The sequence below is a fragment of the Cucurbita pepo genome, chromosome LG05, assembly GCF_002806865.2.
Source record: "Cucurbita pepo subsp. pepo cultivar mu-cu-16 chromosome LG05, ASM280686v2, whole genome shotgun sequence".
In the NCBI taxonomy this organism is placed as follows: Eukaryota; Viridiplantae; Streptophyta; class Magnoliopsida; order Cucurbitales; family Cucurbitaceae; genus Cucurbita; species Cucurbita pepo.
In genome coordinates this window covers 7,403,692-7,475,275 of record NC_036642.1, presented here as the reverse complement: position 1 = coordinate 7,475,275, position 71,584 = coordinate 7,403,692, and the positions used below count along the sequence as shown (strand labels likewise).

The 71,584-nt window shown below is 35.8% G+C and overlaps 6 protein-coding genes, 1 non-coding gene and 1 pseudogene across 9 annotated transcripts in view; 5 read left to right on the top strand and 3 right to left on the bottom strand.

Moving 5' to 3' along the window:
• LOC111794542 (patatin-like protein 2) overlaps positions 1 to 1,139 on the top strand; it is a 1,841-nt gene extending 702 nt beyond the window's left edge. Inside the window, exons 4-6 of the mRNA XM_023676574.1 lie at positions 52 to 216; positions 301 to 609; positions 729 to 1,139. Of these exons, the coding sequence (XP_023532342.1) occupies positions 52 to 216; positions 301 to 609; positions 729 to 971 (717 nt within the window). The 3' untranslated portion in view covers positions 972 to 1,139. The remainder of the gene's footprint in view (positions 1 to 51; positions 217 to 300; positions 610 to 728) is intronic.
• A 5,493-nt stretch (positions 1,140 to 6,632) lies between these two features.
• On the top strand, positions 6,633 to 8,614 carry LOC111794842 (patatin-like protein 3). The gene is made up of 6 exons (XM_023677006.1): positions 6,633 to 6,824; positions 6,903 to 7,090; positions 7,155 to 7,341; positions 7,581 to 7,745; positions 7,811 to 8,119; positions 8,192 to 8,614. Exons 1-6 carry the CDS (start codon positions 6,711 to 6,713, stop codon positions 8,414 to 8,416), a joined length of 1,188 nt encoding a protein of 395 aa, XP_023532774.1. The 5' UTR covers positions 6,633 to 6,710; the 3' UTR covers positions 8,417 to 8,614.
• A 1,280-nt stretch (positions 8,615 to 9,894) lies between these two features.
• Positions 9,895 to 17,920, bottom strand: LOC111795806 (RNA-binding protein Musashi homolog 2-like). 3 transcript variants are annotated; one of them, XR_002815255.1, is made up of 14 exons: positions 17,833 to 17,920; positions 17,494 to 17,643; positions 17,315 to 17,404; positions 16,144 to 16,209; positions 16,008 to 16,073; positions 15,677 to 15,762; positions 13,011 to 13,056; positions 12,795 to 12,849; positions 11,712 to 11,788; positions 11,396 to 11,567; positions 11,185 to 11,309; positions 10,923 to 11,098; positions 10,683 to 10,835; positions 9,895 to 10,332 (listed from the first exon to the last, which is right to left on the bottom strand). XR_002815255.1 is itself a non-coding variant. In XM_023678394.1 (14 exons), the coding sequence occupies exons 2-14, from the start codon at positions 17,509 to 17,511 to the stop codon at positions 10,270 to 10,272; spliced, it is 1,122 nt and encodes a 373-aa protein (XP_023534162.1). In that variant the 5' UTR covers positions 17,512 to 17,643; positions 17,833 to 17,920; the 3' UTR covers positions 9,895 to 10,269. The 3 variants fall into 3 exon arrangements, 2 of the variants coding, with proteins under 2 accessions (XP_023534162.1, XP_023534164.1); XM_023678394.1 differs by having other exon boundaries at positions 10,994 to 11,098; XM_023678396.1 differs by lacking the exon at positions 17,494 to 17,643 and having other exon boundaries at positions 10,994 to 11,098.
• Positions 17,921 to 27,103: 9,183 nt separating this feature from the next.
• On the bottom strand, positions 27,104 to 27,787 carry LOC111796240 (transcription factor HEC1-like). Its single transcript, XM_023679003.1, has one exon. It carries the CDS (start codon positions 27,732 to 27,734, stop codon positions 27,165 to 27,167), a length of 570 nt encoding a protein of 189 aa, XP_023534771.1. The 5' UTR covers positions 27,735 to 27,787; the 3' UTR covers positions 27,104 to 27,164.
• Positions 27,788 to 31,147: 3,360 nt separating this feature from the next.
• On the bottom strand, positions 31,148 to 31,267 carry LOC111796264 (annotated as a pseudogene).
• Positions 31,268 to 35,551: 4,284 nt separating this feature from the next.
• LOC111795877 lies at positions 35,552 to 51,666 on the top strand. The gene is made up of 24 exons (XM_023678504.1): positions 35,552 to 35,963; positions 36,634 to 36,743; positions 37,490 to 37,655; positions 37,768 to 37,868; positions 37,958 to 38,030; positions 38,116 to 38,251; positions 39,123 to 39,283; positions 39,983 to 40,107; positions 40,181 to 40,280; positions 41,308 to 41,404; positions 43,129 to 43,180; positions 43,436 to 43,537; positions 43,625 to 43,771; positions 43,884 to 44,046; positions 44,152 to 44,379; positions 44,475 to 44,629; positions 47,039 to 47,167; positions 47,621 to 47,738; positions 47,896 to 48,091; positions 48,271 to 48,382; positions 48,485 to 48,639; positions 48,969 to 50,427; positions 50,565 to 50,759; positions 50,917 to 51,666. Exons 1-24 carry the CDS (start codon positions 35,831 to 35,833, stop codon positions 51,385 to 51,387), a joined length of 4,884 nt encoding a protein of 1,627 aa, XP_023534272.1. The 5' UTR covers positions 35,552 to 35,830; the 3' UTR covers positions 51,388 to 51,666.
• Positions 42,416 to 42,517, top strand: LOC111796275. The gene has a single exon (XR_002815320.1). It is a non-coding gene; the product is annotated as a U6 spliceosomal RNA (small nuclear RNA).
• Positions 51,667 to 52,315: 649 nt separating the features above from the next.
• LOC111796096 (V-type proton ATPase subunit D-like) lies at positions 52,316 to 55,099 on the top strand. The gene is made up of 2 exons (XM_023678787.1): positions 52,316 to 52,488; positions 54,018 to 55,099. The coding sequence occupies exon 2, from the start codon at positions 54,030 to 54,032 to the stop codon at positions 54,813 to 54,815; it is 786 nt and encodes a 261-aa protein (XP_023534555.1). The 5' UTR covers positions 52,316 to 52,488; positions 54,018 to 54,029; the 3' UTR covers positions 54,816 to 55,099.
• Positions 55,100 to 71,584: the final 16,485 nt, after the last annotated feature.

Sequence of the window (71,584 nt, the reverse complement as noted above, 5' to 3'; positions counted from 1 at the left end):
TTGATGTTCATAACAACTTTTTGGTTGATTGAAGTGATTTTGATGTGTTAGGCGAAACGAGATGAGTTGAACAATCCAAGATTGGCCGATGTTTGCATTAGTACCTCGGCAGCACCAACTTTCTTACCTGGGCACGAATTTCAAACCAAGAACTCTAATGGAAATAATGTTCGTAAGTTTGATATGGTGGATGGAGGAGTTGCAGCGAACAACCCAGTAAGCTTGTTGTTAAGAATATTTAATACTAAATTATAGTTTACTATATATATCATATTTGATACGGTTTAAATTGGTATGTAGACACTGGCGGCCATAACCCATGTGACAAAAGAGGTGGCCACCTTGGGACGAAAAAGTGAATATTTGAGTATTAAACCCATGGAAACAAAGAAGATGTTGGTGCTTTCTTTGGGCACCGGGGTGCCTAAAAATGATGGAAAGTATAGTGCAGCTAAATGTTCGAAATGGGGCGTGCTTGGTTGGATCTACCAGGGTGGGTCGGCACCGTTGGTTGATATTTTTAGCGATGCTAGTGGTGATATGGTGGACTATCATATTTCCAGCATCTTTCAGTGTTCTCACTGTAATCAACATTATCTTCGTATTCAGGTACATTATTAGTTATAAAATATATCTTAAAGATATCTGTAAATCTTATTTAAACATTGTAAACATGAATGATCGCACTTTTAATCCCACTTTTATTTTTCATTCTTAACAATAAATAGGACGATACATTGAGCGGTGATGTTTCGTCTATGGATATGGCAACAGAAGGCAATCTGCAAAAGTTGCTACAAGTGGGGGAGAATTTGCTAAAGAAACCACTGTCGAGGGTAAATTTGGAATCTGGAATGTTTGAACCAATTAAAGGGAAAGGAACCAACGAAGATGCACTTGTGGAATTTGCCAAAATGTTGTCGGAGGAGAGGAAATTACGATTGTGCCCTGAAGATGGTCTAGTCCACTAGCTTAAGTGTGGTTCTATTCAAACAAGTGAATGAAAAATGTAAGATAAATGTGTGTAAAAATATGAATTCAATTATGATATGTGGTACGAAATTAATAGGGAAATGAATGATAGGTTCTCATTGGAGTTGGTGGGTTATCACATCAACTTTATTTTATTTCCGAAAAAAGGGCTTCGATCTAGATAGATCAACAGTTTCCACTCCTTCGATTCTCAATGATAAGAACGGACTATTCACCGATGGTAACTTTTAAATAATTTAGAAATGAATTATCGATCGACTTTGAATTATTTAAGAATAAGCAAAACTAAGATAGAACTTCGAAGACTTGTGTAGTATCTTTTCGGGCTATGCTTCAAATATAAGATCAAATTTGTAGAACCTATTAAAGGAACCTCGATAGTCCAAATATCTTATCTACGAAGAAATAAAATATTTGTAAATATAGAATAATATACTTCAATGTAGGATGTTAAACTCATTTGAATCTTATTCATGTCACGATATCCGTGGAAGGAAACCACCCACACCCCTCTTCAAAAGCCTTGCGCCATGCCCTTTGAACTAACCAATACCTCTCATATGTTTAGACTCGCAGAACCATACATTCGAGAGAGAGAAAAATAGTAACTATGAAAAAATCTCATTCTGTGACTTCATAGGTGCACATCGATTCCAAATCATGATCGACATCGTCGCAGTTCCTACTCATCAAGCACATAGATTGGTAAGCACTCGTCTATCCCAGGTATCTGTTGGTAGATTATAAAAGGATGTCGTGTGGGTTTCTTCCTTCTAAATGTTGTCGTGTTTAGGTTTCACCGTGTTGTTTGTGCTATGTGTATGGGTTTCTTCCTTCCATTACGCCATGTTGTAAATGAAATGAATTACTATGTACGTCATGTTATTACTGCCACGTAAAGTTATAGGTTTGATCATATGATGATTTCCATGTATAAACGATGCATATATGAAATATGTCATGATGAAAGGAGAAAGGAAATGAGATTAATGTTGCGAGATCTCACATTGGTTGGAGAGAGGAACGAACTATTATTTATAAGGGTGTGGAAACCTCTCCCTACCAGAGGTGTTTTAAAACATTGAGGGGAATCCTTCGGAAGGAAAGCTCAAAGAGAACAATATGTCTACTAAAAGTGAGCTTTAGGTTGTTACAAATGGTATCAAAGCCAGACACCGGGCGGTGTGCCAGCGAGGACGTTGGACCCCAAGGAAGGTGGATTGTGAGATTCGACGTCATAGAGAGGAAAACAAAGCATTCTTTAGAAGAGTGTGAAAACCTCTCTCTACCCTATGGGTTTTAAAACCTTGAGGAGAATCGTTGGAAGGAAAGTCAAAGAGGACAATATCTGCTAGCAGTGGGTTTAAACTGTTACAAATGGTATTAGAGTCAAACACCGACGAGCAGTGTGCCAACGAGGACGCTGGCACCCAATGGGGGTGGATTGTGAGATCCCACATCAGTTGGAGAGGAGAACAAGTGCCAATGGGGGTGGATTGTGAGATCCCACATCAGTTGGAGAGGAGAACAAAACATTTTTTTTACAAGAGAGTGTGAAAACCTCTCCCTACCAAACCTGTTTTAAAACCTCCAGGGGAAGTCTAGAACAGAAAATCCAGAAAGGACAAGACAATATGTGCTGGTGGTAGGCTTTGGCAGTTATAAATGTTATGAATGAAAATTATGGGACCTTATGTATGGATATATGTCACGTACCTTCGATATTTATGTTCGCCATGATATCATCCAGGCACTTCATAGAATTTTCGTTTATTTGAACCGAACCCAAATCAAATAAGTTCCCAACTCACCTTCACAAAATATAGGATTTTGTAAACTAATATTATTCAATTATATTAAGATTTCAAGGTTACAAAATCTAATATTATTCATCATGAACTTTATTGTAATTTTAATAAAAATTAATGTAATAATTACATATAGACTTCAATTATTAGGAGTAGGTTTGAAGTTTGAAATTTATATACAAGTGTCCAAAAATAATCTACAAGAACGAGTTGATTTGATATTTGAACGAGTTGATTTAAAGTTAATAGTTAAATACATGTGTTTGAAGATATCATTTGAATATGGATTGAATTAAATTGAAAAAATCTCAAAATTTCAAAAAATAATTAGTTGAGTTGTTAGATTTTTATATATATAATTATTTAAAAAAACATCTTTGTATACATGTTAAATTAATAACTAAAATGTCATAAAATTCAAATATCAAATATTTAAAAATTACAATGCATCATATCTGTTACACGTTAAATAATTTTTTTAAGGGTAAGGTAGAGTTGGATTAAATTCCAACTTTATTTTTTGAGTTAGTCGGAGCCTTCAAAAATAATGTTGGAATTTAACCTAATCGAATTTAAATTCCAACGTTAAATGAACTTTCATACTATTTAGGTATGGTGGTTTTAGCAAATATTCTCACCGCCCACGCACGTCCAACGTCTAACCCACATGTGACTTTAGCCCCGTTCAGGTTGCCCGCCTTATCCACGACCCAAAACCCAATAGCCCATCCTCCCTCGTTCAGTGCCTAGCCCACGATCCATGCATTGGCCTAGATCCAACTACATAACCCAATCCAGTACCAAGGGCGCCACAATCTGTAATACTCCAACGAGGCACACAAGGAAGGGTTCCAAAACAAAGCATAAAGAACCTAAAGAATTGGTTCAAAGAAACTAGGCTCCTTAAAATGCTATCAAAATTCTTTTTTGGAGTAAGTTGAGTACTAGAAGTTCGAAAACCAAGGCCATGAATATCGACTTGTATGAATCGCTTAGAATTAATTGTGTATTATTTGAATGAATATAAAAGAAATAAGGAAAGAGTTGTGAGTTAAGGATTTAAACCGAGTATTTTACTCAAAAATTAAGTAACGTTACAATAACCTACTAAACGAACACCGCTGCTCATAAAATTTTAATGTCAGGCATGATATGACATGTTAAAATTATATATAAAATTTGGTGGTTATTGGTTAAGGTTAGGTAGGTAAACCAAGTAACTATGCAAAATTACTATAATGCCCCTATGGTAAACTACCTTCGATTTATGACCCAAATGACCTCCAAATATCTTGGTACTTTCCTACACACAGTCCAGACGTGCAAGCGTGATCCCATCAGGCGAGCTCGCACATCCCTTGGGCCTGCATGGTCAAGCTAGTTGGTTGAGCCAAATGTCCGAAGATACATCAAACCCTCGTATATCATGCAAAGCATGATGATTATTATCATCATCATAGTGTACAAGTCAGTACTCATCGTAAAAGGGGAAGTATCACAATTTAGTGAACATACAATATGCATGTGGTCCCTATACTTTTCATGTTAAATCATTCATGTGACACAACCTCACACATACTTCACATATTACTCTAGGTAATATACATGTATAAAACTTTCATACATTCATCATTCATAACGTCGTTTAGGGGTTGTGTATCAGAAAACTCTTCATTATTATAATGCAACATGACATCTCATACATACACATCATCGTAACATGAGATATCGATCATATATCACATGTCATCATATCATGATGCATCATCATCATAACATATCATCGCATCATAATACATCACATCATCATAACGTATCATAATATAATAGCAAATCACGTCATTATAACCTATTACATCATCATAGTACATTCTATCAACATACATGACACGTGCAAGGGTTGCTGGACATGTGTCATCCCACATAAGACAAGTCTTCCGACTGAGCTGATAGTAGGATCACTTAAATGGTTGACCTTAGCCGAAGTTCTCCTTCCAATTTAGCTTGCTTTCACCCTTCAAATTCGTTCTTGCTTATACTAATCTTAAATCATTTCAATAAGGTCAAATTTAGCTTCGAGGTCCAAAACTTAGGTAAAAGTGTCAAATTTCAAAATCCGAGCCGAATAGCCGGTTTTCAACGACTGGAGCTGAATGGAGGACACGTGTAGGGGCTGGATCGCGTGTGGCTTGCGAGTCGGGTTGGGTCACTCTCATAGGCACGCAAGTCGTGTTTCTAGGCGTGCATCAGGTGGATGGTGGATTGTGTCGAGGCCACGGGTGCTGGACAGATTGGAACTTTGGCTGTGGGTTGCTACAGTGTGCTTGGGTCGAGCCTCGCCAGAAATCTCGCATTTTTCGGCGACTATGTATATATGTATATATATATTTTTATTATTTTTTGCACATTACAAAAGAAATACTATTCATCTAACATTACTTGAAAAAGAACGCAAAGCATAAGAAACGACATGAAAATTAGGTCCATTGCTAGTTCTTCAAGGGTTGTTTAATCGTAATTCAACCATAGTTTTCCAATAATTGCAAGTTTATGAGTACTTAAGTTCATAATAAATTTAAGATAAGATGCTTTAAATTAGCTTAGCGCATAAATCAACCATGACCGTCTTATTTAAAAAAAGAATGTAGACTCATTCCTCTATTTGTTCGTGGGTCGTGTCAAATTAATGTTATCCTGACCCGTGAACATTTAGGTAAAATGCATTAACTAAAAGAACAAGTTGAAACACAATTAAATGAAGGCAATAAAGTTGATAATTTAACCAAAACTTTTAATTTTATTTGGATAAGTGAGAGATTTATTGAATTTTAGCCACTGGTCAGGTATGAGTTGGTTAGATGTCAATAATTCATTGACTTGAACCAGAAGAGTCCACCATTTATTGCGAGCCATATCAGGAGGCAAAAGGCCAATATAATGACTTTTTCCATCTTCTTTGGAAAGGGAGGAGGGTACAGCTCATTAAAATTGACTCCTTCGCTCGTATTCATTCAATTTCAGACAGAGATATCGATTTTATCAGTAGAACTTGCTCCAAATGGGAGAGGATTTTCCGTTTAGACGGAGAACCAGAGAGACAGTAAAAAACATTCTTTTTTCCGTTAGATAAACGAGACGGGAGACGAGATTATATTCTCCATTCTCACCCCATTTAATATCATATTAATATATATATGCATTTTAGTTATATATAAAAAAAAAAATCAATTAATTTTGAGATTACTTCTCATAGGTTAAAAATTCGTTAAAATTTATGTTGTAATATTAAAATTTAAATTTTTAGAAATGATGTTGTACAATATTAACGTTTTATATATATTTGTTTATAAAATATATTGAATTATTTTTACATTTTTCAATATAATCTAAGATTATATTGAAAAATCAAAACTTTAAAATAACTGATTTTTTTAAAGAATAATAAATGAGAAAAAATTAGCTGCAGAGAACTCGATTACTTCAAAATAAATGGAGAATTTTTCGAAATGACTCCCCGACCCACTCCATGAACATCTCTAATTCCATATTACCTTTTAAGCCCTCGCCACTCCATGAACATCTCTAATTCCATATTACCTTTTAAGCCCTCGAGTTAAAAGATCTTGACTTTTCTTCGATTTTTAGTTTTAAATATAAATTCTATTATTCGACTTTTTAATGCCCTACATCGACCTTATACTTAAGTCAAATTTTTATGTTTAATTTTATTTTTTTGAATTATTATTATTTTGAAAGTTGGGGCCAGAGGATGATTGTTGGCATTCAAAACAGGACTGTCCTATCCATTATTGATTATGGTCTCAACTGCCCACTATTTACCCATCTTAGACCAAACCAATCATACCCTCCTTCAAAATATACTCATTTTTGATACCCAAACCTTCCAAAATGAATCCAAACTTTGAAAAGGGGCAGCTTGTAACAATTCTGAGTATCGATGGCGGTGGTATCAAAGGCATCATCCCCGGAATTCTCCTCGCATTTCTCGAGTCCAAACTTCAGGTATAATATTCGTTTTCTCTATCTTGGACGTATGAATTATACTTTCTCTATACGTATAATTTGGGGTTGACCCTGTAGGAATTGGACGGCGAGGAAGCAAGATTGGCGGATTACTTCGACGTAATTGCTGGGACGAGCACCGGGGGATTAGTGACGACTATGCTTACAGCTCCGGACAAGAACAACAACAATCGACCATTGTTTGCGGCTAATAAGATTACGGAGTTTTACATCAAGGAGACTCCAAAGATTTTTCCTCAACCAAGGTTAGCTATGGTTGTGAAGTTGATTTTGTTTGCTGAGTTTGATACAAATTTGATGATATTATAGGCATTTTCTTGGTGGGGTGATGAATTTGTTTGGGCGTGTGAGAGGGCCGAAGTACGACGGTAACTATCTGAGGACCGTGGTGAATGAGTTGATCGGAGATTTGACTCTGAATCAGACACTGACCAACGTCGTGATTCCCGCTTTCGACATCAAGATTCTCCAACCCGTCATCTTCACCACCAACGATGTAATCAAAATCTTTATGTTTCAATTTTGTGTTTATTCATACATTTTCTTAAAGTCGAGAAAAGAAATTAAGTGAATATATGTTAAGAATGAGAAACTGGAAGTGGAATAGAAAGTAGAATATTCATTAATGTTGGCTTACGGCTATATAAAATATATTTCTTAATTACAGTTATACTGACATATCTATTCTACCGATATTTTTATATCTTAAATCAAATTTCATAACATGAAACGCAGGCGAAAGTAAATGCATTGAAGAATCCGAAGCTGGCGGACGTGTGCTTGGCGACGTCGGCAGCGCCCACGTTCTTACCCGCTCACTTCTTCGAGACGAAGGACGAGAAAGCCAACACAACTCGCACTTACAACGTCATTGACGGTGCTGTTGCCGTTAATAATCCCGTGAGTTTTAACACGTGCCTTAAGTTAAAAAAACAATCAAATGAAACTAATCTTAAATTTGGCAGACATTAGCAGCCATATCCCACATAAACAGGCAAATTGCAGTGCATCAAATAGAAACGGCAAGGATCAAAGCAAATGATGCAAGAAGAATGCTTGTTCTATCTCTGGGGACTGGCTTGCCTAAACATGAAGAGAAGTATAATGCAACACAAGCTTCAGAATGGGGAGCTCTTAGTTGGATATTTCAGCTAAACAGTGGTTCCACTCCAATCATTGACTTTTTTACCGATGCGAGTTCCGACATGGTTGACTTTCACGTGTCGACCCTTTTTCAGTCTCTGAAGGTTGACCAAAACTATCTTCGAATTCAGGTAATGCTAGTTTATATGTCATTTTTGTATGAAGAGGAAAACAGTGATAGGATGAAGTTTGTGTATGAACAGGATGACTCGTTGACAGGCGACGCTGCGTCGGTGGATATAGCGACGACAGAGAACTTAGAAAAGCTTGTAAAGATTGGAGAGGAGTTACTAAAGAAATCCGTGTCGAGGGTTAATTTGGAAACAGGAAGATATGAGGTTGTTGAAGGAGAGGGTACTAATGAGGAAGCTCTCACCGAGTTTGCTAAATTGCTCCATGAAGAACGAAAGTTAAGGCTACACAATTGAGATGAGAGACTTTATTGCATGTCTCACTACTTTGTCCACCATATGAGAGTCACTATCTATGTGTCTCCTAATATCGTTGTAAAATTTTCATTTGTTTGCTTAGTGTGATTTAAGTGCTTAATAATGGTGGAGAGAGAGATCTGTAAACAAGGAAGATATGAATACAAAATAGATACAAATCAAATGCGTTCCAAAATACATAATTAAATGTAGAAAACACATGACACAAGCCTAAAGTCCCTTCTATAGCCGCACGACCTTGCATGCTCGCTCCTGCTCAAGACTATATTTGCGATGCTCTGAAAGATAAATAATAGCAAGAACAAGTATAAAAATACTTGATAAGTAACGTATTTGTAGGCACTCATTGAAACTTCTCCTATTCAATGTTAAAGCTTGTATTCATTCAAGTTTCTAAAGTTATCCAACTCTATGGCATTGGGTTCATATTAGTCCTATTAGGCTTTCATAGTCATATATCTTGCACACCTATTTCAAGGGTGTAAATCACCTCTCTCAGTTATTCTAGAGTTATGGGTGTAATTAACCTTACTTTCCTATTCTCCAAGATTGATCTAGGTCATCGTACTTCTTGCACATAAGTCAAGGTGTACTTATCTATCTCAAACTCTAGGGCTAGGGTAGGTCTAGTAGGTGTGGAGCATTAACAGAAATCTCCTTGACGATGCCTAACAAGCTTCCTATTTCCATGCAATATCATGTCCTTAAATAGTCTAAACAAGAGCTCCCTCGATAACATCCTCTTGGTCTTAGGTGGGTAATATCACAATCCTATATATTAAGTAGACTCTCACTAGTCAAGGTAAGTGGGTGATTAGGGGTTGCGCCCAACCATTCTATGTAGTAGAAGTCAACCCATATAATCATAATAGACCCTAATTAAGGTTCTATTACCAAAGAAAAGTAAAATAGAAGTCAAGGCATACTAATTCATCATTCATGCATGTAGTCTCAGTCACATAGCATCAATCCAATTATATGTCAAGGCACATAGCATCAATCCAATTATATGTCAAGGCATAATTAAGATTTCGAGCCTTTTATCATGCTTCTAAGAATACTAAAAGGCAATAAATCATCATCATCATGCATAATCATCATAAAGTATCTATAAATATCATGCTAGAGTCCCAACATTGTTAATGAATCATGCAAAGTTAAATTTGGCATAACGAAAGCCTTCATGCAACTGAGCTAAACTGTTCAAATATTCCAATTCCATCATTTAGCTATCCATAGCTATCCATTTTCACGCTCGATCATAGAACATGTCAAAAATAAATGAATTGATCAAAATAGTGTAAATAGGTTGAAATTAAATAACGTGGTAGGTTTAAGTGAATCAGCCACACCATTAACTTCTATTGCAATGAGGGAGTGCTCTTATTTGGCCATGGATTTAGTCAAATTGGAAGGATCTGAAAGCATTGTAGGACTGATTCAAAGAAAAAGAACACAACTAGAAAAAGGCCATCCAGCGTTCAGTAGTCGATCAATTGTTCGATGATAACCAAACCATCCTAGAGATGTTATAAAATGAATATTCTTAAAGTAGAGTTAGAGAAGAATATAACTCACTAAGAACTACTAACCAAACATTCATACAGCCGACATACCCTCCTGATCCCGATCCCGATCCCACACCACGACGACCCCAATTGATCCATGTTTCAGCTAAGGAATGGTGTTGAGACAGTTAAAAACAATAAACCAAAAGAAACCAAATAATCAGACATTGAAAGATATCGACTCTCCATAAATATGGCAATTCATGCCGTTGATTTATCAAGCCATCAGCCATCACTACTAATTCAATGCTGGTTTGTCACTCATCAGTACGGCCGATACCTCCAGTCTGCTCTAGATGGTCTTCCACCACCAACTCCATAACCCCACTGCACAATATAAACTCATTAATCTTTAAAAAAGCTTTAAAGAAAAAACAAATCATGTTGGAAGTAACCTTTTTAAATGCTTTTGACTTTTGACTCGTCAAAAGCACTCAAAAGTACTTTGCGAAAAAATGCTTATCATAAAACACTTTCAAAGTTCAGAAACCAAACCTTCAAATAATTTCTAAAGAATCTTTAATCAAAATGTTTATAATCCTAATTGTAGGGCCCTTGGGAGGGTCTGAGAGGCACCAGTAAATGTAAAGCTCGCTAAATGTGGTGGACAACCTATCAATCACTACCTAAATTTTAACCAACTTGAATATAAGTCAAATAGAAACAGAGCCACTTACATCATCAAAGTCTAGGCTTCCATACATCCTTCCATAAGTCCTCATAGGTCCACCATAGCTCCCAAAAGATTCTGCCGCGCTACTCATCACAAAAGGTCCACTTGGTCCAGCTGCTCCAGCATCATCAAGAGGAGTGGCTGAATCGATAGCAACCTGCAGATTCCAATTGTGAGATAAGATTCATAACCCAAGATTGAAGCTTGCGTAATAATCATATAACTAATAACTAGTAACCATTACTCGCAAAAGGCAGAAAAGAACAGTCGCTGGCAATGCCCTTCTAGTGAGGAAAGTGACATGCAGTAGAATACCTGTTGTCCACAAATCTCGTGAGATCTTCGAGATACACGATCTGCTACACCATCTTCAGCAAAAGTTACAAAACCAAAACCTCGATGACCAGATCTTTTAGGATCCTACATTCGTCAGTAACAACTGAACCGTTATGCTATCTCAATTCAGTCACTCATAAAAAGTGGAGCATTAACTAAATCTAATTTACCTTGGGTACATAGACATCCAATATACGGCCAAATCGACCAAAGTATTGGCGGAGATCATCAGCAGATGCTTCTTGTGGGAGCCTACCAATAAAAATCTTTTTTCCCATCCCTCGAAATTCCCTTCCTGATCCAATGAAATGGGGAATCATCATAACAATATTCACCAAGACCAAGCATCACATAAAAAAGGATACTATCAGAGATACATACTCCCACCATAAACTGAGACTGGATGGTCGTATAAGGTAGGAGCACCAAGTGCTGCATATCTTGTTGCTGCAGAAATATAAGCATTGTATGCACCATATCCTCCACCACCACCACCACCACCACCACCACCACCCCCTCGCGGCATTTTCCCTATGGGTCTGAAATCATCATCCTGGAAAAATAGTATATTGATCTCAATTAGACGAACAAAATCATGACAAACTAAAAAGAATCCTTCGGTCTTCAAAAAAAAAAGAAAAAAAAAGATCCATCAAAAGGTAAATATGGTGTTATAAAGATAACAGCAAAATCTTGCCTTGGGGGTCGCTCTGTCAACAACCACTGCAGAACCTCCTAGTTCATGAGTTTCAGCCATCAAATTCTCTACAGAGTCTACAAGATAGTAGTTGCTACATTTAGTGCCTGGAAATCGGCAACCACGAAATAGCATGGTTGAACTTTTATATTAATGTGAAAACATTACAATGAAGATTGTCAATAAAACAAAATTAGAAGGAAAACCAAGGTACACTGCAGGAGGATAAAAAAGCCTCTCTGGAACTTTCTTAAGGACAGCACACTTAGTCGGCGAGAGGAAAGAAAAAGAACCATGAACAGTTTTAAATGTCCCTCTCCTCTTCCCCCACTGCTTGTCCCTTCCCACCCCCTCCTCTACTGAGCAAATGATAGTGACCATGGTGTTCCACAAGTTTTGATCCAAAACAAGAAACATTCATTCTTTACCTTCAAAATCGTTAGTCTAGATTCAAACTCAATTTCATGTGCAAGGTCAATGTGTAAAAGATTTAAGTTACCATGGAGCTTAGGTTAAGTTCACTTAAACAGGCTTGCTCTTTGAAGAGTTCAATTATGGGATGACTCAATTTAGAAGTGGCTTGCTCTGTGTAGAATTATATTCACTTAAACTGGCTTGCTCTTTGAAGAGTTCGGCCTTATTCAAGCTAGATTGTGGAAAGATGGTAAAAAAATCATTTTGTACCTTTGAATTCTGAAGATGTATTTTCTAATCAATTGAAATTGGAGAAAAAAAAAAGAAAGAGTTTCAAGAAAAAAATGAAAGGAAAACAAGAAGTAAGTGAATAGTTATAGAAAAAAGCAGTGGAAAGAAGAGTGAAGAAGGAGATGAAATTGAAAAATGAAAGAGAGTGAGTTGTTTGAGAGTGGTAGCAGAGAGAAAATGTTTTCCCATAAACCAATCTTTGTACTTATGTATCCGGAAATCTTTGAACAGTGTAGAAAAACTCAACTACTGCACTAGTAAACAATTAAAAGGATCCGTATTTGGGCGGATATTTTCAGAAATTGAAGAAACAAACCAAAAGTTGCCAACTTGAACTCTGCAATCATATCTTATATCAATATAAAAAGATGATCCAACCTGAATTTGCAAAAGTGATGAAACCTATTCCACGATGGATTTTTGAGCCCTGGTCCTGAATAATTAACAAAAGTTAAAAGATGTTAATATACACTGCACAAAAACATGGGTGACCCATATTTTCCAATTCACGTAGTACATGTACACCTGATAAGTGAAAATAGGAATAGAGAATCCACAGAACTAATTTCCTAGTTTAGTGAAAGGAAAACGTACCTTCGGCATGTAAAGATCTGTTATTTCTCCATATTTCTCAAAATGACTGCAACAAACATGAAGTTCATTTCCATCAAGAATTTGTAAACCAAATAACAAAAAAAAGGTCATCAAGTCATAAATAAAAACCATGAATCAAATTCTTAAGACAAATGTTGCAACTCTTCTACGAGATGCTTGAATAGTGTCTTAGTGGATTCTTAAAAGGCCTTAGTGCCATCCGAAGGATACTAACAATCTTCTCTCCGATAACCATCAGATTATGAAATTCTTACAAAGTTGCATTTGGGTATATAGCTTGAAGGCTTTACCAAAGTCATTGTGGATTGAGTCAACAGACTCTGACTCTTAAGAGATGTCTAAAAACCCTGAAGGAACAGGTTCCCTTGCAGGTACCTACTTTTTCTAGGCAATAAAATTAATTTTATTATTTATTAGTTTAAATAATTCATTTAATGAAAATATGAAACTTCCTATTCGTCTGTCAATGGAAAAGGTTAATTAAAGATCAATAGAATAATTGTAATAACTTGAGACACATTTGAGGGGCAGATGCAAGCACGGTTCATCCCCAAATTAAATTTTAAAATGTTTGTCCCTGCAACATCCCCATTTGAAACAGAAAGGCCACACAAAATTTTGTGATATGAGATGGATTTATTTATTTTTTGTAGAAGAAACCGCACTTTCTTTGAGAAAATAAAAATAAAATATATGGGTATAGATAAAATAAGACCCACAAAAGAACGTCTCATAAACTATGCAAAGGGACTTCAATCCAACAAAATCAAACCAAGATCATAATTACAAAAAGGCCAAGTGACCGACACCCACACCTCTCTAAAAAGTCTACAATTCCTCTCCAGCCAAACCCCCATGGCATGGCAAGAGAAACTGGCATGCCAAAAAACAGTGTCCTTCTCACGAACAAGTAAGCCCAGGAGAACCTCCTCTGTCAAACCCAACATAAATTATAAGAATCTAAATAACGAGCCCAAAAAATTCGGACAAACGAGCAACCCACAACAGATGATACAAATACTCAGTCTGACACCTACATAGAATGCACCACCATAGAAACAGGTCCAAAGTGTTGATTCTCTCATGTAAAATCTGCCACACAAATATTTTACCCTCTTAGGGATTTGCACTTTCCAGACCGGGAGAAAGCAAACACAGAAAGAGGGAGAACAGGCCAGACTGAACCAATAGAAAGAGCTACAAGAGAAGACCCTACATGGATCCAGGGACTAGAACCTAGTGTCCCTCCCCCCGCGAAGAACATATCGCCCCTAAGGAATCGAAAGAAGGCACACAACATCCAAAGCCTCTCTTTTAGAGAAATTGCGGAAAAAACTCAAGGACAGCAAGGAGGAAGAGTCAGAGGACGGGAAGACATAAGCCATAAAGTGTAGCTTCTTGCTCGATACTTGATAAGCTATACAAGCATGGGAGCTAGATTTATTTATCAATATGTTACACAATCAAGCAAACTCCCTCCAAAGTACACCCAACTTGCCGACCAAGCAAGCGTACCTCTCCCAGCTCCCTTCTTTCCCTTGAGTACTCCCTCTTTCCTATTATGTCAGCCCCACAAATTCGTAACACATCGATGCATCCCCCTTTAACTAACTAATTAAAAAATCAATCCTCACTCTTTCCTCACGCATACATTCCTTAGACTTTATCGGAGGATTATCATTCTGTCATTCCCACATGTAATGATGTGAATAGAAAATTAACAAATAGTCATTCAACTGCCACCTCAAAGTTCTTTCTCTCTCAAGTTGCTAGAAGTTTCATTGAGAAGTTCTCAATTTCTCTCATGCCTCCACAACTTCCTTCGACGTTCTATAACCTGCATACTCTTGGTGGGGATTCAATATTTTTCTTCTTTCATCTTTTTTCCCGTCCTCTTCTAAATTAGTCTTTACCTCCTATTCACTGATAATTCCACGTCAGATTTCAAGCTCAAAAAGTTTCTGGCGACAAAGTTCCATTAAGAGGTTTGTACTTTCTCAGTTCTCCACAGACTTCCTTAAATGATCTATAGCCTGAATTCTTTAGGCCAGATTCAATCTTTTTTTCTACTTCCAGCTTTGTTGCCTGTTCTCTTCCCAATTCCTCTTCAGCCTTCACCGATAAATCCCAATCAAATTTCTAGCATGGACAGGAGAGACGCACACAACATAACATGGACACAGTAAGACGGAATTTTCTAAAAAGTTCAGGACCAAACGTGACAAGAATACACTAATTAAAATATACACTTTTTGAAATAAATATTGTATACCATCAGCAAATCTGAAGTCAGTAAGCCTATGTGTATGCTTGGAAAAAAGATTTTGATGTATTAACTCAGTACATTGTTTTGTCCTATATTACTATTTTTCTTTTCTTTTCTTTTCTTTTCTTTTTTAAGAACGTTTGTTTTAATAAAGAATCAAGCTTTCATTGAGAGAAAATGAAAGAATAAAAAGGCATATAAGAAAACCGAATCCACAAAAGGAACGGCCCCCATCAAGTGAAATAAGACCTATTTATTATGCTTAACAAGGATTTAACATGTGCCTAACAAGTGTCCAACATGTAGCCATCGTGTTCAACTAATGTCTGATATATATTGATTGTGCACAAGAATCTGGCACAAAATCACACCAAACTACCTGCGGAAGGCAGCCTCAGTCACAGATTGTGAAATCCTTGCTACAAATATCCTCGTAACTCTCTTTGGAGGTGCTCTCATCTCCTCCTGTCAACAGAAAATATGATACAAATATGAGACAAATTTTTCCTGAAAATATGATCATTTTCCAGGACATGCTTTTCAATTCAAAACATATACAAATATGTATGCATACAAATCAAAAGACAGTACTCGCACTTTTAATGATTTATTTATTCAAAAAGAAGATAAAATGAAGGGGATTCTAGACAAGGAAAATGTATGTAAGGAAGGCAAATAAAAAAGGGAAAGAGAGAAAAAGGGAAACTAACCTTTGGTGTGGCAACTTTAACTTCCAGCATTCTATTGCCAAGGAAGTGCTCATTAGATAGCGCATTCTGCAACAAGGAGGTGTAAGGCATCAGGCATCAAGTCAACCAAAAGTGAAGATATTGAAGATAGTCTTACCTTAGCATCTTCATCGGTTGCAAAGGTCACATACCCAAAACCACGAGACCGACCAGTTGACCTCTCCTGACATATAAGGAAAAAAAAAAGCATATGACTACCAAAAAAGGACTTGAAAATAAAAATGTATCTACACAAAATTAGCCACAACAAGCATCCACTGTCTTCATATGTACAATCCACCAGGGAAAACAAAGCTGATAAATTAATATATTAGAAAAAATTATTGAAAACCAACTTTCGTTAACAAAACAAACAAGAATGTAGGAGGGGCATCTAAAACCAAAGTCCAACAAGAGAAGCAATCCAAATCCAAACAAGCTATACAAAACAGGGCTTCAATCCAAGACAACAAGGCCTACCGAAAAGTACAAAATTTCTTATAAACGACCTAAAGAGACACTTTAGGCCATCTACAGTGTGTTTTTGTATGCAAGCATCAAAAGATTTGGATCATACTTTCTGGAGATGTCTTTTTACTTGGTAAGTACCTAATGAAGATTGTAAGATATTTTTGGTTTTTGCTTGGGTCTGAACAAGAGATGGCAAGATATGGATTTTAACTTTTATAATGAAAATGTTTAACTTAATTTAAAATTATGTTCTTGAAATGTAACTAATAATTAATAATTTTCATTCCTGCAAACTGAACATGTTTCACTTCCTAGCATATTTCTGCACGTCCAAACATAAACAGCACATACATTCCTACAATCTAAACGCCAATAGATCAAGCATGCCATGGCAGGCACACAGAAAAGCCCACACTCGGTGTATTGCTTCAAAACAGCTAGGCACTCTTAATAAGGCCAGCTTGAGGCACAGGTATCGATAGCTGGGGTGGGCACCTCGATGCTTGAAGCACTAATTTTTTTTAGTAATGTTTTAGGAAGAAAATAAAAGCACTCTTAACACCTTCATTTTTCCTCCACAATCTCTAATAAAAGCTTTTAATTCTTAAAATTTTCATTATGTTCTTATTCATAACAATCTTCATGTTCATGTATTATATAAAGTGTTTACAAATCTTTTTTATTTTGAAGTTATTACGCTCCAGTGCACCTCACACTTTCAAAATCACTGAATTCATGACAAAGGCATGCTTTCTTAAAAACCCATAAGAAAGAATGGATAGTACGAATGCATCATAGGAATAGGGGAAAAGGCAAACCTTCATGACAATACAATCCTCCAACTCTCCAAATTTGCTCATGTAGTCTCTTAGCCCTTCTGTATCGATGTCCCATGGAATGCCGAGAACCTAAATTTCACGAAATAAATAAATAAAACGAATCGAACCCTTAACCGAATTACTTGATAGAAGAAACAAATGAAAAAGAAAAAACAAACCACAAGCTTCCGATCCATGATGAATTGGGGCAGTTAACGCAATGAAATTGAACCCTAAAGGGGAAAAAAGAATATCTCACTCTCCTCCTGTTCTTCCTCGCTCGCTCTAAGACCCACGCTCACTCTCCCCAAATCTCTCGCACTCGCTCCCTGCACATAATAAGAAGAAGAAGCACACCTCTTTCTCACACACAATAGTTAAATACCAAATGAATCTCACCGATTCCATCATTCGGTTTGTTCCTTGTTTCAATTTCTTGTTTGCGATTAAATCTTCAAAATAACAATTGAAACAGACAAAAAAAAAGTATAGATTCGTGGATAACGCGCTCAACTGACCTTCAATCAGATTTTCTGGGAATTCAAGAAACACCTAGAGCAGATCTCATCTCTCTCCCTCCTCTCCTGTTTCTTTTTATTATTTATTTTATTTTAATAACATATTTTTAAGCCTTATTTATTCCCTAATTTAGTTTGGTCCCAATTTGATTCATATAACTTCAAATCTTAATATATTTGTTTCAACTAAAATAGGCTCAAAAATCTCAAATTAATTAAGTGATGTTTTAATTGATAACCAATCTACACTCAATTAATAACAATTATTAATATTTTGAATGGTCCGAATAATGATTTCAACTCATTTTTCAATCACTCAAATTATAGCTAAAATTAAGAAGTTTCATCGAAATAAGATATCCAACGTGATGATGTGGCGGCAAACTTGCAAAGTACATCCTTATAAAGTAACAAAGGGGTAGTTTTCGATTACTTTTATAAAAAAAAAAAAATCATTTCAATTATAAAAATATGTATTATTATATTATTACATTTAAAAAAATAAATAATAACAATAAATTTGAAATGTTATATCATAAAATAAAATAAAACATTAAAAAAAAATTATTTTATTGTCCCCTCTAAATTTTGAACTCTCCTTACAATCTTTTCAATTTTATTTTTTTGTTCATCTTATTCTATCTTATTCTTCGTAAAGATGTTTATTATATCTTCCAATTTTATTTCCTGTTCATCTCACTTTTAAAGGAGATGTTTATTGTAGTGTAAGAAAATAGTTGTGAGTGGTCAAATTGTAAATCTACTCTCTTACAGAGTTGTGGTGTGTTGTATAAAAATTCAGACAATTGTACCGATTTAATCTTGAACCGTGGAAATGATTGAGTTTACTCTTGAATTCGTAAAAAAGTCGTTTAGCAGTTGGACTCTGATCCGAAGAAGATTTATTCAAATTTCAAAGACGTGCTCGAGGGTGGAGTAAGTTGATATAAAACCACTGTCTTATATTTTCTAACTTTTTCCTATTTAATTTCAAAGTTGTTATTAAGATTTATTTCTTTTATAATTGTTAGTAGTTATTTGTTGAACTATTTTATTGTATTAATTATCCAATCTTATTAAAAAAAATCATAATTAGAAAAATTAATCACATTTAAATAATTTTATTGTTAAAATCTTATTCGCCCCTTTAGGGCTGCCATACCGATCCAACATTTGTTCCCCGACTTCTTCATAAAACTTAAAGATTGTGTTATAAGGAAGATCTAGGGATTCATTTCATATCTTCTCATGGATCATAGCCTTAGTTATACATTCTTCATTGAAAAATTTATCTTCCCGGAATTCAAACCCAAAAGCTCTTTGTTAGACAGTTGATTCTAGAGCTTTTCAGAGCCTGATTTCTTTATGAAAGTCCTTCCTTATACTCCCCTCAAGCAAAAGGATTTGTTTTGGAGCCACATTTTTAAGTGTGTGGTCTTAATTTTGAAATTCGATCCTCGGTCTGCAACTTACCCAAAGATGCAGAATTTGGTTTCTTCGGACAACTTGATCTAGGATGTATTAGTACCCCGATTTCTTCATCAAAGATGTTCAATTTAGTCTTCTAAAGATAAAGATATGCTCAATTTTCGGAAGAAAATGGATTGTAAGTAATAGTTCAATCTTTACCCCCAAACCTTGCCCGAAAACATTTTTCTTTAATTGTACACGTTTCGAGACTTATTAAGCTTCGTAGTCTTTTATGAAAATGTTCTTTAGAGGTGTAAAAACTAAATGAGATAGGTTTCTCTTTACGAATTTGTGCATAGGGTCAATTTATATTTTCAAGCTTCAACCTCCTTCCATGAGTGACCGTCCAAATTGGAAAAATCTGTGTGAGACACCTTCAACATTCGATTCTTTCGCCAAACTCGTGGGTAATCTTATCTAGAAGGTGTAGAAACAAGTTTGAAGGAAAATGGTGAACTATGAATCTCGAATTTGAAAGAATTTTGAGAGTAGAAAACCAAAATATCAAAGACTATAACTCGCTATGGAAGGCTCAACTTACCTCAATTCGTGCTCCAAATGAAAGCCCTACTTCATAGTGAAAGCTTAAACCGACGTTAAAACCTCCCGAATCGTTGTGGATCTGACGAGTTTTTTAGATTTTCTACCAAAAATGTCCCTCTCATAAGTGGGCAACTGGTCAAAGTCAACCTTAAGGGGGTATTTTGGTCATTTTGCCCCTAACTTATTCTGAAACCCTTCATTAATGAAATAAAAGACTTAATTAAGACGAAAAAAAAAAGGAGAAGAAAATGAAATAAAGAAAGGGGGAGAGAGGGAAAGCATAGAGAGAGAAAAAAGAATACCACGTAGTTGACTCAATTTCCGACCACCTAGAGTCTGATTCTGACAAAACTTTCTTAAAGCATTTCAGAGATCAAGTCTAGACACTTGAATCGTCCAAAACCATCGAGAAACGAGAAAGATTATGAAGCGTGTTTTGAATTTTTTATTTTAGGTTTTTCTCTAGATCCATGAGATTTAGAAAGAATTAGGTTTTAGATTTTAATACAATGATCTTGGAAGGATTTTGCATTTTTTTTTTTTTTTGAAAAAAGTTGGAGTTGGGTTGGGCTAGAAGGATTTCTGATGTTCGTCAAGAAATGGTAAGTTATGTGTTTTGAACTTACTTTAGACGGGATTATAACTTCATGTAGTTAATTATTAATTATAAGAAAAATATCTTGGTAAAGATGGATAAAACTATATACCTGTTGGTATAGGAACTAAGTCGATTCAAGTTTTGTATGAAAAGTTACGAAAATTAAAGAAGTTAGAAAGAAAACGAGAAACCAATCGAAATCTTAAAAATTCCTATGCGCAAGCGTAGGGCGGGACAAACACACATCAAGCATGGTGGGGTGAGTGTATCAAGCATTGATTAGAACAGACACGTGTCACCAAACGAAGAATTGAAATTAGATATGTAATAACTAGGCTCGAACGCATGCCAAAAACGGCACGACCCAAGAACCCCTAGCCCGATCCAAACCACCAACCCACAACACAGACTATCTACACCCAACTCGAGTCATCTAGAACTAGCAAGTATATTGTTTACGACACATGGACATTTTTCAAGTAATACTTGTAGAGATCGCTAGGATGTGCTAGCATGTGAGCATATCTTGCCTTAGGTGGTTAGAGTATGCATGATAGAAAATTAGATGAGGATATGTTATGAAAATTTACCGAAATGACCTAGAATATGAATTTAAGTCGCATGACTATTTTATGTCTTCCACTCTATTAGAATGGAGATGAGATATTTTGATCTGTGCTCCAAGGGATTGAAGCATGTTATTAAGTTATCTTGAATGCTTAGATTATGATTTTCGTGCTTAAGGTGATTGATAAGAATATCTCCCTAATAAGTATACATAAATGAGTTGACTATGTTCTTCCAGCTTTGTGATTGATAGGAATATCCTCGGAACTAAGCTAAAAATTTGGGTGCCAAAGTTAGGATGGTTTTCACATTGACTTAGATCCGTCTGTTTCTAGTAGAATGAGCTCCCTAGAACCACGAGCAGTGATCATAAGTCGAGACCTGAGTGCACCTAGAGATTGGATTAACCCTAAGACGCTACCCTCAAGCATCTTAGAAATGCCGAATGAGATTAATAAGACAACCTTAATCCTCAGCCCAATGATCGAAGTTTTTATTAAAACAAGAATCCTTGAATTAAAGAAGTTAACACCTTCTCATACAAAATTTGAATCAACTAATAAATAAGACTACAATTAGATTACCTCTTAAGATCAAAGATCTAGAACAAGATTTGGAACCTTGTTCTAAATTGAGGTCACTCTACAATTGAACTTGATCTTGATTGAATGACTCAGATGCAATCTACCATGAAACTTATAAATGACAAAAAATGATGCTCAAATTTTTAAGGTAAAAATGTCCATTTGAAAGCTAAATTGTATTGCCACTATGTAAGGGTAAATATTAAAAAAAAAAAATGCCATTTCACATAATTTCCTACTCTTTTTGCCCACTATTAAAAAAATTAGGAAATTAAAATAATAAATAAAGTTTCGGTAACAAATTATAGCAATTTTATCTACTATTTAAACTGTGAAAATATTCATTTCTAAAGCTCTAAATGATCATTTCTCAATTGAATCAGCTTGAAACACATAAAATAATAGTTGAATCGAGCCTATCAATTTTGTAGATGAAAAATGAATGTTTGTTGAATCTTCTTAGTTGTGGATCGTGTAATAAGTCCAGTTGGAACATTTAGAACACCATGATTCTTATTAGAGATTAAATCGTCTAGACGCCTTAAGAATCTAGTAATCTTCCACGACTCAAGGAAATTTATGAGAATTTAGGAGACCACTAGCGGTGTGAACAAAATCAATATAAGGAATCACTAATGTATGTAGAATAAACTCACCTTGAGAATGAACGATGGACTACATAATTAGATAACATGAAAAACCACTATTGTGTATAAAATAAACCCACCTTGGGAGAGAACGAAAGACTACATAAGTAGATAACATGAGGAACTACAATTGTGTGTAGAATATAACCCGCCTTGAAAGGTGACAAGTGACTATATCAGTAGATAACATAAGAAACTACTAGTGTATAGAATAAACCCACTTTAAGACGGGACGATAGACTACAATAGTATATAACACGAAAAACTACTACTGAGTGTAAAATAAACCCTATTTTTTACCCGTGAAGATGCAATAAGAGCAGTATTTTTATAGTCATCTCTTTCTCCTTATAACACAGGCCACCGTTGATCCAATTCAAATAAGCCCAAAAAGTTGATTGCAATCCATCGAAAATTTTTAGAAAATTCATAACCCAAAGAATAAATTTTTACAATATACGGTAATATTTATATATAGTTCGAGTTATATATAGTAAACTGAAATCATATATTTGAGTATGTATTTTTCTATACAAAGCTTTTAGCCAATATTCTTCGTTATATTTTCTCTTTTTTATTCTTTGTGTTCATGTAGATCGAGTGTGTGCATTGTTGTGCGATTCTAACACAAACCCACCGTTATATTTGATTTATTTAATAACTTACAAAAATGAAATTATTAAATAAAGCTAGAAATTGATTTGGAAATTATTGGTTATTTAATTGAATATTTTACATATAGTGAAGATGGGCATATGATTTTATTATGAAGATATTAAAATATAAATTAAATATTTGAATGGAATTGCTAAGTTGGGGGGTAGGAGGCAGAGCTGATTGGTGTTGTCTTAATAGTATTACATTTCAGTTCATCTCCCCTAGCACAAGGGACAATGAAGGCCAATTCTAATCACAGCCGTCCACGTGTCCTCCAGTAATGGGCATTTCTGACAATATCCCCCAATCAACCAATCACCGACCGAAATTCTAATGCCGCTTGCTTCAACTGCCTATTGCAACTCCTCCCATGAAAACCCTACGTTTCTCCCATAACGGCGTGTTTGGGCTGTCTATATATTTAATTATTTATATGCATCTCCCTCTTTATTTCTATGCATATTTCAATCAATTATTTTATGTTTTATTATAAGTTTAACCCATAAATTGATATGGATGTTTCTCGATTGGATTGGATCCGGTTGGAACATTTTTTTAAGACCAAAACAATCTTTATTAAATAATAAATTCAATCCAATCTAACCAGATAAATGTTTTGACACCGGTTTAAACTAATCAAGTAAGTGATCTTACAGTTGGAGTTTGAAAAATTGAATGATGTATGACAACGCATGCCTTGTGGCCTTTGCATGCGCCATAATATTATGCTATGTATACGTGTACTATGTCATGGATGAAAGAAAGAAGGAAATGATTTTGATGTTATGACATCAGGCTACTTCTCCATTATGTTATCTTAGTATGGACGTGTATCTTCGATATTTATGTTTGTCATGATATCATGCGAGCCTTTCCCTTTTTGTGGCGTCCGATGATGCATTAGCAATTGTGCTTGATCAAGCTAGGCTCAGAAGGTACGTATATGAACCCGCTTGATGAGTCTATGTGCCCGTGTATGGGCTGTGTGTGGGGAAGTACTGCATATCCAACCCTTTACGAAACTGGAAAAAGCTCAAAGTTATGCTACGGTTTAAAGGATATGTCCCATCATGTATGTGTGTGTTTGCATTACTTAACCCCAACTTGGATGTGTAATTAATTTCTTACACACGGTCCACATATGCGAGTATGGACCCACCAGTCGAATCACACACCTCCTAGGACTCTTTTCTTAGCGGGCAAGCATACTCTTGGAGTTCTCTATGTCGGACACCGTTAGAAGTAACGACCATCACGGCAACATTATGTTAAACATAGTGATCGTTTTCCTACCTTGTAACGTACGTGTCCGTACTATCGTGAAGGATAAGGGGTATCCCCCAATGCATAAGCACACAATGATGCATGAGGTCCCAACATTTTTCCATTTGTATTATCATTTAATACGACCCCGCTAGCATTTCGTACATATCATATCGTTTTTCATATAGTTTCTCATATCGTTTGTCATATCTTTCATGCATACACCGATGTTATATTTCATGCTAGTTCATTGTTTTGCATGTCAAACATATCATATCATTTATGTCGCACATATATCATATCATAATGTTTTCATACTTTCAGACATAACAATTCTCAACATGCACGTATCATATCATATCGTATATCATAACAATCACATAACATATTCCTAACATATCGGTTCACATTATGTCATATCATAAACATATCAATAATCACATATTTCCTACCATTACCTATATCATATCAACCTCATACCATTTTACTGCATGTTTATATATACATTCGTCATTCCCATATCCTATCATAATCGTATCATTTCATAAACACTTCATGGTCATATCGTTTCCTAACTTATCATAACCTCAACGTTCTTATACATATCACAGTCATATCGTTTCATGAACGTACCGTAGTCGTATCGTTTCCTAAACTTATCCTAACCATATTGTTTCATCCATCACAATCACATCCTTCGTGATACATAACCTTGTTGTATCATTTTATCAATCTATCATAACCATATCACTTTTATATACATAACCTTATCATATCATTTTATCAATTTATCATAACCATAACATTTTCTATACATAACATTATCGTATCGTTTTATCAGTCTATCATGACCATAACGTTTTTCTATACATAACCCTTATCGTACCGTTTTATCAATCTATCATGACAATATCCTCGTACTCATCATTTCCATATGCATATCCTTAGTCGCATCGTTTCCCAACATATCCTAAACCATATCATGTCATGAACATATCCTAGTGTTACCGTTACAAGAACGCATCCCAACCATATCGTTTCATGAACATATCCTAATCATACCGTTACAGGAACGTATCTTAATATACTAGTAGTCGATAGTATTGTTAAAATATACTTTTTAGTATTAAATCGTATAAACTATATGGCGATAATGATTGGATTAGAAAAAAGGAAAATCAATATACATAAGAAGAAAGTGAAAATATTTGAAAGAAAAGAGTTATTATTTGTTATATAATAGCTTTATTGAATGCATGCATGTAGATATGATAATATATAATAGAAGAAAGGGTTATCCCACGAAAAGGGAAAGACAGAGAAAGAGAATGGATAAGAAGATGTTGAAATTCATTGCATTTAGGAGCTAAGCTCATAAAATCATTATAATATTATTTTATCTCCTCTATTCAATGCACTTCAGATCTATCCTCCATTTATTCCCTTTTCTTTTTAATAATTAAATATATAATATAATTTTATGGAGTTGTAGTTTGACTATTATTCAGGTTGACTTTGGAGGAGATGTGAAGAATATGGTTGTTAGGGAGGCATGATTCATGAGACATCAACACTTTTAACCCTTTCCCTCTCTCTTGGGAGCAACCTACTCCCACCGTTCCATTATTATTCTTTTAATCTATCAGGACATCGTTATCACTCGAACTCAACTAAGTCTAACTTAATCTTCTCTCTAACTCGAGTATCAGTGTTGATGTGATAAGTGTCACATTGGTATTGATTCACGTGCATATCAAATCTATTCTCTTTGCCTGAATTTGTTCATCAACGCCACTTGTAGGGAAAGAGAGTGTTATTTCTTGTATAATGTTGAACTAGTTCGCAATCTTACTCGAGAGAATTTTGTTTAGTAAAAGACATGAAATTTTACACTATAATAAGAAATCAACGAGAACTATGAAAAATGACGACACGAGGATCGAGATTGGATTAAAAAAATAACAAAAAGAAATTAAGAAACCCTAGCTTTCATGTTGTCCCTTTTTTCCACCGTGTTGTAGCCACCGACCCCTAGAGAGCTTGATTCTCCGACCTTAAACTCTTCAAGGTAGCCAACAATGGTTTACTCCTTCAACAATAGTGAACCATAAGCAATGGCAAGCCTTGTTGATACAACAACTCTCTTTCCAGTGACGACGAACGTTAGTCAAGCAACAAATCTTCTATTGAGAATTATTGGGAGTGAGTCCCACGTTGATTAATTTAGTGGAAGATCATGAGTTTATAAGTGAGGAATACTATCTCCATTTGTATGATGCCTTTTGGGGAAGCCCAAAACAAAGTCATGAGAGCTTAAGCTCAAAGTAGACAATATCATACCATTGTGGAGATCCGTGATTCCAAACATCTTCCTTGAGCTAATGGAGTGAACGAGACATGCCTACTGTTGAGGATTATTGGGAGTGAGTCCCATATGGGTTCATTTAGTGGAAGATCATGACTTTATAAGTGAGGAATACTATCTCCTTTGGTATAAGCCCTTTTGGGGAAGCTCAAAGCCATGAGAGCTTATGCTCAAAGTGGACAATATCATACCATTATGGAGAGTCGTGATTCTTAACATGGTATCAGAGTCATGCTCTAAACTTAACCATGTCAATAGAATTCTCAAATATATATCGAACAAAGAATTGTGAGCCTCGAAGGTGTAGTCAAAAGTGACTAAAGTGTCGAATAAAGAGTGTACTTTGTTCGAGGGCTCCAGAGAAAGGAGTCGAGCCTCGGTTAAGGGGAGGCTATTCGAGAGCAACCCAACTTTAGTTAACCCGAGTCGTTGGAAACCAAAGTCCAATTAAGCCCTAATTCTTCACTTTTTATTTTGATTTTTTAGTACAAAAGTAATGAGAAGGAAATTGGGAGTGAATAATAATGATTGATATTACATTAATATTGAACAACTAAACTACAGTCCATGAAATTGAAAACAAAAGAAAGTAGAACTCCTTTACAAATCACAAACCCAAATCAAAGATCTGATTTTGTTCAATGCATTTGCAAAGAGCCAGACATAGATGGAGCGTGGGGCATTTGGCAAGCTTTGAAAAGCGCAGAAGAATAAGTAAGGTTAGGACAGTTGTTACTATTAGTAGTATTGTGAAACCCTGCCTGCTCCAGCGTTTGCACTTGCCTCTTCAAGAACTTCACATAATGAACCGCCTCATCCAGCATCGACGCCGTGTCCATCTTAGTTCCCCCAGGCACCAGCCGCTGCAGAATCCTAATCTTCTGGCTGATTCTCTCCCTCCGCTGCCTCGCCGCCACGCTCTGTGGGTCCTTCGAGATTCTCACGTTTCGCCGCTTTGGCGCCTTTATCTCCTCTGGGTCTATTTGTATTGGCTGCATTGCTGCTATTCGGAATATCATCTCTCTCATTGCTGCCATTCCTCCGCCCCCGCCCCCGCCCCCGCCGCGCTTCTGCCGGTTCTGGTGGTGATGGTTCGGCAGCGCTGCCTGTGCGGTGTGGAAGGAGGGAGATGAGAAGTCGGAGAAGAAGGGGAGTGGAGGGTAGTGAAGGTTGTTGTTGTTGTTGTTGAGGAGGATTGTGGACGACATGTCGATGGAGTTCGAAGGTGATAGTGTCGATTTGAGGATGTCGATGTCGTCCATTTTGGAGATGGGATTTGTTTTGCTCAATGTGTCTGTCTCTTCAAGGGAGGGAAGTTTGTGTATTTATAGACCCAAGTTTTCTTTTTCATTTCTCTCTCTTCCCCTTTTTTTATTCAATAAAATTAAAATTAAATGGGTTTCGATCCGTAAATCGAGTTAGTTCATGGGTTGTGTCGAACATTGACCTACGAACTTACGAGAGAACGAGTATCAATGTAATGTTATGTCTTACACACTTAAATTGACATAATTAGAGTAGTTTAGAAATGAGCATATCTTCGTGATATGATGTATGAGTTTGTATGATAAGATTGTTGGATGATAAAAGTCCCACATCAGCTAATTCCCGGAAATGATCATGAGTTTATAAACAAAGAATACTTTCTCTATTGGAACGAGATCTTTTGGGAAGCCCAAAGCAAAGCTATGAGAGCTTATGCTCAAAGTGGACAATATCATACTATTGTGGAGAGTCATGTTCATCTAACAGAGATGACATCTATTTGTATCATGATCGGTCCTTGATCCTAGCTTATCCAGTGATGACCAATGTTTCTTACTCAATTTATTAGGCTCGGATGGTTCTAGGGCAGTGCATTTACCACCAATCTTTTTTAAAAGTTTAGGTTAGCCCATAAAACATTGGTCCCACCCAAGAGGGGATTTGTATAGAAGGTGGTGGGGCATTTGACCACTTTGCGCTTCCATTAGCCGCCCAATGTAGGTTGTTCCATGCGAACCGACTCTTAAATTCAACGGTCACACCTCTCTAAGTTTCAATAGATTAGATTGTTGGTCAATTAAGCGCTTTTGCCATTTTCGTTATACAAAATGTCCCTCACCCTTCACATATTTGTTTGTTGACCTTAACTCTGACATTTTGGAGTCTCTATGTTTCATCTATAAATGAGGTATGAACTTGCCAATTATAGAGCCACAACTCTTTTAAAGCCTTCTTTGATAGTTGAGTTGTGTGGTCGGCCATTGTGCATCATCTTTGGAAAATGTTATGACACGTGCCATGACTTCCATCTTGATCATGAACTCTATCATTTTGTCTTAGAAGGTGGCTTGGAAGTCTGCCACCTGGTCGTTCGCCGCTTGGATTAACCTCTTATTAGTAATATCAATTCAACTCAAAATACTAACGTTCAAATCTAACATAAAACACGTAAAAATGGTATCAATAAACTAACAAATAATAATTAAAAGACTTAAAAAAATTAGAAGGGAAGGGAAGTTGAAGATCCATGATAAATTATAAAGAAAGGAAATGTCCTTAACTCCATTTATTAATGCATTTATGATTCTCTAACGCAATCTCCCATCATGTGTGGGCCTAAACCTTACCCAAAATTTCATTATTTTAAAGTATGACATTTAATTAATTTTTTTTTTTTTTATAATTTTATAAATATCATATTTCACAATTTTGAATATTTTAAAATCATTTTTATTAAAAAAAAAATGATATAAAAATGGTTGAAGAAAAATTGGTATTATTGCTTTGGGGGTTTTGCGTACAAAGTTTGGATCTCTGATGAGGAGAAAAATCCCAAATGGGGAACCCCACATTCACATGTTAAATGTCAGATTTCCACAACTCATTTTAAAAGGGTATCATGGGAATGCAATTTAATTCAATTTATCAAATTACGCGTCCTAATATAACTCTATGGTAATTAATATATTGACAAAATTAAATGATGTGACGGTTGGAGGATGAAAGTCCCACATCCCCAAATTTAGAGAATGATCATGTGTTTATAATTCAGGAATACTCGTTTAGGGGAAGCCCAAAGCAAAGTTACGAGAGCTTATGTTCAAAGTGGACAATATCATACCATTGTGGAGAGTCATCTTATCAGAGCTACTCCAAAAGAAAAAGGAGTCGAGCCTCTATGTTGGATGATGAAAGTCCCACATCCCCTAATTCCCCTAATTTACACATCCCCCAGCCAGAGCTACTCCAAAAGAAAAAGGAGTCCGCCTCTATGTGTTGGATGATGAAAGTCCCACATCCCCTAATTTAGGGAATCATCATGGGTTTATCTGGATGAGTTGCATGATGAAAGTTCCACATCCCCTAATAGACTGGTAGACGATGTATTAAATATAAAATAATTGGGAGGGAATAAATATTTATATAATTGAGGGAAGCATTTAATGTTAAATGAAATGGAGAAGGTCGGCGTAGAGGGAGGTTGGAGGTATGAAGGGGGGGAGTATTGAGGGAAGCAATTAAAAGCCAGCCAGCAGGCGCGTTGGGGGAGTAGTGGCACGCCATTTGAGAAGGATAGAGAAAAGGGCTGACAGTGTGTCTGAAGCAGAGCAGCGCAATTGATAATGATGAAGATGATGATAAGTTTGGTGGAAGTTTTGATCCTTGTAAATTGCTAAACCGTTACTCAAAATGCCCATTTGTTTCCATTTGGGGCAGTGGGCTGCTGCCAGTGTTTGCAGGAAAAACACCCATTTTTGGTGATGACAAAAGCGCAACAACCTAATGCCAATGCCAATGCCGATGCCGATGTTGCATTGCTATCTATTTTGTACCTCTTTTTGCTCGCCAAGTATTCAAAATTGTAACACCCTTTTTGGCCTCGAAAACACAATGAAATCCCAATTTTGGTGATGACAAAAGGGAGACCAATTCATTCATTCATTCATTCCCCCTTTCTCTTTCTCTTTAGCACAACTTAGATCTTCTTTTTGTAATCATACCCTACTTTTACTTGCTTCTTGGAAGCTCAGTCAGTGTTGCATTTAATTCATTCAATGTCCTTTCATACTCATATTTTCCATCTCTATTCCCATTCTCATTCATTATGGATTATAACTACAAGAATTAGGGTTTTTTCTACCATGACTAAATTTTGTAAACATGTACGTTGCAAGTTCATATTTGATGGAACTCCTACATCGGCTAATTTAGGGAATGATCGTAGGTTTATAAGCGATGAATACTAACTCTATTAGTTTGAGGCCTTTTGGGGAAGTCCAAAGCCATCTTTTTGGGAGTCGTCATATGTGCATGATGATGGTTAGGTACGATGTTAGTTTAGAACTTGTTAGTGGTGCTGCTTTGAGAAACTCCAAAAATGCATTTGAATTCGATTATTGCATTTGACGCATGTGGGCGATATGATTCAGGCGACGGTGCATGCACGCACGTGCTCGAAACGGCCGATAGGCCCGTGCAAACACGTCGGGAAAAGAAAATGCAATGGGTGTGAGCTTATAAGTGGGGGCGGTTGCCATTTGTAAAGGAAGGAAGAAAATAACGAGANTTCAATAACAATGTAATGCCAGAAAAAAAAAAAAAAAAAAAAAAAAAAAAAAAAAAATAGAAATAAAAAGGGGTGGAACACCTGTACTTCTAAAAGTGGTCACTCAAATTAGTACTACTCTCGTCCAAGCACACTTGACTGCAGAGTTCTGATAGGATACGGTGCATTAGTGCTGGTATGATCCCACCCAACATAGAATGAACATAAATTGCATTTGATGGTTGCAATAAGTTTGCCAAGTGAGATACTAGGAACAATGGAAGACGTAAAGCATTGGAACAATTATGTAACTCAAGGAGTAATAACAATCCACAACATCAACTCAAAGGTTTTAGTGATTGTTTCAGGCTTAAATTATGATAATGGTGTTCGATGCTCAAAGGGAGGTTAACGACGCAGAAAATTGATTCATGAGTTATTTTACGGCTCATCTTGCACAAAAACATTTGGATTGGGCATTGTGGAATTGGCAAGGTAGCTATTATTATAGAGAAGGTCAAGCAGAGCTCGCAAAAGCTTTCGGAGTTCTCGACTTCAGTTGGACTCAAATTAAAAATTCAAACGTTGCCCAAAAGTTTCAGCTATTGCAGACCATGTTGCAAGGTACCTATATATATTAATAATTTTCAACATATGTTTGGATCTATAACGAGTAGACTGATATGATTTGCGAAAAAGAAATAACGCTAAATAACTAGTCTATTGTTTTATTTAACAACAATTTGGATAATTTTTTGAGAAGTTCTAAACTAACATCGTACCTAACTATCATCATGCACGTATACTACTGATATTATATCTTACTATTGTCTTAAACATACGCAGACAATTGTTTAAGATGGAAGTTCTGAAACAGTCCTCATATGAGTTAGGATGACAATGCATAACAGTGGCTTGGCCTTGCAAGGAAATTTTCATATACTCAGATGCTCAAAGTGTGCTTAAATTATACTTCCAATATGACACAAAATATTTTGTACGTTTGTTTATCTAAATTTAACATTTGCAATGTAGAAATCGGACCATCGAATTTTGAGATAGAGTAAACATTGAATCGTACTTGAATGGGCAAAAACACACAGTAAACACACAGGATGTGTTTTGTTTTTTGTTTTCCTTTTTGAGTTAAAAGAATGCGAGATGAGAAGATTGAAACATCAGAGTTTAGAATGACAAAATTGGTGTTTTTTCCTCATAGGTATGCTCAACAAATTGGCAAAATATACATAGAACTCGAGCGTATGTAAATGCGGCATGTCAGCTTTATTAATGATATCATATCATATGCAGTAAGTTAATAAATTAAATTAAAGAGTGAGGAAACTCATGGCGTAATGAAATATCGTAATAGGTCTTTAAGGAAACTTTTGTATCGTTAATGAAATAAATAAGACCAAGTAAAATATATAGTAATATAAATACTCGAGCTTACTTTATGTGTACATTTGATTGGACATGCTTAAACCATTGACTTTGTAGATCTTCTTGGGTTTGAGAATCATCTGGACACATGGACTTCTTAGTCACAATTTGAAGTGAATGTTAAGCCCTTTGCAAGCATAGTATTTGTCCATCATTTGCATCATGTTGGTCAATCCCAAATTTACTAACAAATAGAGGCACTGCATTTTGTCCTCTCACTAGAAATCCAGCTCGGTCTTCAAATCATTGGTTAACGTTTGCACAAAATGTATTTAATGACTTTAATGTCCACGACTCGCCCATGTTGTTTGTGAAGGAGTACAAGTGAGCCTCAAATACAAGTTTGTTGTCCAAGTTAAATCCTAAAGATTTGTTTTTCAAGAAGCTGAGATCAATGTCGTAGCTTAGCCCAGAAAGCACCATTACTTCATTTGGGTTGATTTGATGAATAAGCTTGCTCCTTACGAAATGTACTGAAACCACTTGTCAACATTCTAGTTTGGTCCTCGCAGTTCGTTTCTCAAGCTCATTGCTATCACCTTTTACATATTTATTATCAGGGAATCGTTCAAAACGTAATCTTCAAAGTTCTTTGATCCAAGTTTCTATTACTGGTGCATGCTAATGACTGCATGGACAAAAAGAAAAAGAAATAAAAAAAGAATACTTGAAATTTATGTTTTAGGCTTTGAGCTGTCAAGCCAATTCCTTGTAGCCACTCTTGAGCATCAAAATAAAAAATTATTGCCATCGTCATCGTTATAGCACCGGCGTGGTTGGCTTATGTGGTTATCTGAAATCACCATGACTCCATGTGTCGCAAGTGAATCAACCACAACTCCATAAGTTTCAACCAGAGTCATGTTCAACATAGAAGGATTATTTTGTGTTATGCCTACCATGACATTTTTCATATCAAAATTCTCGAGAGATTGTTGAACGGTCAAATTGGCATGGCATGTGAACATGTGGATTGAGTATGTCAAGCGTACACAATTGAACTACAACTTTGCTACCATGATAGTGATATTGTCAAGCGGCTGGAGGTGAAGACCCTCCGCCAACTTGGCCTACATGTGAGATGGCCAGTTTACGCACACCAACTTCACACGTTGGCTCGTTGCTGCATCGACGATCCATCTTCCACTGGTTGAAAGAGGCAACGAGTAGGCTTTAACAGTTAATCAGACAAAAACACAATAATTGCTTTCCTCTCATTTTAGCTATGCTTTGAAACTCAATAATTTCAAGTTCGCTGATTAAAACATACAATTCTTCGATATTTATAGTCACCTATCAGACTATGTTCAGACTATGTAAAAAGAAAGGTAGAGCTGGATAACTATATTTTGCTTTAAATTCTAAATTTAGGATGAAAATGGGATAAGTAAAGTTTAATCCTTACACCAAACTTTTGGAAAGCATCCTGAACCAAAGTAGGTTTCTTGTGTATTTGGTCCAAAAGGACCGATGACTTAGAATGCTAGATAATACTCTAATTATGTCCAAAATGACCCATGACCTCCCATCACATGGTGCTTTCAGATACCCAAATTTTCCTCTTCTAGAGAGATGCCCTGCACCATGTTATGGGTACCCAAAGATTTACAGGATGCCATGTTCATGTATGCATCAATCACGTGACCTTTTATGATCTATCATGGGAGTAGTCTAGGGCCACGATGAAACAAGAAGAGATTAAGTTACTTTGGCCAAGAATCAAGAACCTCTTAAGACTTCCCACGGTACAACATACTCTCATGACTTAGACTACGCTGCTTGAAACGCATAAAGCCTTGAGCGTAGGTATTCAGACTATGCTGCTTGGAACGAAGGAAGCCTTGGGCATAGGTATTTAGGTTGTATCACAGGGCAAACCCTAAGATGCAGGATTAAACTACATCGCTTGGAACGTAAGAAGCCTTGGATGTAGGTTTTCAGACTATGCTGCTTGGAACGCATGAAGCCTTGTCCATAGGTTTTCAGACCGTATCAAAGGGCAAACCCTAAGATGCAGGTTCAAACTACGTCACTTGGAACGCATGAAGCCTTGAACACAAGTTGTCAGATTCATGTCTAGTACCGTAAATTCTAGGGGGAGTGTCTTGGGGAAAGAGCCAAGAATAGAACAAAACCTAGAAAGTACCAAGAATAAGACAAACATCAAGGACTAGGACATGAATCAAGATCCAAGTTCTAAGAACAATAACCAAGAACAAAGAAACAAGAACTATAGTACCAAGACCCTTAAAGGATAACCAGGGTTTTAGAATCCAAGGACCAAGTTCGTTCCTCATGATAGATCAGGATAAGNAAAAAAAAAAAAAAAAAAAAAAAAAAAAAAAAAAAAAGTGTGGTACCTTAGCATATTAAGGACACGATTAATAGCCTACAAGTATTGAGTCTTTGTACTCATTCCTAAGGAGTTGGTCAAGTCGGGAGCGGACTCTGGAGCAGGTGCCATAGACAAGCCTCACCCGTCGTACTCAACTCTTTTATTTTAAAATATTTTGTGTTCGTTCCTTATTTTGTGTTTTAAATGGTATGTTGTGTTTTAAATACTTATATATAAACTTTATTTTTATATAATATAAATATAATATTTGTTATGTTTTAAATTTAGCTTATTTTATTTTGCAAAAATTTTACCCGTTTTTTTAGAGTCATCGAGTCAGTCCAGTTTGTACAAACTATGTCACGATTGGACAAAGATGGAATTGAAATAATATAATTGTTGATTGTATCTTGCTTTCATGTTATTATTTTTATAAATGTGAATTTTAATCTAAAATTTGTAGAAGAATATTTTTTTAAATCCTATTGTCTTTTAAACATTAAATTAGACAACAAAAAAAAAAAAATACAATTACACTATTTATTAAATAATAAAATAAATTTATCAACGTAGGAAATGATAATAAAGAAAATTAAAATATGTTATTATATTGGAAATTAAAGTAAAAATACATTGGAGACTGACGGTGGGCTATGACCTGTCACCTCCCGGTTGGGTGGAAATGACAAAGCTACATAGACGGGTTCGAACCCATTAGAGACCAGTTCTGTTTCTTCGTTCCCCTCGAACTACACCTCCAGAGGAAGAAGATACAGAGATGGAGTAGAGTAAACCGAACCAGATCCTTCGCTAATTCAGCAGGCTCCATTCGAATCATTCCTCCATTGAAGATCTAGCTTCGTCGCTCCGTTATTCTTCCTCATCCAGTTTGATTTACAACTTTTCTCAGCTGGGGTTTCAATTCTTAAATTCAAGTTCTACTCCGTCTTTAGTTATATGACGAGAAATCTGTGAAGCTGAACTCTCGGTAGAAAATGGAGTGGAACACGATTCACCATCTGGATCTACGGCATGTAGGGCGAGGTCTGAAACCATTACAACCTCATGCTGCTGCATTTCATCCCCATCAAGCACTCGTTGCCGTCGCCATCGGGACCTACATCGTTGGTCAGTAGTCATTTCCTTTGTGATCTATTTCATTACTGTATATCTTTTACAGTTCTGCTTCTCTCTGCCAATTTGAGCGGTTTAATTCTGATTTTACGACAATTAGGTAAACATTCTAATGACAAGGTCACTCTGTAAACGTTATTGGCTACTAACTTATGAAAAGTGGTGATTATTCTCTTTCTAATGTGGAAATATTTGATGGTGAAAGTTAAGAGTAGAAGGAGAGAACTGTGTACTTTTTCTCGTGGACTATTTTTCTGGGATTGGGAACATACTGTGATCTTTAAGTCCTGATACCGTGCTCGTAGCCATGTTAGGGATTCGAGTGATCAGACCACTACTAGGGTTTATTGTGATTTTAGACTCGTAGTTGGTACTTAGATTTTCCGAGCTGGAATTGGCAGAAAAATCTTTTTTACCTATGGACCAGGCTTCTGCTCGACCTCTTTTTTGTGCCTGCCTCACTCGAGGGAAAATTAGTTTTTGACACGGTTACTGAATAATGGGAAAACATCATTATTGGTGGCTGTAATGTTATAAACTTAGCATCTGGCAACCTCATTAATCAGTTTTTGAGATGTATGCTTATTGTTACATATTTCTATTTGGCTATGCCCGCTGTTACATGTTTTAATGATGTTTTTCCACGTTACTTTTTTGTCCACAGAATGTGATGCATTAACTGGTTGCAAGATCTCTTCCATTGACATTGGTGCTCGAGTTGTTCGCATGTCTTATAGCCCCAAAAGTGGGCATGCTGTGATTGCAATGCTTCAGGTGATCCACTGTATATGGGATTTTTCAACATTCTTGAGTATTTTTAATATTTTTTTTTCTCTATTATTGTTTTTTTTTTTTTACAAGGAATCAAATTTTATTAAGCAAAATGAAAGAATAAAAGCAGCGGGATTTTTGTAGAGGTGGAGGTATTGTTTGCGGAGGTTTGAGAAGTTATTAGGTTTAATGCCTCACTATGGTTGTTGGTTGAGCAGCATTTTATTTTTTTAAAAAACTATGAGCTAGGATTTATTATGTTGGATTGAAGTCCTTTTTGTTAGTTAGGTAATAGACTCCCTTTTTATTGGAGTTGTGGATGAAAGGAGGCTTAGCTTTTCTTTTGGGGGAATTTTGTTGGAATAATAGGGAAAGTTGCAAGGGTAGATAGAATCATGGATGATCAGATGGTTGGAGTTTGCTCCTTAGAACGTCATTCCAGGTTACTAGATTTCCAAAGTTCTATAACAACTCTCCGTCAATCTCTCAATTAGCAGGGCAATGGAGTTTTATTTTTTATTTTTTATTTTTTATTTATTATTATTATTATTATTATTATTTTTTTTTTTTTGCAGTTATTTAGGTTTTATGTGGTGTGTGGTTGGGGTGGTTAGTGTGTAATCCTGATTCAGTAGGTATCGTGACTGGTGGAACAGGATCTAGTAGAAATACTGTAAAGAAGTAAAAATGCTAGCTATGTGGGAATTTTTTTACCCTAGTTCATGTATATTTTACCTTCCCTTTTGTAGGATTGCACAATTAGATCCTGTGACTTTGACTCAGAGCAAACTTGTGTCTTGCATTCCCCTGAAAAGAAGATGGAACAGATTTCCTCTGATACAGAAGTGCATCTTGCACTGACACCACTACAGCCTGTTGTGTTCTTTGGGTTCCACAAAAGGATGAGTGTGACAGGTCAGCTACCATCATTTAATGGATTTCCATCTTCTTTGTTATTGTGCATTTTTTGCTGTCTAAGATGCATAATTGCCTGTGTAACTGTTGAATATTTGTTGCTACATGACAGTTGTTGGTACAGTCGAAGGGGGTAGGACACCAACAAAAATTAAGACAGATTTGAAGAAACCTATTGTCAATCTTGCATGCCATCCTCGCCTACCTCTATTGGTAATAGTTTTTTACCCTTCGCTAACTTTCAAACATCTTCTTCTTTTCTGTTTATTGATACTAAGGGTCTGTCCTTCCTTCTCATGCAGTATGTGGCTTATGCTGATGGTTTGATTCGGGCATATAACATTCATACTTATGCTGTTCATTATACTCTGCAACGTGAGATGAGAATAGATTCTTTCTTTTTTCTTTGTTAAGATGCTTCATATTGCACATATGAAAGTAATAAGTTTTTTTTATTCAGTTGACAACACTATAAAACTCATTGGTGCTGGAGCATTTGCATTTCATCCAACTCTGGAGTGGATTTTTGTTGGTGATCGAAGGGGTACACTTTTGGCATGGGATGTTTCAACTGAGAGACCTAGTATGATTGGAATGTGAGTCATTATGGTTACGTATTCTGTTGCGTGTTTTACTTGCCATCACATTGATTCTTTAACCTTTTTCCATCATCTGGTTGCATAAAAAAGAAGTAGCTTATTTCTCCCTTGTCATTATTGCTAGCTACTTATTTATATAATTAAATTGATGCTCAAGAAACTAAACTGCATCATTGTTGGATCTAATTCATCTGCGGAGTGTTTCTACCATTAAGCATAACTCTGGGGGTATTAACGAGACTGCTCATCTCTGCTTCTTGTAACCTTAAGAACTTTTTGATTAGTTATCTATCCTACTTGATGTTTTGAGGAGAAGATAGGTACTAAACATGTTGTTAAGATACAAACTCCCAAGTAGTATGTATATGTGTAGTCTTGGATATGTATCAATGCAATTCTACTCAATATTTTGAGGAGAAGCTACTTTTAGTCTTCCAGGTTGCATAAATGAAGTTATTACTTTACCTTAAGAACTTTTTGATTAGTTATCTATCCTACTTGATGTTTTGATGAGAAGATAGGTACAAAACATGTTGTTAAGATACAATCTCCCAAGTAGTGTATATGTGTAGTCTTGGATTATATGTCAATGCAATTCTACTCAATATTTTGAGGAGAAGCTACTTTTAGTCTTCCAGGTTGAATAAATGAAGTTATTACTTTACCTAGCTTTCTATGTAGTCTCAACTAGCCTCAGACTACAGTCTTTTGAACGTTCTTATCATTGCTTGAAATGCTGGACCCATTGGGATTTTTTTTAGTATCATGAATAGTAGATCTCATTATTGCATTAATCACTTTAAATAGCTCACCCCCTTTTAAAAGTTGAAAAATATCATAAAAGTCTTCTTTTCCATTGGAATTTCAGTACGCAAGCAGGTTCCCAGCCGATTACATCAGTTGCTTGGCTACCAATGTTGCGGTTACTTGTTACTCTCTCCAGTGATGGAAACCTCCAAGTATGGAAAACACGAGTCATTTTGAATCCAAATAGACCGCCCACGCAAGCAAATTTTTTTGAACCTGCAGGTGGGATGTTATTTAAATAACTTTACTGCAAATCTATAATTAGGATATAAGTTGTTGGTGTTGAATATTGGGTTCTTTATTGGAGTTGTATTTCCTCTTGAAAGTCATTACCACCATGAGTTAGTCTTTTAATGTAATCTTGATTTTTCATGTTGAAAAGAAGTTGGCCTCTGTTCTTTTTTTACCTTTTCCTTTTATTATTCCTCTGAAGAATTGACTAAACGTTTGAAGCTTTTTCGTTTGAATATTATCATATCTTCCATTTGTTGTTTCTTTACATAATTTCTTCCCTTGGGGAAGTTATATGGCTTATGGTTTGTTCATTTTGCCTTTAGGCAGCAATATTGATTGTTTTGAATGCGACAATCATTTATTGGTTCATTATCTTCTTCTTCTGCTTCTTTCATTGTGCTTTTTGTCCTAAGGTGTCTGTGAACTGTCATTATTTAAATTAGAAACCAACTTTTTTTGACTGATTGATGAAAATAAAAAAAATTGGTCAAGGATACAAACTCCTATTGGGAGAGAAGAAAGCAGAAAATGAGCCTAACAAGTCTTATAAAAGTAATGTCTTATCAAAAAAGAAAAATGAGACTAACAAGGGAATATGAATGCAACCCAATCAAGACGATGATTATTTCATTTATGTTTTTGTTTACTAATTGTTTTTATTCTCTTATATTTCTTTATGCTTTGCAGTGATTGAATCAATCGATATACCGCGAATCCTTTCTCAGCAGGGTGGAGACACAGTTTATCCTCTACCTAGGATCAAAGCACTAGAAGTTCACCCTAAACTCAATTTAGCAGCATTGCTGTTTGCAGTTAAGTGAGCCTGTGCTATATCATCTAGTTTGTTCGTTAATTTTCAGAAAGATTCACATGTTTGGTTGACAGAACATGTCAGGTGCTGATACTGTGAAAAACAGGGCTGCATACACAAGGGAAGGGCGAAAACAACTATTTGCAGTTCTGCAAAGTGCAAGAGGATCTTCTGGTAATCGCTATATTATTGGGCAGTCTTTTCATATTTATGCATCTATCATCTAGAAGAAAAAATGTATAAATCAAACTTACACACTGCTTAGTGATGGAAATAAGTTATAATTTATGCATTACATAATAATATGATATCTGGATGGGCAAGAGGAGGAGGGGTTTTGAAGTCAGGCATCGAGGGAGGAGCATGTTTAATTGAAAGTGAGTTTTGAGGTGCCAGTTTCGAAGGAGTTGGAGATAGAAAGCTAAGGTGAATTGGGCTAAGGAAGGGATTGCAATGCAACCTTTTTTCATGCAATAGTGAGAGGAGATGAGGTAAAAATTTCATCATGTCGTTGGAAAATGCTAATGGAGAGACCCTATTATGGGGACAAAGAGATTGAGGAAGCCTTCTCCTTTTTCTCAGTGATTCATCCTAAGCTTTTTCTTGAAGGTCTTGCCTGGTGTCCATTTCAGAAAGTCATGGGGAGATGGGGTACTTTATTTCCGTAGATGGGATAAGAATATTTACCATGGCCTTATTGCAGGATAGTTGGGATTTTATTAAGGACGATCTTTGCGAGGTCTTAGAGAGTTTTACAAGAGAGATATCCTGGAAAAATCCCTTGTTGGGACGTTTTTCTGTCTTATACCCAAGAAGGCTAAGCGTGAGTTGGGTGAAGGACTTTAGACCTATCAGTTTCTACGTATATGTTTGGTGCTATCAGTTTCTACATATAAGTTTGGTGCTATCAGTTTCTACATATAAGTTTGGTGCTGTTAGAATAAGAGAAGTTCTCCCTAAGACGATCCACAAGTTTCAAGGGGCTTTTATAACTTAATGGAGTGATAAGCTTGCATTTTTTAATTGATGTAAAATTCCTTTTAATCATGCCCACACAATTTGACGAGGCCACATGCCCACACAAACCTAACTTAACGGAGTCATAAAAGCTTTCTTCTTTCTTTGCAAGTGTGGCATCTTCTCATATGTTATGTCCAATCTGTTGTTGTGCTAAATGGACTAACAGTAGAATTGCTTACAGCATCTGTTTTGAAAGAAAAGCTTTCATCCTTGGGTGCATCTGGAATATTGGCCGACCATCAACTCCAAGCGCAGCTGCAAGAACATACTCTGAAAGGGTGAGCTTCTGCAATTTGTACTTGTTGATAGATGAATACTTCCAATTGCAAGAAAAAATGGGAAAAGGCTATGATACTCTTTGCCTTTTCATTTTTTAGGGTCTTTGATCTTAATCTTTGATGAAGCTGAAAGTAAACTGTTGAATTTGATTTTGAGAAATTTGTTAGGTTTAGAATTAAAAAACATGGTTCTTATTAATGAAAAAGGAAAGTAGTGACGCAGCGTTAGGCTTCGTTTGGTTAAATGCTGGTATGACTCATTTCCTCAGTGGTTACTTTCAAAATAATAAATACCCACTCTCTCATTTTCCTTTTCTTAAAAAAAAAAAAAAAATAAAGAAATTAGGGTGATGCTATATCGTTACTGTAAAAGAAGTCTCAAATAGATGTCGAGTTCTTCATTCACTAATGTTTGCATGTCTTTTTTAGACTGTATACTAACTTTATCGATGAAAAGTAAGAAAAATGTTCAGGGAGGGTGGAAAAAGTAAATCAAACAACCGAGTCAAGTAAAAGTCTCCAAATATTACAAGAGCAAAAAATAAAAAAGAGAGACATTGAAGAACAAAACACCTAAGAAGATCTTGACACACCAATGGCCAAAGCAACAAAAACCACTGCCAATCAAGCTGCAAAAGCTTCATCAATCTATTGCCAAGAAGAAAAGAACATCCAGATGTTTGTTGAACTTGGAAATACAATGATTCATAAACTGCTTCAGTTTTTGAAGCTTTTTGATGGCTAATCCAATGAAATGTCGCAAGTCACAATTTGAGGATTAATCTAAAATACAATGATTCTACCCCACCAAATTAATTCATGGAATCCTCTTTTTCAGATGCTTTGATGAAAGAATTAATTTTATGGCTATCAGTTAAGAGACACTTTGAAGGAAATGAAAGGTCATTACCATTTTTAAAATCTTCACTAATTTTTTCTTCATACGATGTCTCGGATAGCCTTTTGGCTTCCAATTCTTGATTCAATCAACCAATCTCCTCCTCATCTATAGTCCCTTTTGGGACATCCGAAAAAAGCTCAAACGATACATAGTAGAGTAGCATGGCCCCTATGCAAAGATGACATCCAAATCAAGAAATGGTCTAAATCTCCTCCTCATCTTTACTATTAACATTGATATTAGAGTTGTCATCAGATTGTTTCATCTTCCAAGGTTGCAGCTATTTACTTCTTTTCTTGTTGACTAAATCATTCCAAACGACAAACCATTGGATAGAGATTTTTAATGTTATTCTACTTATAATACTGTCTTAGTGGTGTGACTACGGTAGTAAATTCTTTTGTAATTATCCCTCTTTATGATCCTTAGAGATTGGAAGTTTTTTTTATAACTAGATCTTGTTAGGAGGGAGATCTCTCTTCCCCCCGGCCCCTTGGCTGTTCTTGCTGTTCTAGTGATGTAATTTGCAGGTATCTTATCAAAAGGAAAATAAAATAAAATAAATAAAACTTCAGATAGGGGGAAATGAAAAATACTAATGTTTGCATGTCTTAAAGTTAACACTAGTAATAATGCATTACTCTATAACACAAAGATACTGAGGTACAACCTATAAAATAGATTTTGTTCAAGTAAGGTCGGTTAGTGGTAATACTAATGACTTTCTTGGCTTTATCCAAATGTTTTTTTTCCCAATCAAAAGTTATTTTAAACTGAGGATTCCTGAGTAACTTCTGATTATTTTGTTCACCATTTTTGGCAGCCATAGTTCGCTTACTATATCAGACATTGCTCGGAAGGCTTTCCTTTACAGTGTAGGCTACCTTTCTATTTGTGATTTTTACATTTTGTAGAGATCTATTTTCCATTTGCAACTTTAAGTTCTGAGTTATATGTAAAAGTTCGTTCTAATAAGTGTAAGGGTCTCTGATGACTTCCAGTCTTTGATCCAAAATCCTGGAATTTTGTCTGTCCTTTTCATAATATATACATGTAATTCAATTGAACTCCTCTGTCTGTTGTTTCCTTTATTTAAAGAACTCTTATGCCTTTTTTGTTCTCTTTTATAGCATTTTATGGAAGGCCATTCAAAAACTGCTCCTATATCTCGGTTACCTATCATCTCAATTTTAGACTCTAAACATCATTTGAAGGATGTTCCAGTTTGTCAGGTATCTTTTCCAGTGCAATGCTTGTATTGTAAGGAACATTTATATTGTGTTTTCTTGGATACCTGACATTACGGTATAAAATGACAGCCCTTTCATTTGGAGTTGAGTTTCTTCAGTAAAGAGAACCGAGTTCTTCACTATCCTGTTAGGGCTTTTTATGTAGATGGTCAAAACCTCATGGCATATAATCTATGCTCCGGATCAGATAGCATCTATAAGAAACTTTACACATCGGTAATATGCTGACTAATGTATTCTCAATCATTATGATATAGTGTTCATTTTATCCAAATCAAAAAGTTGCTTACTTGAGGCTTTTAAAGTAGAGAAATATTTTATCTTACAGATTCCAGGGAATGTTGAATTCCATCCGAAGTTCATTGCTCATAGTCCAAAGCAGCGTCTGTTTCTTGTAACTTATGAGTTCAGTGGGGCCACAAATGAAGTTGTTCTTTATTGGGAAAACTCTGATTCTTCAACAGCTAATAGTAAATGTACCACAGTCAAAGGTTCGTCTTTTTATGTTCAATTTGTTTCAGTGCATCATGGTAAAATTATGAGAAATACAGGTATGATCGACTACAGAATTGAATACTATATGTTTGTGTCAATAGGTCGAGATGCTGCTTTTATTGGTCCCAATGAGAATCAATTTGCTATTCTTGATGATGATAAGAATGGACTTGCTTTATATATACTATCCGGAAAGACTTCTCAAGAAAATGACAATGAAAAAGTTCTTGAAGGCAACTACGCGATAGATACTAATAACACCTCTATCAATAAACCTATCCCGTTTATGTTCGAGACTGAAGTGGATCGTATCTTCTCTACTCCAATAGGTAAATGAGTAGATATTATGTATTCAAGCCTTATTTTATCTATTACATTAGTGCCGTTAATGCATTGTGCTGATACTAATTCACTGCATTTGTAGAATCAACATTAATGCTTGCATCTCATGGGGACCAGATTCTCTTGGCAAAACTGGTCCAGGGACATCGGAATTCAACAGCTGATGGTAACTATATACCAACAAAGTTTGAAGGGAGAAAGTCAATTAAGCTGAGAGTAAATGAGATTGTACTTCAGGTAATCAGAACTGCTCAAGAGCAGTAAGAACATGCTGGTATGTGAGGAATCATCAAAGCGTTTTTCTTGGTGCTTTTTGTACAAGTATGAAAGGGGAAGCAAAGGAGAGTACACACACACACACTTGACCTCTCATTTAAGTTGGATATGGGAATGATTAAGAAAATGGGTTTTCCTAAAAAAAAAAAATATGACATTAGCGCAAGGCACCTAAAAGACTGGGACAATAGCATTTGAATCCATTTTATATATGAGAACCAAGAAAAATGTTCAAATAATTTGAAACCAATTTCATATGCTGAGGACAAACATTCTAAACAGTAAAAGAGCAACAAGATAGTATGTGCTATCCAGGTTGATGTAAATGAAATTACAAAGTTGATGGTAATGGAATTATTTAAAAACTCTGACTGGTGCTTACAGTAGTTAGAGTAGTTACAAAGATATTAAACTGGTCAGAGACACCAAGTAGAAGCAAGAAAAGAAATTTATCCCAGGGGTTATCTTAAAAAATTTCATTGCCATTGAAAATTCTTATCCATTCAAACTTGCCAAAATGTGCACTGCATACATTTTCCCTTGAAACTTTATTTTTTTCATTTGAAGCATTGATGGTTGATTGGAAAATTTGGGAGGGGAAAGAGTTAAATGAAAAAGGTTGAATATGGATTCTGATTCCTGGAAGTGAAAGAGTCGAATAAGAAGTGAATGGCTGATTCCTCAATGCTTTTATAGAGTAGCAGGAGTTGTGGCTTTGATAGGAACTGTGAATTTTTCTCTGGAATTTATTGTTGGTGCCTAAGCCTCGTGTGTCACGATAAAGAGACTGAGTTTACATTTTTAGTATGAAGATCTTTTATGGATTTTTACAGAAGGCTTAGACTTGAGAAAGCTGATTCCTTAGTGAGAGTAAATGTGGATTATATATGGTTATGCATAGCGACACTTGTAGACAAAATATAGCCATTCTACTTAATCATTGTAGGTTTGGGTTGTTTAGTTTAAGCTATGTGATTTATTGCATAACTGGAACCACATCAGGAACCCAAGTTTTCTTTTAGCCATGCTACCACAGCTATGGAGAGTAATACAAAATCAAAGTTGAACTTCAAGGAAACTGAAACTGTTCTCCAGAAATGGTCTTGAACACGAAGGGTTGTTGACCAAACTAACACACAAATGTGGCATTACATGTGGTTTGTTTGCCTAGGCAAGTGGATGATTGGCTTTTGGAAACGCTTGTGGTTGGAGTTTAAAAGGGAAGGTCTAGGTTAAGTGGAATTGCGTGGCTTCAACTTTTCTTTGGTTTATCTGGAAGGAGAGAATCAAAAGAACGTTATCCAGACATGAAACTCTACGCCTTGATAGACTTACATGGAGAATGAAGAAAAAGTTTTAATAGCTTAAAAAATTCTAATGCTTTAAACCATGTTATAAAAGGGGCTGGAAAAGGAGATAATGCTCTCTCTCACATTTATTAGCATAGGTGCATTATTTACATATATTATCTATTCACGTGAGATTTAAGCTGTAACAATTATATCTTATCACTGCCCCCCAAGTTGAAATAACTCAAATAACAAATAAATCAATGAGTTAAATTAACAAATAAATCACGGTGCCTTGTGATGCATATAATCTTCTTCTGAGCAATCAACTTTTAAAGACGAAGCAATTTGGTCCGTTGAAAAATCAAGGGCCTTCATTTCTAAGTCAGCCTTTTTGTAGCCCACAGAAATAGCCCCCTCCCGTTAGTTTTTGTAATAGATGCTATGTGAAAGAATGGTGCGAAGGTGAAAATTTTCCTTGGGTCTTTGGCCCATAGAAGTCTAAACACTTATGACTTGCTCCAAATAAAATGTGCTCACTGGGTGGTCCCTCCTTCTGTTTGCTTTATGTGCCGTCAAAATACTGAATCTATATATGACCATCTGTTCATCCATTGTTCTTTTAGTTTCGTAGTATGGCAATGGGTTTTAGGGGTATTTAATTTTTCCCTTTGCTTACCTAACATAATCGATGAATGGCTGATAGAGGCTCTGTTGGGTTGGAATATGAGAAACAGACATCTTTGGACTCTTTTTGTAGTAATACTCAGAACGGTGGTGTTTGAGGAACTGCAATTCTTTTGTAATTATAGCTTGTCCATGGTTCAATCCAATTGGAGAGCTCTTCTTCAGTGTTTTGTGGGAAAGCTTCTCTCTTCCCCCTTGCCCCTAGGATTTTCTTTGGCTTTGTGCATAATATACATCAAGTTCTTGTTTCTCACCCCCTCCCCCCATCCCAATGAAAAGCAATCAACTTTTAAAGACTTTCTTCTTCTGATGACCGATCATTTTCAGCATGGTCATGGAGAAAACTATCNTTTTTTTTTTTTTTTTTTTTTTTTTTTTTTTTTTTTTTTTGCAGGTTCACTGGCAAGAAACACTTAGAGGGCTTGTTGCTGGAATACTAACCACCCAGAGAGTGCTTATGATTTCAGCTGATCTTGATATATTGGCAAGCAGCTATGCAAAATTTGATAAGGGAATTCCTTCAATATCCTTGACATTAGTTGATAAAGCTGTTCTTTGTTTATCTCTCGCTCTTTTATTTATTTATTTATTTATTTCTTTTAAAAAACAAGAAACAACATTTTTCATGAAAGAAATGAAACGAGACTAAGTGCTCATTTGTTTTTACCTATTGTGATGCAACAGAGAGTCATACATCTAGCTGAGTTTTTTTTTTTGGGAATAATCAAACTGTTTTTGGCAAGCAATAGAACTTGAAACCAAGTTAAGAGTTAGGGGGAAAATAAAGTAGGACCATTCGTATTTACCTAAATTCTGTAACTTCTCGGAAATTTGTACCATTATAAATAATATTAATGAATATTGCAATATATTCTCAAAACATGAGTTAAGCCTTTTATAACACTTGGATCTTAGTCCATGAATTGTGAACCTTTCTGGTCAAAAGAAAATGGTTGAACACTTAACTAATGTGCACTATCGGTCCCTGCTGTGGATTGGACCTGCGCTTGTCTTTTCTACAGCAACAGCGATTAGTGTGCTTGGCTGGGATGGCAAAGTGAGTACCATTCTTTCGATCAGTATGCCTTATGCAGGTGCGTTTCACAATGTAGGTGTTGATTTTCTTTATTCTGACTGCATATTATTCTGCTCCTTACTATACTTTTAATGTTTTTGTCAACTATGTAATAGTCAGAAATATAGTACTTTCCTTGTATAAGTCTGACCAGCAAAGGTGTGACTTCTGTGCAGTTCTTGCTGGTGCTTTGAATGATCGGTTATTGCTTGCAAATCCAACAGACATAAACCCCAGACAGAAGAAGGGAGTGGAGATAAGGAGTTGTCTTGTTGGACTTCTTGAACCTCTTTTAATTGGTTTTGCTACAATGCAACAACGATTTGAGCAGAAGCTTGATCTTTCAGAAATATTATATCAAATTACATCAAGGTTTTCTTCTTCACATCTGCAGATATTTTTGGTTCTCCAGAATATGCAGTCTTCTTGATTTTAGAGCCTAAATAAGATCTTATATATAATACAATATGTTTTTCTAATGCATTTTATTACCTTATGTGTTGAATTCATCTGAAGTAATGAAATCTTACTTTTCTTGTTTCACCATGAAGATTTGACAGCTTGCGTATCACTCCAAGGTCGCTTGATATTTTAGCTGGTGGCCCTCCTGTCTGTGGAGATCTTGCTGTGTCCTTGTCCCAAGCTGGTCCACAGTTTACTCAGGTGAGTGATGGATGATTCTTTATTTTCTATCTTCCACTGTACTTTCCAAACCTATCTTTTTTTAATCGATAACTTTCTTCATCTGTTGCTCAATGAACTCAGGTGTTGCGGGGTATTTATGCTATTAAAGCCCTTCGTTTTTCTACTGCTTTATCCGTTTTAAAGGACGAATTCTTACGTTCTAGAGATTACCCAAGATGCCCTCCAACCTCTCATTTGTTCCATCGATTCCGCCAGTTGGGTTACGCATGTATCAAGTATGCAGATAAGATCATATTTCTCTTTTTGTTTTCTTTGTTGCGGGCAGAAGATGTTGATTCAGTACCTAAAAATTCATTGTTTCTTAGTACTGGGTCTGCATTAGCATTCTTCCCTTTGGATTTTGTTTTCTTTAATCTTATCTTCTTTGCTTATATTTATCCTATTGTTTGAATTCATTTTCTACCGAAAAGGCTTGGTCGCTTTTGGTCATATGCTGCTTTAAATGCTTCTTAAAAAAATCGAATGAATTGTGGTTCCCTCGTTATTGTATTGGAACTTGTGAAAATTCCCTTTTACTGCTATAGTAACCGAGTTAAGCTTGCAGGTTTGGGCAGTTCGATAGTGCCAAAGAAACTTTTGAAGTTATAGCAGACAATGAAAGCATACTCGATTTGTTTATCTGCCACCTTAACCCCAGTGCATTACGTCGTTTAGCTCAAAAATTGGAAGAGGATGGCACAGATTCTGAACTGAGGCGATATTGTGAACGAATTTTAAGAGTCCGCTCTACAGGATGGACACAAGGAATTTTTGCTAATTTTGCTGCTGAGAGCATGGTTCCCAAAGGTCCAGAATGGGGTGGTGGAAACTGGGAAATCAAAACTCCTACCAATTTGAAGGCTATACCTCAATGGGAACTGGCTGCAGAAGTGTTGCCATATATGAAAACTGACGATGGTTCTATACCTTCAATTGTTGCTGATCATATTGGTGTTCACCTTGGCTCAGTCAAAGGTAGAGGCAATATTGTTGAAGTAGTCAGTGAGGACAGCCTGGTCAAATCTTTTACACCTGCTGGTGGAAGTGTTGATAAGTCCTCTGGGCTCCAAACACCTTTAGCAAAATCCATTTCCAACAAATCCAAAGCATCTTCTGATGGTGAGCCAAAGGATAATTTGATGGGATTGGAAACTCTTATGAAACAATCTTCCAGTTCAACATCTGCAGATGAACAAGCTAAAGCAGAAGAAGAATTCAAGAAAACGATGTATGGTACGGCTAATGATGGGAGCAGTAGTGATGAAGAGAATGTTTCAAAAGCTCGAAAGCTACATATTAGAATACGAGATAAACCAGTTACATCTCCAACGGTTGATGTGAAAAAGATTAAAGAAGCTACAATGCAATTTAAACTTGGGGAAGGATTTGGTCCACCCTTTAGCAGAACCAAGTCTTTGACTGGTAACACCCAGGACCTTGTGCAAAATTTATCCCAACCTCCTGCTACAGCTGCTTTAACAGCTCCAATCGTTTCTGCTGCCCCATCTGATCCTTTTGGTACCAATTCATTGATGCCGCCACCAGTACCAGTGTTGCAGCCTCCAACCCAGGGCACCACGGGTGTAGGAGTTGCGGCCAGACCCATTCCAGAGGACTTTTTCCAAAATACAATTCCTTCTTTTCAGATTGCAGCTTCCCTTCCTCCTCCTGGTACTTACCTTTCACAGTTAGATCCTTCTTCCCGTGGAGTTGAGACCAACATGGTCTCTTCCAACCAGGTTAATGCACCTGGAGTTAATGTTGACCTTCCAGATGGTGGTGTTCCCCCTCAAGTCACCCAGCAACCAGCTGTGCCATTTGAATCAATCGGACTACCTGATGGTGGGGTACCACCACAGACCTTGGGTCAGGCTTCTGCCATACTGCCTTCAGTTCAGCCAGTTCAGCCAGCTCAGCCTTCACTTCCCTCACAGCCTCTTGATCTCAGTGTCCTAGGAGTTCCAAATTCTGTTGACTCTGGAAAGCCTCCTCCACCTCAAGCAACTTCAGTGCGACCTGGACAGGTTCACAAATCTACAATTGTTTATATGCTCCATTATGTGCATCGCCATCCTTCTTCTCTAGCTCTAACAGTAGCGTTCCATCTATTGTCATAGTTTCTTTCTTCTTAATCAATTTCAACCTTAATTTGCTAATGCAGGTTCCCCGTGGCGCTGCTGCTTCAGTATGCTTCAAGACTGGGCTAGCGCATCTAGAACAGAATCATCTTTCAGATGCTTTGTCGTGCTTTGATGAAGCTTTTCTTGCACTTGCCAAAGACCATTCTCGTGAAGCTGATATTAAAGCTCAAGCAACCATATGTGCACAGTACAAGATAGCTGTTACTCTTCTTCAGGTAACTGTTATCTTTATTCTGTCTATAAATGATTTCTGAGGTCCTTCAGTACCCTAATATGTTTTCTGGCGATTAAAATTTTGGTTAGTTGGAAATAAAAGCAAATGACTATTAATGTTATAGCATCCCAGACCATGATTAATTTCATTTTTTGCAGGAAATCGGACGATTACAAAAAGTTCAAGGTCCAAGTGCACTGAGTGCGAAAGACGAGATGGGCAGGCTATCACGCCATCTGGGTTCTTTGCCTCTTCTGGCAAAGCATCGAATAAATTGCATTCGAACTGCCATAAAACGTAATATGGAGGTTCAGAATTACTCTTATTCTAAACAGATGCTTGAACTTCTCTTCTCCAAAGCTCCTGCAAGTAAGCAAGCTGAATTGAGGAGCCTCATTGACATTTGTGTTCAAAGGGGTTTGATGAATAAGTCCATTGATCCAATGGAAGATCCCTCTATGTTCTGTGCTGCCACGCTCAGCCGACTGTCAACCATTGGTTATGATGTATGCGATCTTTGTGGAGCTAAATTCTCAGCTCTAACTTCTCCTGGATGCATTATCTGTGGCATGGGAAGCATAAAAAGATCAGATGCTCTTGCAGAACCTGTACCTTCTCCGTTTGGCTAAAATAAAAATAATTCGAGATGAACTTTCATGATTCAAAGCGGGTGCAACAGAATGCATTTGAAGAACTGTTGAGTTGTTGATGTTTTGTGTTATATAGTTTGTATGTGTTTTTTTTTTGTTTTGACCATCACTGTGTTAGTTTGTTACATATAAATTCTTTACATTTTCATTTTTTTTACTTTTTATGGTTAGTGATGGGTAGAGTTGGCTTTAGCTTTGTACAATTGTACTATTGTGATTAAAGGCTATATAGTGCTAATGATTTTTTCTTCCTCTTAATTCTCTATCATCCTTCATCTTTTGGCGCTGGGAATGATCATGAAGGAATACTATTTTCATTGGTGTGAGGCCTTTTGGGGAAGCCCAAAGCAAAGCTATGAGAACTTATGTTCAAAGTGGACAATATCATACCATTGTAGATAATTGTGTTCGTCTAACACTATACAATTATACTAATGCGTATCCTATTTGTGGTATGGATAGGGATGAGTGTATTTTCTTAAAATTTTATGAAAGGAAGGAAAATATTTAGATGTGTGTTATTTATTTACAGTAACTAAAACGTTTTGATGTTGTGATGCCAAATGTGCATTCTTACCGCCACAAATCTCATCAATAGATTTGGTATTTTTAGAATCATTAAATCAATATGAGTTTATTAAAACTTTATATGAAAATTGATTTTAATAATACAATATGTTTTGTACTAAAAAATTTGGACATTATTTTAAAATTTTCTATCAATACACTTTTGACTTTTTTAAAATATAAAAAATTACCCTTATGGTTAATAGAGGAGATAAAAAATATTAGTCACAAAATATTATAAGCTATATATATATATATTAATAAAGTGGAAAATAAGAACCTCTGTCATTTCCATTATTGTTTACTGTGAATTAATATTTATAAATAATTAAGTAATCAGAAAACTCCAAAATCCTTCCCAGTTCTCACCCTTTCCTCTCTTCTCCCTCCCACTGCCACGCCCACGTCCACGGCCACGCCCACGTCCACGGCCACCGCCCCGCCCACGCACACCGTCTGCACCATTTTCCTTTTCCCCTTTCCTTCTTCTCCATTTCTCCCTCTCGGCCGCAGGTTAGCTTCTTCTTTAATTCTCCTTTTGCCTCTTCGTTTTACTTAATTTACCATTGTTGGGTGTTTGCTTACATTTTGAGATTTTTTTTTGGTTTTGGTTTCGGTTTGCCTCCATAATCTACACGGATTGAACTGAAGAAAGGGATTTTTCCTTATGATTTCATGAATTCGGTCCTTAATCAATTCTCTCAAATGGAGTTTAAAACCTTAAGTTTTCTTCTCATTTATAACCTATCTTTTCGCCAACACCTTAGTATTCTTTCCCCCTCGATTCGCACAAACCAGATCTGAACTGGGGATCCTCTTTAGATCTGAATCTACAATTTTCTTGCCAAATCCCCATTATTCTACTTCCTTAAGCTCTTTTTTAATTACTAAAGGTTTAGTATCGGTTCCATCCGATTTTAGGAGCGCTTAGCACAGTAAGTAAACCACTGATTGGAATTTGATATGCACTGTTTCAATTGCCTTGAATGATGATATGTATTGGAAAAGCATGCTGAAAATTTCATGTGTTGCTATGTGAACTTTGGCTTGGGTATTATCATGCTCAAAATTTCATGTGATTGATGAATGGGTTTAATAGGATTGTGAGAACATTCCTTACAGAAACTTGTTGACCTTTGTTATGTGGCTCTTTAGTTGTTGGGGTTGTGTTTTTTGTGTAAACATTGAAACACTACACGTTTCATGATTAAAAAGCATAGGGCTATACATGTTAGATGTAATGTGAAAAGCATATGTGGTGCAAGGGTATAGAATCTGTATGTGAGGAAAGAAAGGATTATAGGTGAATATCAATGCCTTTGATCATATGATAAGCGTCAGCATTGCTGGATTTTGCAAAGATAGAGGTCTTTCTAAGATCCTTGGAAAATTTCACGAATAAAAGCTAGTTTAACGAATGATTCCAACCAAGTGCTAGTTAGAATGGTGAATAACTCTTAGATCGAACTTGGAGTCTATGATGGTCACTCTTAGATTCCAAGATGACTCACTCTATTCTTTTTTTGATTTGATACTTAAATCTTCTTTGCCTTGCTTCTTGTAATTGCTCCTTCAGGTACATGCAATGAATAGTGGTTGGATTCATATCAGTCAAGGGCTGATATGTCACTTGTGGTGTCGGGGTTTTTTTTCGTTAGGATTGACTATTTATACAATATTTAAGGAGCATCTTGTGTGACTTAATTTGTTGTGACATCACATGAAAGTTGTGCCTGTCTCCTTTGGTGTGCTTGCTTACTAGTTATTCATGTCCCAACCCCCCTTGCAAACAGCAAATGACTACAAACCTTGTGACTTTAATGGTGCTAAGGACGACATATGATGGACTTCTGATGAAGTATTTTCACTTGTTTTACGTTAGTGGTTAAATTTCGTTCATTGCATAATTGATTCATTGTTACAATCAGGATGTTCCGAAGTAGACCCAAGTGTGCTGACTTTTACTTTCATGCAACTATACATTGCAAGTGATTGTGTTATATTTCCCTGATAGCAACCTTGCTTGGTCTTCTTGTTGTTAGATATTGAAAAAGATGTCGGGCCAAACCCAGCGTTTGAATGTAGTTCCAACAGTGACAATGCTTGGAGCGATGAAAGCTCGTCTTATTGGTGCAACCAGAGGTCATGCTCTCCTCAAGAAGAAGAGTGATGCTTTGACTGTTCAGTTCCGTCAGATACTCAAGAAGATTGTCTCGGCTAAGGAATCAATGGGAGAAGTCATGAAGACATCTTCATTTTCTCTTACTGAAGCGAAATATGTTGCTGGTGACAACATCAAGCATATCGTCCTTGAGAATGTCCAAAATGCAGCTATTAAGATTCGATCTCGGCAGGACAACATTGCTGGTGTAAAACTCCCGAAATTCGAACATTATTCGGATGGTGAGACCAAAAATGATCTCACAGGGTTAGCCAGGGGTGGACAACAGATCCAGCTATGTCGTGGCGCGTATGTAAAGGCAATTGAGGTTCTTGTTGAGCTTGCTTCACTTCAGACGTCATTTTTGACTCTTGACGAGGCAATTAAAACCACAAACCGCAGGGTTAACGCTCTAGAGAATGTGGTGAAGCCAAGGATAGAGAATACTATAAGTTACATCAAGGGAGAGCTGGACGAGCTAGAAAGGGAGGATTTCTTTAGACTGAAAAAGATTCAGGGTTATAAGAGAAGGGAAATCGAGAGACAACGAGCCAACGCCAAGCTATATGCGGAGGAACAGCTTGCTGAGAAGGTGTCATTGCAGAAGGGCGTCTCCATAAGTTCAGCTTACAGTCTATTGTCTGCAGCTGGTGAGAAGGATGAGGATATTATATTTTGAGTTCAAGGTTAGTTCTTCTATTGTTTTTTGGTTATCTGTGGTGAAAATTTGATTTGGTGATCTGAATAAAACACCATAAGCTGTAGGCATAATGTATTTATTTGATTGCTGTCAGTTTCAAGGCTTCCGGGTCTTGTAATTACTTGAGTTAAGTAAGTGGGTATGAATGAATAAAACACCATATCAATCTATTTATTTGATAAAAAATGGCCTTCCATGTCAACTGTAGAGTACAATCACAGTTTGCTTTGATAACAGTTCAAAAATTTGAATTTGTTGTTTAACGAGGTGTGCAAAACCACCGTGGAAGTAGATTGCCATTCTTAAAGCTTTGTCGTGTAAAAATTTGAATTCTGGAGTAAAGGAGAAGAAGCCCATAGTAGCCTACAAGATCCAACCTTCAAGATATCTAGCAACCAGATTTAGCCTTTCCAAGCCAACACGTTCTCAACAGCTCAACACATCGACCATCATCCTAGCTAAGCCCAAGCTCACGATCCCTACTCAGCCAATACCAACCCAAGCCCAAAGGTTCAACCCATGTCCCAGACATCAGGCCAAGCTCACTACATAGAGGCTTAGCCTAGATGCACAACTCACTCATTCTATTGTCAATTGACTCGATTAGCCGCTTCAAGTTCAATTCAACCGATTTGAGTTTGTTTAGCTTATTCAATGGTATTTCTCACTGATTTTTATATGAATTAGGTGGTTGTAGCTTTATGATTAGGCTTTGGCTTTAAGAACAATTTCTGGATTGTTTTGAATGGGTTGAACTTATGTGACGGTCAGTTAACTTGAGTGTAGAAGCATTTGTTAAGCTTATCAAGGCAAGTGGATTTGCAGTTGGGATGCTACCGACTATGCTCATAAATTAAACATAGCTATGAATTATGTTGGATGAGAAGTTAAAATTATGAAATGTATGAAAATATTTATATGCATCATTTCACTAACTAATGGTTTTCTTGTATGCTCATATAGTCATGTATTACTTCTCGTTATGTATTCTACAAATACGTTCACTCATGATATATTATTTTTATTTTTTCTTTTTCATTGATTTTTGTTACATGAACGTGCACTAGCCTGAGCGTGCTTAGTAGATTAATGTGCATGTGTGGATTGTGAGTCAAGCACTATGCATCTAATAAGACCCAAAAATAAAAGTAGAGTCTCAAGTAAGTCACAAATTTAGATCTCTATGTGATTGCGTTTTTTTACCACAACAATATAGTCATTTAATGAGTATTTGACAATATTTATTCTCTTCCCAACATTTTTTCATATAAAAGCAAGGAACTTTGAGTTAGATGATAAGTTTTTGCAATGACCCGCTTTTTAATGTCTCTAACAATAGGGATGTCTCGTAGACTCCAGGTTTAAAAGGCGGTATTTTTTTTTAATTGGTAAAATGAGATGCAAAGAATTTAAAGTTTCAAACCCAATAGTAAATCTGACATAAACATACTTTCAAAAGAATACTTTCAAAAGTATTCGTGACATTTAAAATAATATTAAAATGACAAGAAAGAAGACGATTCGCTCTAAAGGACACCTACTACAGCTGCACAGTGTCACAATCACACATTTTTTGGGATGCTTGCAAGCTATTGTGCGACATTCACTCCCACCATTAAGTGAGTTAGCCAACTCGAATTCGTGTTGCCTTCGGCCGAACAACGTATACCTATGCCTCTGACCTCGTCTTGAGAAAAAAGTTTTAGAAAATTGGGGCAGGAAGATTTTAGAAAGAGAGTTTGAAAGCAAGGTTGAAAGCAACGTTGAAAGCAATGTTATAAGCTAGCATGCAAAAAAAGTAACACAACTACTTAGACAACATATAACTCAGAGTAGAAAGAATTGACTACTAGTCGCATCCCCTACTGCACATTCTAAGGCATTTCAAGTCTACCAAGCGTAGACATGATTTTAGCGAAGTGTCATACTAATAAAAAAAAAAAATACAATAAGAAATTGTACATCATTAGAGCTGTAAAAGAACGTGGTAAAGTAGTACAACACGAGGGGTTTGATATCCAACGAGTATACAACCATGAACAACACGCCTTGACATGAGGGGTTTGATATGCAACGGGTATGCAACCATGGATAACATGCCTTGGACAAACATGACCATGGCGAAACATTTTATAAGTAAGCACATGTCACTTTGAGGGAGACACTCTTTGCTACTCCCAAAATAGGTAGGGCCATGGAGTTGACGATTTTCATCTTCCCTGAGTCTCGGTGCCAATTTATGTTCAATCATTTGACTTCGATCTCAGTCATAAAATTGTGGGTGATTCCAGAGTTGACCATTATGCTTTTAGTCAATCTATGGTTAACCCACCCCTCTCCATTCATGAGACCCTTTTCAATGGGCTCTTTTGACTCCCCCTAGGGCAAACAAATATTTAAGGACCCCATACTAGGGTTGTCTATGCTCTCGGATGATGATATTCTACTTTACCGCCTCCAATTTCGATTCTGAGTCTACGTCTAATGCAGCTTGAAGGGTCGCTCTCTTGGGCACTCGTATACTCTATGGCTCCCTCAAGAGGTAGGTGGTCGGTTGAAGTAATTTTGATTGTAGGGCCCTCACCCTAAGACTCTACTCTTTTGTTGGGGTGCTCTTTGATCTTACCCTTCGGCTCCCGGTCTATCTCTTCCTCAATTATGGGTGAATTGGATCTATTGTTACAACTGCCTCCACTTAAGGAGAGTTGACTTCGGCTTACATCTTAGAATCGTTCATCAATAGTTCAGTCTTAACATAGGCTGTGGAGAGATGTGTTGGTATAATTTTGACTTTTCCCACAACTTGAGTTCCTCTACCAAGTGGAAGACTAAATCTATAGAAAATGCATCATTTAAGATCATGTTTTGAAATAAATATATTAATTAAATTTAAAATAAAAAAATAAAAAAAAAATGAAGAGAAAAGGAGATATGAAAAGGCGTGATGTTTAATTTATTAACAAATATTTAATGGGTTTCCTTTGCCGCAAATGGTAACCTTTTTTATATTCCCTTTTCAGTGTTTATTACTATTTCCTTTTTCTCTCTCTAAATAAATTATTTGTACTCAATATTTGTATGTACCTTAATATATTCTTTGTCGTCGTTGCCTTCAACTCTACGTTGTCCCATGACCGTATCAAAATTTTATAAGCATGCATCATTATACAATTCTTAAGCTACATATTTTTATTTGTATCCCAATTCAAACGCTTATCCGCTAATTTTTCACATTATTATTTTCTCCATACTAAAAATGTAACGACCCTAAATGTTTACGTACTCAGAATTGCTACTAACGTCTCGTGCTCGTCTCTAATGTGGAAATATAACTCTTAAAAGTAAATTTCATCTATAGTATGGATGTCGAAAATATTTAAAACATACTATTTTCTGGAAATCACAGTCATGGTATTACGTGTTTAAATACAAAATACTGAAATATAGAAAAAATAAAAGCAACACAAATTAATTTAAAATAAGGTTACACTATGCACATGTCTCTACCCTATGCACATGAATCTACTCTATGCACATGCCACAGTCTATGCTTGTGATGTTGTTGTCCTCCGTGCAAGTGCAAATAAGGAAATGCATAACAACCTATTCTAACATAAAATTAGAAATTTAAATATCTACCCTATGCCTAACCTAAAAAAATTTAAATATGAATCTACCCTATGCACATGCACCGTCTCTGCTTGCGATGTCGCCGTCCTCTGTACAAGTGTGCCTTACCTTTACCTCTTTTCAAGTGCGCTGTACAAGTGTGCCTTACCTTTACCTTTGTACAAGTGTGTCTTCTATCTTATGCACATGCACAGTTTCTGCTTGTGATGCTGTCGTTCTCTGTACAAGTGTGCCTTACCTTTACCTCTATACAAGTGTGTCTTCTATCTTATGTACATGCACAGTCTCTGCTTGTGATGCTGTCGTCCTCTGTACAAGTGTGTCTTACCTTTACCTCTTTTCAAGTGCGCTGTACAAGTGCGTCTTACCGTGCCGAGAGTATTTCGAATAATACTCATTAAGATTGGCCCATTTAAGTATGGATTTCAAATTAAAAGTTTTAATGAAAGAGTTATTAATATTCTTTAGTGGTTGAACTTGGTTGGCCTCGACATTAACTAATTTTTTTATATAGTTTATTTACGTGGTCTACTTTTATTGCATCTTGCTTTTAAAGTTTAATATTTCCTTTATATTACATTATATTGACAAAAATATTACTATGGACTATGATGAAATATTTATTTGTTGTTTTAAATATTAGTTTATGAAAATGTATATGAGCATCTTGCATTTAATACCTAAGTAAATTTATGGGCACTTTTTTATTCACTAAATAAACTACATGAAATAACAAATGAGTAACATTACTAAGTAGGAGGTTATATTAAGTTGGTAGGTTTGATGAAATTAAGGTTTCTATCTTGTTCAACAAAATTTAATGTTTAATACCACGAAATATTCATAAGAACAAATACATAAACTTAACCCACTAGAAGAGGTAAAAGCACACACACACTCATAAAACACTCACTTCCATACTAAAAAGCTGAGAAAGAAGAAGCCACAACACACCCCAAAACAAAATATGGCAGAAACAATACAACTTCTTATCTCTTATTGTTCTAAGCATTTGGTTTTGAAGCAATGCGGTGGATAGCATGGCGGCTGCCGGCGGTCCTTGAATCATCATCCTTCACCCCTTCCATATTGTTCTCCGATTGGGCACCGCCACCGCCTCCGCCGCTGCCGCTTTTCTTGACTGAATGATGGCCAACTCCAGGGCTGTTTCCAGGCATTGTCGGGCGAAAATCGTCTTTGCTACCGGTATTAGACTGGCCGAAACCAACGACGCTCGGAGAGGAGTGGAGAGGCATTTGAGGTTTGAAAGGCCTTCCCTGGATTTGGTGAGTTGCAATGGCTAGGAAGATGGCGAGTAGAAGGATAGGGAAATGGGTTGCCATCTTTGTGAGGGAAGGGTTTTGGAGGAGGGAATTTAGGGTTTGTAAAATGGAAGGGAGAGTTGAGTGAGGAGAAGACTTGATATGGTGAGGGAATTTATAGGCCTCATGACAATGCCTAAAATGGAGGATACCTATTGAATATTGAATAAACTAAACTTGTGGATACAATGACTTTGATTTGAACGGTGTACAATGTTTGATGTAAACTTTTTTGAGTGACCTATCAAATATACCCTAATATTATGTAAAATTACCCAATGAGATCGTTGCAATGTGATTGTGTGAGATCGCACGTCGAGGTGAAACGAAACCTTTCTTATAAATGTCTGGAAACCTCTCTCTAGTAGACGTGTTTTAAAACTGTGAGTCTAACAGTGATACGTAATGGACAAAAGCGGACAATATCTGATAATGGTGGGCTTGGGCTTAGACTGTTACAAATGATATCCGAGCCAAATATTGAGCGGTGTGCCATCAAGAACGCTGGATCCACAAAGGGGTGGATTGTGAGATCTCACATCGGTTGGAGAGAGGAACGAAACATTCTTTATAAAAGTGTGGAAACATCTCTCTAATAGACATATTTTAAAACTGTGAGGTTGACCCTGATACGTAACGGACCAAAATGAACAATATCGAGCTTGGACTATTACAAATGGTCTATTAATAACCGGGTTTATTGTTTTGAGTGATGAAAGTCCCACACCAGCTAATTTAGGGAATGATCATGAGTTTATAATCAAGGAATACTCCCTATTGGTACGAGGCCTTTTGGGGAAGCCCAAAGCAAAGCCATGAGAGCTTATGCTTAAACTGGACAATATCATACCATTGTGGAGCGTCGTCTTCGTCTAACATATTGAACCTAAACGAAAAGATCTTCCTACTCCTAAGTAATTAAACAAAACCAAATTATTTATGCATTCTCTCTCTCCCACATGTAATTTTTCACTTAGGGATGGATAAGATTTATGTTCTTGTGATTTATAAATCCACTTTAGTTGGAAGACATGAAGAAGTGGATGGTTTATAAGATATTGATTTAGTTTATATGTTACTTTTATTTATATATATATATATTCCAAATTTGGTCCATATAATTAAAAAAAAAAATAGAATTTAGTCACTAATTAGTCATAAATAATTCTATAGTTTAATAAAAATCTTAAAATATAGTTCACTAAATANTTGATTTGTTAAAATTATGGTAAATAATTTGTATTTAGTGAACTATATTTTAAGATTTTTATTAAACTATAGAATTATTTATGACTAATTAGTGACTAAATTCTATTTTTTTTTTTAATTATAATAATAATAATAATAATAATAGATTGAAAAAATTAACATAAATATTGAAAATAAATGAAATGATAAGAGGTGTGTGGAAATATAGTGGGCGGTTGACCATAAAGATTTATAGTACACGACAAAATAAAGTGAAGAGCATTTGTTTTGTCCTTCACTTATTAATTTGAAGTAAATGATTCCCTTATAAATTATAGATATTCCTTTGATATTGATATAAATAATAATAAAATCAGCATGTACTACACATACTATTATTCTCTTTAGATTCATAATACTTTTTTCTTCATCGAATCTAAATATTTGACCCTTACTTTAAGATGGACAGACATAACAAACATCAATATATATATATTTTTTTAATTTAATATTACTTTTTGGCCGACATGATCATTAATATCATCTTTGTACTCAACTATCATGTTTTTAATTTAAATGTTTATTTATTTCATTTAGTTTTAAACATGTTTTTGAACAGGTAAGTCCATGACTGTATTTTAAGATGATGTTTATGTTTTATGAAGAAGTTTAAATGCTTATTTCTGTATAGAAATGATTACGCTATGATGATGATGACGACTCTAGGTAAGTAGAAATTTAGGGTCATTATATGTTCTCACTTTTTAGTTTTTAAAAAAATTGATTTAATATGGACATGTGGTGGAGTAATTTGAATACAAAAACTCAAGAATCGAGGACTAGAACGTCAACGATGAATGTATGTAGCCATATTGAATTTTTCTTACGATATACTTTAAGAATTGCTGGGATTTCATTCTATCAAAGAATTAAGCCAAGAACCACAAGTTAAGAACATAAACTAAACCTTTTACTTGGAGATCAAGGTATGTTAAAATAACCTAACAAATAACGGGCTACCCAAACACCAAATCAAAACAAAGTATAAAGGCGTACAACATATTCACCAGGCTAATCAAGTAATAACAATTTACCTTGACATACTATGAAACATATAAATTTGAATGCTTATGAGAGATTTCACATTCATGCATATAGAAGCTATACAACTGTAACTATAATCAAGGTATAACCATTCACGGTATCGAAGTACAACTCTCATCAAACTAAATTTATCCAACACCCCAAGTATGATACTAGATCGTTTGCCCACAATCCAAACCGATTCCTACAAGCATTACTTAGAAACTTGCTCCATGTGGTTATTTACATGATCGTGGACTTCTCGAAACTTTATCGGGTCTTCAAGTATCCATTTGACTAAGCTACTTGACATTTTCCTATGAATGAGACATTATGGAATGTGTGAGACAAGTACCTAAATTTGAATAAAGATGAATCAAATAGTGTGAAATGGAAGAAAAATTTTGGATTTCGGTTCTGTACAGGTGGGTCAGTACAACGGGTTGGGTCAGGCCATGTCCCACGATTTTTGGCCTTTTCCTTCCATCTTCTTCTCGATTCTTCTTCCCTCTCAGCACCCTACATCTTCTTCTTCACGAAAACTCACCAACCTCCCTTGAAAACAACCTAGGTACGAAGACCCCTGCGAAATGTATTAGGGTTTAGGGAAAAACAACGAAAATCACACCACTAGAGGCTTACCGTCGGAGTTCTCCCTTTTCTCATTCGTTCGAGCCATTTTCATATCATATTACAATATATATATATATCTGTTCTTCACATGTTGTATAATAATCATATCATATCGTAAACACTTCGTGGTCATATACGTCCCTAACTTATCATAGCCTTAACGTCCTTAGATATATCACAATCGTATCGTTACTTGAACGTACCTTAGTCGTAACGTTACAGAATGCATCCTAATGTTATCGTTCTATCAATCTATTATAATCCTATCACTTTCTACCCACAACCTAGTCATATTCTTTTATCAATCAATCATGATCATATCGTTGTTATCAATCTCTCCTCCATAACACTTCGATACGTAACCTAACCTTAACGTTTCATGAACATGTCTTACTCCTATCGCTACATTACGTTTAGTGCATCATTCTTGTATCCTATCTCAAACATATCATTGAACACATCTTACCGTAAGTATCATCATACAATTCACATATTATAACATATCATAAGCATATCGATTCACAAACAATTCACACATATGAATATATATGACACGTGCCGAAGGTCATAGATTCCTAGTGAGTTTTTTTAGAGGGTTTTAGAAGAGTCTTAAGTCTTGTGGTATTTCCTTTAGGTGTTTTTTTGGGTCCTAACTTGGTTTAGGTTCCAAACTTGTTCTAAACCACTTCAAATCTGAAGCATATCTTCATATTCTTTAGAATAGGTCTTATAGAAAGTAGTAGGTCATTTGGAGCTCATTTAGACCTTGAAATATCATAAGTAGTCCTAGGGGCATTTTGGTCATTTTATCCCTAATTCTTTGTTTTGCTACTTAACGAGTTCCAATGGCTTTTAAACTTCACCACATCATCAAACAGCATAAAGTAAGATATACTATGGAGTTTCATAGCATTTGAATGTCATCTAGGTCATGAACCATAGGTAGATATCCTTAAGAGCATTATGATCATTTTACAACGTTTCTTGGTTTGCCTACTTATCCTTATCCAATGACCACCAAATTTCATATATATCCTCAACATGCTATAATATGCTTAGCATTAAAATTTCATAGACAACTGAGTTGTTCTAGTTAGTTATTTTAACGTTAATTAAATCTCGAGCAATTTGATCGATTCAGGGCCTTAACTCACGATTATTTGATTTTTTTTTTTTTTCATATATCTTTAATTCATACTTGGTAGGGTTCATATGGAAATCCAAGCAATTTCTACGAGTATTTCTTAAGAAAAGTTCAAGGTGGCTACTTACCTCGTCTTCGATGTTTGGAACCTCCGTTCTCAAGCTTTCGGTATCTGAATTATTCTAAATTTTCTTTATTAGATTCATCTTTGAGTCTAGTTTCAAGAACCATAAAGAAATTCATGAGAACTAGTCTGGAAGGGATCCAAAAAGATCAAAAAGTGTAGAAAGGTCATTATATGGTTAACTTTGACTTTTATTGGTCAAAGTTTTGACTTTGGACTTCATCTTCTTCCTTGGTCCCTAGAAAAATCACGATTTTCTCTTTCATATACCTCTAGTTTTGCCTTTTTACAGCTCTATACATACCTTTAATGAACTCGATTTCTTCACGAAACCTTTAGATGAAGTTTCGAGGAAGAAGTAGATACCAAATTCATATATTTTCGTGGTTTGTAGCTCAAGTTATAATCTTCAAAGTTCGCCGGAAAACATGTTTCTCGCGGGAATAAATCTAGCCCTCGAATTTAGAAGAAATCCGAGGATGAAAAAACCAAAATCTAAAAAGCTTAGTTTTACTCATCATCATCACTCTATTCTTGTCTTAAAATATTGCCTAAAACTTTCTATTTATAGATCAATCTAGTCTAGCACAGCCATTAATTGTTCCAGAATCTTACTGAATTTTCTCCTTTTTATTTTAAGCACTTCTTGAATTTACTTAGTAAATATCTACTTTAATGAGAGTGTTATTGACATTGGGTTTGACTATCAACCATTGGATCTAAGGAATGTCGAGTCTTGTTAGACATATCCAAATTTTGGCTGGATTCAACGGTTGAATGTGAAGATACGATCGATTTCTTTCTACTAGTCAGTTCTGAAAACAAATTTTGGTGGCGATTTTCTCAATGACAGTTTTGTAATTAAGAGGAACTTCAGGGGTATTTTTGGTAATTTACCGGATTCTAAATATTTTATTATTAAAATCCATAATTTTCTAAAAATTCTTGGTTGGTCCCTCCTCTTGAAAATCTTGAAATTGTTTTTGAATAAGAAAATAAAAATCTCCAATGTTCCTTAAAAATTGGAAAAATGACATTTTCCTCTTTTTAGCTTATCTTTTCCTTTTCCATCCTTTTCCAAATGCATTTTAACTCGTCTTGCTTGTTTTTGCTTAATCTTTTATTTTCTTTTCTGGGATCCTTTAGATCTTACCTGAGTGACTTATTCTTGTTGGAGCTAATTTCTTTCCTTCTTAGGTGTTACAACAAGGTTCTTGTACTATCCTTGATCTGAACATCATCTCTTATGTGGAAATAAGTATTTAAAACATCATCCTAAAATATTGCTATGGATTTACATGTTTCAAAAACTCCTTAAAGCAACCTAACAAAATATTAAATAAAACAAACTAAATATTAAAATTGAGAAATGTCTTATACTAACCTATTATATAAGAATTTAAATACAATTATTCTATGCATGTGACATGGTATTTACTTGCGATGTTATCGTCAGTCATTGAGTATTTTATGAAATACTCAGTAAGTGACCTCACTATTGGCGTCGGGGAATGCAAACACATGCAACTCATACTTAAGGACCTATCGTTAAAACCATCGTAGAAGTGGCTTCCAGTCCAAGAAAAATTGGATGTGTATTACTTCCCTATACATGATCCACGCTTGCGAGCGTGAATCCTTAGGCGATTCGCATCCCCTAGGTGATAGTCGGGTTAGTTGTCCATAGCTGGACTTCTAGAGGCTAGCAAACCCTCGAATATCATGCAAGGCATGATCATGGTCTTCATCTTCATAGTATACATGTTCATACTCATCATCATAAATGGTTTTTATGATACGACTGACTCTATACATCATTCACATATTACTCTAGGTAACATGCATGCATTGATCTTCCTATATTCATCATCATTAACATCATTAGGGTTGCGTCTTAGAAAACTCTTCATCATAATGCATCATGACATGTAATACATGTACCTCGTCTTAATATGAAATATCATCATATTAAGTCATATCATCATAATGCATCTTACATCATCATGTTATCATGCATCATCATCATGTCATCATATCATCATCATTATCATACCATCGTCATCATATCATCATATAACATCATCACATCATCATATAACATAATATTGTACTACTTCACATCATCATCATCATCATCATAGTACGTAAAGCATAAATAATACATGCAAGGGTCACTGACATATGTCATCAAACAAAAGTCAAATTTTTCGACCGAGACGATAGTAAGACCACTTACTTGGTTAGTCTTAGCCAAAGTTCTATCTAGCTGCAAATTTGCTTGCTTTCGTCCTTCGAACCGTTCTCACTTATGTCGAGTCTTCACCTATTTTAAATATTCACTTAATTGTTTCAGTAAAAATTGAATTCCATGTTTTCTGTGTTTCAAAATTGTTTTTAAGTAATAAACTTAAATTTAAAAATATGTCAATAGTATTTTCGATCATAAAATCCTAATATTATTTTTATACAATCCATTTAAAATAGTTTAACACTTCCTAAAAAAAATTCTTTTCTTTTTCCATGTGTTTTTATTTTTTTATTTTTTTGTTTTTTATATTCTATACACCTACTTTTGTTCACAAGTAGTTGGCCAATTTAAATCGATTCTTAATTTTTTTTCTTTCTAAAATTGACTATGATCATTACATGATCTCATAACAACTTTGAAACGACATCTCTCACCATGTAAATCCCCACATCTCTTTCCAAATATATGCCATTTTTGTTGTTCTTTTATTTTATTCTTGCACAAACTACTTTACATTTTGTAGTTGTAGTTGTAGTTTGAAGAGGGGTTGGTTGAGGAGGGTTACTTGGAGAAGGGATGAAAGTTGGTGGAGAGAAGTTTGAGGAAGCTTAATTATAAGAAAAAACATAAATTTTCCTAAATAAATTTAGAACTTTTGTCTCCGGACCAAATATTCACAATATTCTTTGACATCTGCATTCACCCGTTCATTTATATCAGAATGTTCAAGTCCAAAGTACTTTTTAGCCTTAACTTGCATAAAAAGCAAGATTTAAAGACATGTGAAGTAATTAACTCGAACGTTAAGAGAATTATCTCTTGCTAGAACTACTTAATAAGAGAATTACCTCTTGCTAGAACTACTTAATAATAAAGTTCGAGAAATTGAATTTCTCTTATGGTCAGTAAAAACACTGCATTCAACATTTAATAACAATATTTACTTAATGATATCTTAGTGTCTTCTACTGCACCAACTGGGACTGAATTCCTAGTGCAAACAAGGTAGAAACTCATTAAATATTTTTTTTTTTTTTTTTAAGAACTACAAATCACATGGAATGAAGAACAAATCTTATGTTATATCATCTAAATTATTCTCTACTAAATCAAATATATTTCCATTTAGATTTTTCTTCTAATATCAAAAATTCTTTGGCTAAGAATGTCTTGTCTAATTAGGAACTAATTATTATAGCTTAAGTTCAAGAAAATTGAGATAAAAGTTTGAAATTCATTTAGAAAAGATTCAGTACGCAGCTTACATAGGCTCTTAAACGTGTCTTTGATATGCAAGACCATATTCTTTCTTTTCTTGTTCTTGTGGTAAGTACTTTGACCCTCTAGTTCTTGTTCTTGACTTGTGGATTCTTATCATGTTCTATCATGAGGACCTTGGTCCTTGGATTATGAAACTTTGGTCATTCTCTAAGGGCCTTCCAAAATTATGGTTCTTGGTTCTTGGCCTTGTCTTTAGAACTTGAATCTTTATCCATATTCTAGACCTTGATATTCGTCTTGTTCTTGGTACTTTCTAGGTTCTTATTCTGTTCTTGATTCATTCTTCAAGACACTCCCTCTAGGATTTATGAAATAATTCATGAACATGACAACCTGTGTCGAAGGCTTCATGTGTTCCAAGCGACACAGTCATAAAAACCTACATTCAAGACTTCTTACGTTCAAAATGATGTAGTCCAATCCTGCATCTAAGGGCTTGCCTTGTGATACAACCTAAATACCTATGCCCAAGGCTTCATACGTTCAAAGCGGCATAGTCTCAATACTACGCTCAAGGCTTCATGCGTTCCAAGCAGTGTAGTCTAAGTGATGAGCATGTTGTATTGTGTAAGGTCTTAGGAGATTCTTGATTCATGGTTAAGGTAACTTACTCTCTTTCTAATCCATTGTGGCCGTTGATTACTCCTCATGATAGACCATAAAGGTCACGTGATCGGTGCATACATGAACATGGCATCCTAAAATTTTTTGGGTACCCATAATATGGTGGAAGACATCTCATCTAGGTGAGGAAAACATGAGGCCAAACATGACATCCTGCAAAGGAAACATGGTGCATTAATTCCTTTTTCAAAAATAGATAATTTTGTATCTAACTGTATAAAAGCAGGGCGGATCTATGAATAGGAGATGTTGTGCGAGTACCTACAGTATCCAAATTATCAATAGGCTCTCCAAGCACGTTAAAAATTCAGCCGAGAGTCGCTCCACCGACTGGAACACTTAGAGGAGCTCTCGTGTTAACCACTTCCATTCCTCTCATTAGACCATCTGTAGCACTCATAGCTAGGGTTAACACAAAATTTTGTATCTAATTTTGGAGAAGACCCTCTTGGAGACACTTAAACCATTACGTGAAAAAACTAAGTTTCTTTCAATATTTTTCAACGAAATTATAAGGAACGTAAAATAACCAAACTTAAACACTTTCATTTTCGAGCAATTTTGAGTCATTTTAGATAGATGTACCATGGGCACATTGGCACTTTTGTCTGTTGAGATCATAATTATGTTTTAAGGTGATTTGGTTGAATTTTCAAACTTGAAGGGTCAAGTTTGAAGTACTTTCATTTTTGTCCCTTCATTTTAAAAAATTAGGTAGCATGTGATATTTTTTTATTTTTTTAATTTCTTCCCCTCCTTCCTTTTCCCCTCGGACCTTAAAATAAGATGAGTGGTGTACAGAGCAGATAGCACAGGTGTAATGAGAATCAAATAACGCACACTTTTTGTGTGTATTTTAATATGAATTGATCTTTCCCTAACTCGAGGAAGGCGTTTGTTCTTGATAGTGATTTCATTTTAAATTGAATGACACAACTGATTCTACACTTAGACAAAACAAAGTGGGTTGGAGCTTTCATTATATTAAGGTGGTGGCTGTGCCCAATTTCACACCACTTTTTAGATCTTTGATCTTCTTTTTTAAATCAACTATGATACCAAAACGTTATATGATCCAAAAGTTACGCATACCTCATGTTGTATGCTGCCAATTTTGATTTGTATGTTAATATTATATATGATATGATCCAAAAGTTAAGCATACCATATGTTATGTTTGCTTTAGATCTTCCAAACTATTTGAGAATAAAGGGAGAATGGCACACCACCTCTATCTTTTTTCTTATACTTTCTACTCTTGAAGTGGAGAGAGAATCTCTTTCCATTTTTACATATCTCTTCATTAAAAAATTATTGTTGTTGGAGGGGTATGATACCCAACATTTGCAGCCCATCATTATTTTTGGTTCTTCATATTTTACACCTTTTAACCTTAGCTCTACCTTAGTTAATAACATTTTTCTTTTCCAAAATAGGTGAGTCGAGCCGAAACACCTATTTTCGGCCCGATTTCTACAATCAAGACATTTATTGAGTTATTGGTAATTTAGTTGTGAAATACTAATGGAAGGTGGCGAACAGTGTGATAGGAGACAAACCTCGACAACGTAGGAAGCAGCTCTCAAGGAACGGGAGCTTACATTTAGCTAATTAGGGAGTACTTCGGCCAAGGCCAACCAAGTGGCTTTACTATAGGATAGATTAAAGATTGTATGAAGTATGATGATGTATGAGTATGACGTTGTGCTGTGATGTATGTTATATGTACGTTATTTATGTTTTGATGCATAATGTACATGTTGTATTTGATGCACTTAAGGACTTTTATGATGAGTATGATGTATGCATGACGATGTTATTAACATGATGATGTTTTCCATGTTGAACATGCTTTAAGATGTTGTATGTCATATTACATCATGTCGTTAGATCAGCATAGGACACAACCCTAAGAGTATGAAAATGATATTAATGTAAATATCCACAAGCACGTGTTACACAGTGTAACAACGAGATGAGACTAGAGGGTTGTGTCAGAAGAGACATATAATTGGATTTAGAGGGACCTCATGCATATTGTATATTCATAAGCATAGGGCTACTTCCCCTAACGATGATAGTGTGGACATGCACAATATGATGATGAGTGCGAATACACATCATATGATGATGATGAGGGTGTTCATGAGGCGCATTACACTATAGGGTTCCGTTAACCTCCAAACGTCACTACAAATTAGTTTGACCATAGGGTCCAGGGGTGTGCGAGCGCCCTCGATATTCACACTCACACATGTGAGTCATGTGTAGGGAAGTACTACACATCCAATTTGTCTGAGACTGGAGGACACCCCTATGATGTTAGAGATGGGTCCCTAAATCCTGATTGCACGTGTTTGCATTTGCATGACCCCCTATAGTGGGGCCACTTACTAAGTATTCTTCAAACTACTCAGGTCGTGTGCCACATCATTTTTCAGGTAAAGGCAAGGCGTACTTGTACGGAGGACGGCGGCATCGCGAGCAGAGAATGTGACACGTGCATATGGTAGACTCATATTTAAATTCGTCTTAGGTTAGAATAGGTTGTTTTGCATTTCATTGTTTTAAATTATTTTGTATATGTTTTTATTTTCTCTAAATTTCAATATTTCGTATTTAAACACGTAAGACCATAACTGTGCTTTATAGAGAAGAAGTTGTTTTAAGTGTTTTCGAAGTTTATGTTATAAATGACATTCATTGTAAGAGTTACATTTCTGCATTAGAGATGAGCATGAGACGTTAGTAGCGACTCTGAGTATGTAGAAATTTAAGGTCGTTTAATGTTCTATCCCATGTTACTAAGATAATATGAAAAGGTTAGTGTTCTATCTTATGTTTAAGATAATTAAAGAAATACGATAATATTTTCCCCACTCAGAGTTGAACTTACACCAAGCTATTGATGCTCAAGGAGTAGACCATGTACTAGTTAAGTATTTGAAAGTGATAAGTCAAACAAATGTTCATTCTTGCTCGTGATTAGCTAAGTTGTGAAAAGCATGTACCAAGGGGGTGGTTATCCTAAAGAAGGCATTAAAGGAGACTCCCAAAACACTGGTGAGTGCATCCCATTAGTATATTAATTTTAAGAAGTGTAGGGGTGGTGTTTCACAAATACAAGAGGAGACAAGATATGCCAAGATCTTAAGAAATACTCGATGAGTCAACAAGTGAAAGTCATGTGATAAATGCTTGATGACGCTCAAAGACAATGGAGTTCTCTGTTGAGCATATTGGTATGTACTAATAAGAAATGACATGAGATACTAATTAAAGCTCATACTACATATATTTCTATGCACTCAGGTGGCACTAAGATGTACCAAGATCTGTACCAATACTTTTGGTAGTGTAAAATGAAGAAAGATATAGTAGAGTTTAAGAGCAAATATTTGATTTGCCAATAGGTCAAGGCACTTTAACGGATTTGTTGCAACCTCAGAGTGTTCTTGAGTGGAAATAAAA

Coding starts and splice junctions, on each gene's coding strand:
- LOC111794842 (XM_023677006.1), top strand. CDS start 6,711: ATGAATCCAAACTTTGAAAAGGGGCAGCTTGTAACAATTCTGAGTATC. Junction 7,342..7,580: donor TCATCTTCACCACCAACGAT/GTAATCAAAATC, acceptor CATGAAACGCAG/GCGAAAGTAAATGCATTGAA. Junction 8,120..8,191: donor AAAACTATCTTCGAATTCAG/GTAATGCTAGTT, acceptor GTGTATGAACAG/GATGACTCGTTGACAGGCGA.
- LOC111795806 (XM_023678394.1), bottom strand. Junction 16,074..16,143: donor CAACCGATGAAGATGCTAAG/GTAAGACTATCT, acceptor TCCTTGTTGCAG/AATGCGCTATCTAATGAGCA. Junction 13,057..15,676: donor ACTGAGGCTGCCTTCCGCAG/GTAGTTTGGTGT, acceptor TGTTTGTTGCAG/TCATTTTGAGAAATATGGAG.
- LOC111796240 (XM_023679003.1), bottom strand. CDS start 27,734: ATGTCGTCCACAATCCTCCTCAACAACAACAACAACAACCTTCACTAC.
- LOC111795877 (XM_023678504.1), top strand. CDS start 35,831: ATGGAGTGGAACACGATTCACCATCTGGATCTACGGCATGTAGGGCGA. Junction 38,031..38,115: donor TGTTCATTATACTCTGCAAC/GTGAGATGAGAA, acceptor TTTTTTATTCAG/TTGACAACACTATAAAACTC. Junction 41,405..43,128: donor CAAGAACATACTCTGAAAGG/GTGAGCTTCTGC, acceptor CATTTTTGGCAG/CCATAGTTCGCTTACTATAT.
- LOC111796096 (XM_023678787.1), top strand. CDS start 54,030: ATGTCGGGCCAAACCCAGCGTTTGAATGTAGTTCCAACAGTGACAATG.